This window comes from Dioscorea cayenensis, chromosome 20 (genome assembly GCF_009730915.1).
Source record: "Dioscorea cayenensis subsp. rotundata cultivar TDr96_F1 chromosome 20, TDr96_F1_v2_PseudoChromosome.rev07_lg8_w22 25.fasta, whole genome shotgun sequence".
Classification (NCBI taxonomy): domain Eukaryota; kingdom Viridiplantae; phylum Streptophyta; class Magnoliopsida; order Dioscoreales; family Dioscoreaceae; genus Dioscorea; species Dioscorea cayenensis.
Genome location: NC_052490.1, coordinates 31,589,437 through 31,659,860, shown reverse-complemented (window position 1 = coordinate 31,659,860; position 70,424 = coordinate 31,589,437). Strand labels below are relative to the sequence as shown.

The 70,424-nt window shown below is 34.2% G+C and overlaps 11 protein-coding genes and 1 long non-coding RNA gene across 12 annotated transcripts in view; 5 read left to right on the top strand and 7 right to left on the bottom strand.

Moving 5' to 3' along the window:
• LOC120251136 (F-box protein At5g52880) overlaps nucleotides 1-1,093 on the top strand; it is a 2,917-nt gene extending 1,824 nt beyond the window's left edge. Inside the window, exon 6 of the mRNA XM_039259677.1 lies at nucleotides 625-1,093. Coding sequence (XP_039115611.1) covers nucleotides 625-789 — 165 coding nt within the window. The 3' untranslated portion in view covers nucleotides 790-1,093. The remainder of the gene's footprint in view (nucleotides 1-624) is intronic.
• A 323-nt stretch (nucleotides 1,094-1,416) lies between these two features.
• LOC120251146 (reticulon-like protein B2) lies at nucleotides 1,417-3,330 on the bottom strand. Its single transcript, XM_039259684.1, has 5 exons — nucleotides 3,057-3,330; nucleotides 2,190-2,370; nucleotides 1,959-2,100; nucleotides 1,812-1,881; nucleotides 1,417-1,713 (listed from the first exon to the last, which is right to left on the bottom strand). The coding sequence occupies exons 1-5, from the start codon at nucleotides 3,238-3,240 to the stop codon at nucleotides 1,547-1,549; spliced, it is 744 nt and encodes a 247-aa protein (XP_039115618.1). The 5' UTR covers nucleotides 3,241-3,330; the 3' UTR covers nucleotides 1,417-1,546.
• A 3,329-nt stretch (nucleotides 3,331-6,659) lies between these two features.
• Nucleotides 6,660-7,860, bottom strand: LOC120251131 (allene oxide cyclase, chloroplastic-like). Its single transcript, XM_039259672.1, has 3 exons — nucleotides 7,539-7,860; nucleotides 7,344-7,471; nucleotides 6,660-7,249 (listed from the first exon to the last, which is right to left on the bottom strand). The coding sequence occupies exons 1-3, from the start codon at nucleotides 7,768-7,770 to the stop codon at nucleotides 6,848-6,850; spliced, it is 762 nt and encodes a 253-aa protein (XP_039115606.1). The 5' UTR covers nucleotides 7,771-7,860; the 3' UTR covers nucleotides 6,660-6,847.
• Nucleotides 7,861-10,782: 2,922 nt separating this feature from the next.
• Nucleotides 10,783-13,199, top strand: LOC120251072 (pentatricopeptide repeat-containing protein At3g16610-like). Its single transcript, XM_039259614.1, has 2 exons — nucleotides 10,783-11,011; nucleotides 11,086-13,199. Exons 1-2 carry the CDS (start codon nucleotides 10,983-10,985, stop codon nucleotides 13,112-13,114), a joined length of 2,058 nt encoding a protein of 685 aa, XP_039115548.1. The 5' UTR covers nucleotides 10,783-10,982; the 3' UTR covers nucleotides 13,115-13,199.
• Nucleotides 13,200-16,034: 2,835 nt separating this feature from the next.
• On the top strand, nucleotides 16,035-16,678 carry LOC120251074 (RING-H2 finger protein ATL67-like). Its single transcript, XM_039259615.1, has one exon. The coding sequence runs from the start codon at nucleotides 16,079-16,081 to the stop codon at nucleotides 16,601-16,603; it is 525 nt and encodes a 174-aa protein (XP_039115549.1). The 5' UTR covers nucleotides 16,035-16,078; the 3' UTR covers nucleotides 16,604-16,678.
• Nucleotides 16,679-19,433: 2,755 nt separating this feature from the next.
• On the top strand, nucleotides 19,434-21,017 carry LOC120251115 (probable membrane-associated kinase regulator 2). Its single transcript, XM_039259654.1, has 2 exons — nucleotides 19,434-20,577; nucleotides 20,663-21,017. Exons 1-2 carry the CDS (start codon nucleotides 19,770-19,772, stop codon nucleotides 20,752-20,754), a joined length of 900 nt encoding a protein of 299 aa, XP_039115588.1. The 5' UTR covers nucleotides 19,434-19,769; the 3' UTR covers nucleotides 20,755-21,017.
• A 1,977-nt stretch (nucleotides 21,018-22,994) lies between these two features.
• LOC120251700 (late embryogenesis abundant protein At1g64065-like) lies at nucleotides 22,995-24,104 on the bottom strand. The gene has a single exon (XM_039260323.1). The coding sequence runs from the start codon at nucleotides 23,956-23,958 to the stop codon at nucleotides 23,176-23,178; it is 783 nt and encodes a 260-aa protein (XP_039116257.1). The 5' UTR covers nucleotides 23,959-24,104; the 3' UTR covers nucleotides 22,995-23,175.
• An 8,786-nt stretch (nucleotides 24,105-32,890) lies between these two features.
• On the bottom strand, nucleotides 32,891-34,569 carry LOC120251690 (anthocyanidin 5,3-O-glucosyltransferase-like). Its single transcript, XM_039260306.1, has one exon. It carries the CDS (start codon nucleotides 34,515-34,517, stop codon nucleotides 33,093-33,095), a length of 1,425 nt encoding a protein of 474 aa, XP_039116240.1. The 5' UTR covers nucleotides 34,518-34,569; the 3' UTR covers nucleotides 32,891-33,092.
• A 626-nt stretch (nucleotides 34,570-35,195) lies between these two features.
• On the top strand, nucleotides 35,196-36,560 carry LOC120251691. The gene is made up of 2 exons (XR_005533474.1): nucleotides 35,196-35,588; nucleotides 36,157-36,560. It is a non-coding gene; the product is annotated as an uncharacterized LOC120251691 (long non-coding RNA).
• Nucleotides 36,561-47,325: 10,765 nt separating this feature from the next.
• On the bottom strand, nucleotides 47,326-49,105 carry LOC120251518 (UDP-glycosyltransferase 88A1-like). The gene has a single exon (XM_039260061.1). It carries the CDS (start codon nucleotides 48,868-48,870, stop codon nucleotides 47,422-47,424), a length of 1,449 nt encoding a protein of 482 aa, XP_039115995.1. The 5' UTR covers nucleotides 48,871-49,105; the 3' UTR covers nucleotides 47,326-47,421.
• A 3,761-nt stretch (nucleotides 49,106-52,866) lies between these two features.
• LOC120251519 (anthocyanidin 5,3-O-glucosyltransferase-like) lies at nucleotides 52,867-54,910 on the bottom strand. Its single transcript, XM_039260062.1, has one exon. The coding sequence runs from the start codon at nucleotides 54,746-54,748 to the stop codon at nucleotides 53,348-53,350; it is 1,401 nt and encodes a 466-aa protein (XP_039115996.1). The 5' UTR covers nucleotides 54,749-54,910; the 3' UTR covers nucleotides 52,867-53,347.
• Nucleotides 54,911-68,323: 13,413 nt separating this feature from the next.
• On the bottom strand, nucleotides 68,324-70,135 carry LOC120251839 (anthocyanidin 5,3-O-glucosyltransferase-like). The gene has a single exon (XM_039260497.1). It carries the CDS (start codon nucleotides 69,951-69,953, stop codon nucleotides 68,547-68,549), a length of 1,407 nt encoding a protein of 468 aa, XP_039116431.1. The 5' UTR covers nucleotides 69,954-70,135; the 3' UTR covers nucleotides 68,324-68,546.
• Between the last annotated feature and the right edge of the window lie 289 nt (nucleotides 70,136-70,424).

The window sequence follows — 70,424 nt, the reverse complement described above, 5'->3', positions numbered from 1 at the left end:
GTGGTTTTTCAATTTTGCATAGCTGGTGTGTGTTCCAAGCATATTTTCAAATTATTCCATCTTCTGCTTTCATTGTGTTATAATGGCACTGCTACTTGGCTATTAATATCAGCATGTTTTGTGATCATGAGGTAGTTTTGAATATGTGGAAACATTATGTTCCTTTGAAGAACGAAAACAGCTTTATATTCTTTTATAAAAACAAAAAAAAAACCTTTGCATTTGCGTTTTACTTTAAATTCTATTTTAAACTTTGTGAGTTAAGACTGGTTTGAAATCATCATATCTCTGTCCAGAACTTTCCAGGCAATGGAAGTCCAGTGACACTTCACTTTGACATGCTTTGAATGTTATCCCTGGGACCAGTTGCAAAACATGGTTCAGGATCATAGAGATGTTGGATATTATCAACTTTCCCTCTCATTTTTTTTTTTGTTTTGTACTCAAATTTGATTAACTCATGTGCCTTTTACTAGCCTTCTGGTTGATTTTTTCTTATCTTTAAAATTGTTGATGATAATTGTTTTATACAGACCGAACATTGTTTAGTATTTGTTTCCTTCATTTATTTCAGATTATGCACATATTTACTGTTGCTTAAATAGACTGTGTTTGTCATTTCAGACCGACAAGTTCTCTGTTCTTCAGATTGTGGAGTATCTGTTAGGTGAAACCATATTGGCATCTTCATCCTCTGACAGTGACAGTGATTCCGAAGCATCCACACTAGTGACACTACCCAGGTTATGGGCCTACACTAAACTTACAAGCAGTGATGACCTCCCTTAAACTTTTTAATGACATCGCTGGCGGGATGTACCAAAATGAATGCAAACAAGATTTCTGTTGTTCCATGCAAAAAGCAGCAGTGACCTCCCTTCAACTTTCTGATGACATTGCTGGTGATATGTACCAAAATGAATGCAAACAAAGATTTTTGTTGTTCTTGTGTGGCCTTTCCCCCAGAAAATCCCATTATAGGACTGCATCCTTTCATCTTTAACAGTTGGATACAGATATATGCAGCTGTGTTTGTGATAATAGCTTCAGTGGCTATTTTTTTATTATTTATTTTAAAAAAAAATTTCTGATAGTGTTTGATTGGATAATAAGAGTATAATGTTAAGTGAGCTAGAGGATTTTTTTTTCTGAACTGGTTAAATTTTGATTTCATTAAAATTAGTAAAAATTAAATATTTTTGAACTAAAAAATTATTTTTAAAAATATGATAAACATTTATTGATAATTATTAAAAATATTCATTTAAATAAATAATCACTTTTTACAAAAATAAATTTATAAGTTATTATAATTTGTTCAGTTGGAAACAATGAAACATGGTCTAGGTTCATAGCTTCCCGCCAAGCTCCAAAGATCAAATATTGGTTCAAACACGACGATAATTCACTGATTCGAATCTCTGAACTCTGAACTCAGAATCACTCCGTATAAAAAAAAATCATCCATACTGAGAGTGAGAGACCAACAAACACACTTCATGTAAGGATGGGAAGAAGACTCAATACAAAAATGCAGGCGAATTGCTTAATGCTTCTTATCTTTCAGCTGTGCCTTTGGAATCTTAGTTACAACCTTAGCGTGAAACACAGCATAATGCTTCTTAAACTCTGCAGAAGCCTTCTCTGCGAAGGAGTCGACCTTGTCCTCATACTTCTCATAAAGAACGGGCACCGTGTGCAATGTAACAAATGCTGCATTTCGCAAAAGAAGATGAAATCATGAGATCGATGAACATCATGGCCGAAATAAAAAGGCAGCGTAAAGCAAAAGAATAGTGCGAATGTGTTACCGATATACAACAATGTCAAGAAATTACAGCAGCTGCCTATGACCGATAGAACCCACAATCCAGCAATCACCTGAGAGAAATCAAGATATTAGCATGATACAACAAGCATGAATTCCTTGACAGAAGTTTACAAGCATTTCAACATACAGCAAGGAACTTCTTGAGATCTCGGCCGGATGCAACGTCTCTCAGTGCAGCAAAGGCCCGGATGAGCTCATACCTCAATGAGAGAGCGATGTTCACAACTAAATCTTCAGGAATTTTCACCTCGGGGATGTGAGGTGGATCCCTGAAGGCACAGAACAACAAGCATCGAATTAATGGCATGGAAATCTGATTCTATAGAAAGTGAGCAATGAAGAGGGTAAATGAGCTCACTTGTTAATGAATGTGGTTGCATTGGACCAGAGGAAAAGGATGGCCAAAGAAAGTATGAGACAGTTACAAAGCAGAGTGAGAAAATGGTATTTCATCAGTTCAAAGAACACCCAGATAGCTGTGGCCCCCGCGAGAACTCCGCCGGAGATCTTCTTGTTCCTCCATAGGAAGATGTCAGCAGCTGCAAGCATGCCATTGGTAATATCATAAAATCAATTCATCAATAAATAGCAAATTTAATATCTCTGACTTCTTAAAATCCAAAATGACATCTTGAACAAGTCCAAAAGATCCAATGTCATATAATCAAAACAATTACTTCCCAATCAATGACCAGTGAAAATTGCATCTTGGAAGCAAACAGATGAGAGTGTTCCTGTCGCAAAATGCCAACTTTTGTTTTAATTAAGGAAAGTGATTTTCATCAAGACTGACCTCACTATCAAAAAACAAACAAATTTATGTCTTTCTCATAACACAAGAGGAATCAAAAAAACGTATTGCAATAATAACTAGCGGAGAAAAACAACTCCTCCTAATCAAACTCATATATACATTATTAATAAAAAAGACACTCTTGACTAAAGACTCTACCTTTTATTTCAATTTCCAGGAGAGACTTCCATGCTCCCCAATCGCATCAGATGAAATCAATCAGTCACCTAACTAGTTACTATCAAACCAACAAACAAAGTTCACATCTTTTTCAACAATTAGGCCTACATGAGAACAAAAGTCTAAGAATCAAAAGATCAAATGAGTCAAGAGATCCACAAATAGTCCACAAATATTAATAATTTGAAAAAGAAACAAACGGGACAAATGAACTGTAAGCAAGAAGAACAAAGTCTAAGAGACGATCCATACGTTTGCCGCCACCGAGAACCTTGTGAACAGGCTTCTCACGGCCAAAGAGGCGGTAGATCTTATTCTTAATGGACGAAGCCGCCGACAAGCCAGACCTCTCATCGTCGGAATCGGAGGACGAAGAGTCACCATGGAGCTTTTCCTTGATCTTCTCCATTAGAGACTCCTCCTTGTGCTCCGCCATCGCTGGCTTATACTACTCCGCAGGCACAATGGAACGCGCGTAGAAGCTTTTTTTCCTTTTTTTTCCTCTATCGGCGAGATGGGATGAGCATTATGCACACGCAAGACAGGTTCTTTTTCTTATTCCCCCCTTAAAATATTTATATTTTGTTTTCAAGGATGGCGAAAAGAAAATTGGAGTTTTGGGAGGGGGTAAAACGTAATAAGAACTTTCAAAAGATCTGAACCGTTGGTTTGGTGATGGGAGAAATTGACGGCCGTCAAGTTGGACTAGACGGAGACTTGGGTGTGAATCGTGTGATCGCTGAGCTTCGGGGACGTCGTCAAGTCGTCGTTGGTTTTTGGACGGCGTGAGAAGCATTGGCCGGAGTGGACTGCCACGTGGAGGAATATGAGAGTCTCAGAGTTGTGCTAGGTGTTAAGTTTGTCACAGCGAACAGGGGAGCAAACTAATGCAATGACGCCACGTGTTCACCTAGTGAATTTTATTTTATGTCAACCGTTTTCTTACCAAATATGAACAAACTATCTAAATATGTGGACAAATATGAAATTAATCTCTTAGGCTGTGTTTGGTTGGCAACATGAAAAATAGTTGAAAATTTTTTTTTTCCATAAAATATTTTTCCAGGAAAAATTTTACATGGAAAATGAAAAAATAGTTGGCAGTATTTTCTAGCTAGAAAATCAAAAATTTTCTATAGAAAATTCAGATTTTGTTGTTTGATTGCTCTTATTTTTCACGGAAAATGGAAATATTTTTCATTGAAAAAACCTCATTTGTTGTTTGATTGCATCAATTTCCCCCTGGAAAAGTCATATTTTTTATGAAAATTTTAAAAAAATTATTAAAATTATAAACAGCGCTGTGTGGAATTGAATCTTACCATCAATCAAATCATTGCAGGATCTGTTAACTGATCTGGATAAATTTATTTAAAATATTATCAAGTTATATAATTTATCTTTTTTAAAAAAAATTAAAAACTAAAGGAGAAACTTTTCTTTTAAAATTTTTAAAAAAAAGTTATTTTAAAATTATAAACCGTGCTATGTGGAATTGAATCTTACCATCAAAACGCCATGGGATCTGTTCACTGATCTGGATAAATTTATTTAAAATATTATCACGTTATATAATTTATTTTTTTAAAAAAAAATAAAAGAAAAGGAAAAACTTTTCTTTTCAATTTTTAAAAGAAAAATTATTTTAAATATTTTAATCCCACGTTATTTTTTCACATAATCCCTTATTTTTTCTCTGGAAAACTTTTCCCAGGGTGGAGGCAGGAAAAATTTTTCACTGAGAGAAAATAGGGTCACGTGATAGAGTTTGTGGAAAAAAATCTCACCAAAAATTTTGGCAAACAAACAACCTATGTAGCTGAAAAATGACCCGTAGAAAATTTTTTCATGAAAAAAAAAAAAACAATCAAACACAGCCTTAATACATATTTATAATCACCCTGTGCAACCTGAGGGTTGAATCTGTTTTTTAAATAAAATATGAATATCACGGGTATTGGACAACAATAGATCAAGAGAACATTAGTAATTTATGGAAAATTATAAATTTATAATATAAAAATTATAAAAAAATATTTTTATTTAGTTGAAAGACTAAAATAACATTTTTTTTTATTGAAAGATTAAATAAATGTTTATCTTTGAGAATCCAAGATATCTCCTTTCAATATTAAAAAAAACATTTAAAAAAATTATTTATTTTGTGCACGCCATCTATTTAATTACAAATTAAATAAATATATACCATCACATGAATTATATTGTCCAAATGCCACCAACCAACCAACCAACCAGTTAAAATAAATTTATCTGTACACCCAATAGAGGGTAGATTGAATGGAAATTTTTTTCACATATAATAATATAATAAAAACATGTGTTTCATTAGACTGTTGTTTTTTAAAATATTTAACTCAAATCCAATCCATCCAAACAAAACATCAAGAATCACAATCATAAATTAGAACCCCATACCATGTTTTCAACAGTTCAGCTACAATCTATATATTTCTCGAAATTGTCCACCCATGTGACCATTGTTTTTTTTATTATTTATCAAAACAAAAATGAGTTCATTATTTTAATTAAAATCCTAGTTTTTTCCATATGTTGTTGTCCCTCATTGTCCCCGGTCCGCATCGTTAAATTTCTTATTACATTTGTGTTCATCTGTTAAGACTTTAATTAACATTTTCTGGGATAATATACATTTTTTTTAAAGAAAGATAAACTACATGTACTAAAAAGAGAAGAAAAAGATTACAAAACATCCGTTAAATGTTGAAAAAAATAATAATAAGAGACAACAGGAAAACAAAAGATGAAGCAAGACAAATCCCACTATCTGAATAAAAAAAGATGAATAAAGCTAGCATTCCATTCGATTTGGGTCTACTTTATTAGTCGTACTATCACCATTGTCGAGGATTCAAGTAAATCCAAGCTACACCGAACGCTAAAAATTAGATCCTCTTGCTTTTTTCTTCTTCCTATGAAAAATATGAAAATTGATTCAAATAACTCCAAGTTGTGCCAAACTCTGGGTCTGGGACAATTAATGAAAGATATAAAAATTGTCGTTGTTATTATGAATTAAAAAAAAAATCCCATGTCAATACACTTCGACTATTGATGATTTCAATTCTTATATGTAAATAGATACATATATATGATTTTCACATTCTAGGTGGTAAAAATACATCCTTTTATAAAGATAAAACAATGTTCAATGTGTTTAAAATTATAATGCAATCAATATTTAATATATATATATAATGTTATTTAAAAATACTTACATACAGTACTCAAATTATAATGACCACGAACACATTAAGGGTCAATTGGTATTAAATCTCTTGCGTAGGATATTCATTTCAGAGAAAAATCGTAATTGAATCTCATGTTCTATACGAGGTAAAGACACATGGGTCGGTATTGAATTTTGCTTCTCACATGTACGTCTATGAGATTCTGATACTTGTTGTTTTTTTCAAAAAAATAAATAAATAAATAAATAAACACAAACACAAGGACGAATAATAATCAATAGTGTTCAAAAGATGAATGTGGCCAAATGAAATGTGACAAAATCATGTGTCCGTATATACATAAATTTGAAATTAATAACTCAATACTTGCTCCGTGAAAATATCTCAACATGTTCAGACTATGTTTTCATCTTCCATAAATTAAAATTATTATTATTATTTTTTACAAAATACAAACACTTCACACACAAAAACTACCTAATGGCTGGGTAAAACACAAACATCTTCCATATTTACACAAGAGACGCAATATTTTATCACTTTCTATTCTACTACAAAAATAAATAAATATATATATATATATATATGTAAATAACCAAAAAGCAAAACAAAAGAAAACCATAACTGCAGCAAAAAAAACTTGTCCTTTGATTTGCATAAAATCAGAACAACAACAACAACATCAAACACCACCACCACCACCACCAAATACCCAAACAAAATGCAAAGCAAAACAACATGATTTTCTAAACCAAAACAAGTATACAAAAACAACTACCACAATCACAACCCCACCCACATAACAAATAATAATCAGTTAGTATAATTCTTCACAGTGGCATGAGGCTCCGCCGCCTTGGCCGCCGGCGAGGGCTCAACTCCGGGAGCAGGTGGCACCGGCCGGCCAAGCAACTCCGAGGGAAGATCAGGAATCCCTTTAAGATAAAAGGTATAAAACAACTTAAAAGGGAATATAATTTGCTGCAACTTCACTTGGCCATAAACTCCTTCAAAAATGCCAGACCCACCAGTGACAGCCAAGTATGTGTCCTCATAAGTAAGATAAGGCCCTTGCACTGAAATATGACCATAATCCCCAAAATAAAAGCTATATATAGCTTCATACCGGTCTCCATTGCGCTCTTTCACATGCTGAATCAAAATACAAAGTCCTGCAGTGATTCCCAGTCTTTTTTCCAGGTTTCCCGAGTAGAGCTGTGTTTGTGTTAATGTCAAATTAAGTTATCAAGTTTATATATATATATATATATATATGTAAATAAAAAGAGAGTAAAGATAAATAGTAAACCTTGTTGGTAAAGGGAACAAGATCACCAAGACAGTTAACTTGTTGTTGACTTAGACGGAGATAAGCTGGGCTGGCACGGTCTCTCTCGTTGATTTCGTACACACATAGTTCTTGAACTTTTCCAGAATCTAAATAAAGAAGTTGTTTAGATTTTCATTCTATCAATTGCATAAAAAGAAAGAAAGAAAGACATACCTTGTCTGTTGGAGGAGTCATGTTTGGGTTTGAAGGAGAAGATGGAGGAAGAGATGGTCCTGTGAGAAGGGATGGAGGTGGTGGTGATGTGTTTGAGTGGTTTGGAGAGGATAGGGGAGGTGGATTGGGGACGGAGAGATCCAAGGGATTTGGGTGATTTGGAGAGCTTGGAGAAGAGGATTGAGGAGGGTCGTCTCAGAGATGGGGTTGCAGTTGCTGCTGCTGCTGCCATTGATTAATGGAAAGAATAATGAGGTTGATGGTGATGATGAGCAAGAGGAGGTTGGTTGGTGACTTAGTGGTGGTGAGATGATGGGTGGAATGGGCATCAATTTATTGGCAAGAGTTCCATCATGTGTGACATGTGCTGTTTGGATTGGAAAAAGTATGTGTTTTGTGGTGGGGACCCGCACAAGTGTGGTGTGCGTGTATGCGGAGTTTCATTACCTAATTTTCAATTGTGTTCTATATATTAAACATCATAAATAATAATTATATATATATGTTAGTAAATTTATTTTGATAACTCGGCTCAGCCTGCATGCATGTTTTTTTTAATGTATATAAAAAAAAAAATCATTTGAATGTGATGAAAGTGATATTCCCATAGAATGATTGAGGGTTAATATTAATCTCAATATTTTTAATGTTTATTTTATAAAAAAAATGAAGAAAATTCTAAAAACTGAGGAAGAAAGAGGAGATATAATTATATAAAATTTTACTTTTTTTTTTTCTCCAATAAAAAAAAATATCAAAAATCCCTTGAAGTTTGCTTATCTCTCGGAGATCTCTCATTTTCAATAAAACCCCCCATCAAGTCCATATGTCAGTAACGGAGATGACTGTACAGTTAAGTGGCCGTGGAAATGACCTCTTTGCCTTTGTTCAACTTCCATCTTCTCCTTCTTCTTTTGCCGACGACTTTCTTCAAGAGATGTTGCCAACCGGAGTTTTCTTCGCACTCTTGGTTTTCGACTGAAATTCCCACAAACTCGTGAGCCTTCCGACAAGCCAAAAAGCATCTTCTTCAACTTCCATTCTTTTTTCGCCAACGACTTTCTTCGAGAAACTTGCCAACTGAAGTTTTCTTCGCACTCTCGACTTTCGACCAAAGTTCCAACAAACTCGTGAGCCTTTCTGCAAGTCAAAAACAAAAGCGAAAAGCTAAGGAGAAGTCGCTCGAGTTTCTACATATTATTATTGTGTGCTTTTCATGTATATTTTTTTTGGACTCCTATGTAGACTCCGGCTTTCGACGGTGTGTAGAGGGTTTCAAGCTTTCCTGTGTATTATTCCTGGGTTTTGGGTTTTTTTTTTTTGTGTAATGTACGTTTCTTCATGTGTAAAATATCCTCTTTTCTGTGTAAAATCTGACTTTCGCCTGTGTTTAGAGCGATAATGGGTTTCAGGTTTTCTCTTTCTCCAACGGTTCAAGATTGGAGATAGCATGCTGGCGTTCAGGCCTGAGGAGGTCTGAGGACGTCGCGGTTGTTATGGGTGTCCCCTGCGTGGGAGACATTGTCTCTTTCATGACCACCATCGTCGTGTTCTTCGTGACCACCATCTTCTTGTCAAACATTTTCTTCGCCAACACCTCCCAGAACAATAGAAAGAATGAAGCAAATAAGAAAAACAACGACAAGGAGGAGAAGAAAGGAGGAAAAGATGGGCATTTCTACTATTATAGAGAAAATCGAGTAACAGATGTCACGGCAAGTATTCAAAAAGAAGTTGTGTAAAAAAGAGGGACTATATGGGAATTCCAAATGTCAGAGGGACTACAAAAAAAAAAAAAAATTTGTAAGGATTTATAAATAATTTCCCCTAAATTTAATTCAAAATCAAGAAAATTCTAAAATTAAAAAAGTACCATTTCATTCTCCACTTCATTTATTTCTTGATAAATAAACACGTAAAGTGAGTCAATTTAGTTTTTTTCATATGAATATTTAATAAAGTATGTACTATGACTTGACATGGCTTGTTTGTAAATTTGATTACTTTAGTTAATCTAATTTAAAGTAGATCTCCCAACAAACAACCTAGTATTACTTAACTCATATTTTGTTTATAGTATAAAATTTTAATAAATTTGATAATTGAATTTAAATATATATTAATATTAATAATATCGTTAAGTTGAAATTTGATAAAATATACTTCAACTAATATTAAAAAAATAAAAATAAATAAATATTTAACTTTATATATATATATATATAAGCAAATTTTCATTAGTTGGAATGGAAGTCCTTTCTAGGGCACCTTGTCAAAGAATGAACTCATGGGAGGGTTCAGATTTGGACTTGACTAAACTTGTTTTATTTTTATTTTTATTTTTTTTGTGGAGAATGGGATTATTTTCAAGCATAGCAAATGATATCACAGCACTTTTGTTAATGGTACTCTGTCATTGATTTCATGGTTTCCCATTTGTAATAAAATCTATATGAATTATAATATGATAAGAAAAAGAAAGACAATTTACAAGGAAAGGATGGAGGGCCTTATTTAGTTATTTTTATTTTTATTTTTCAATCTATATACATATAGCAAAAATTTTACAACCACCGGCTAGCCTAGCATTAGTCACCTATAATGGATGGGGTAAAGATATTGTTTCAGTAGTGTACTATCACAGACCTATTGTAGAAGTATTGTTTTTATAGCATTGCTTATAATTATTTTAAGTCTAGATATTAATTATGGTACTGTTTTAAAATGGGTTCAGTGGGTCTCTAGTAAGAGATGTTGACATGTTGTATTTTTTTTCTTTAGAGTTACATGATAAAAAATTTATTAGCTCAATTTGATCATGGATCAAAACTTCTAGATTTGCACGTAATATGACTTTTATCGTTCTATGTCATATTATTTAACTAAATTAATAAATTTTATTTAGTTTATTTTCTAGTGTATTTTTTTGTCCTTTAGTATAATTGTGTCTTTTTAATGATAAAAATATTTGTTTATTTTGAAGATATGAATCAATATAACGGTATTTTGAGATAACTGATATTTTATTCATCTCCGAAAACAGAGGTCGATGATTTGAATCCATATTGTATCCATATTTCTTAAAAAATGTCTGTCAACTGTCAAGTATACTTTAATAATTTCTTTAATAAATCACCTATTTTAAAAAATAATTAAATTTAATTTAAATAGATCGAAATCAAAGCTAATCGTTAATTGACTTGGGTTAGACACACTTGAAACGTGGGTCGGTGCGTGTGTCAAGGTCTGCTCTTTCGAAGAATGCCCACATTCGGGAAAAGAAAAACAAAAGAAAAAAGAAAAAAGAAAGAAAAAAAGAAGGAAAAAAGCGAGCTTTTCATGGGCGGCTTCGTCCTCTTCTTCTTTGGTCCCCAACGCTCGCCGTGCGTTTCTCGGCGGCCACCTTTACTGGTTCTAGAATTCCATCGCTATCGTTGAGAACCAATGCACGCGAGCATTGCGTTGCTTTCACAGTGAGTGCAAAGATTTCAATTTGAAAATTAATTTTCTTATCTCAACGTGCGTGTAATTGGCTGCTGCGTGGTAGGGTCATTCGGTCGAACACTTGGCAGGCGCTCAAGGAATCTCTCGCTGACGCCATTGTTAACCACTGCTGCTCATTCAGGCAACTTCAGCAGCTTCGTTGCCGAGTGATCCTTCTTGGCTTGGGGTGTAATTTGTATGTATCTAGCCTTATCATCAGTAAAAGCTGTGGTTTTGGAGATGCGGAGAGTGCACGGTTGGTGTTTGATGGTTTGCGCCAGAGACCCACGAAGGCTCTTGTTTGGAATTCTATGATCAGAGGGTATTTGAAAAATGGATTGCCTGGATTGGCTTTGGATGTGTACGAGGAGATGGAGTTGGTTTCTGAATGTGAGCCGGATAAGCAGACGTTTCATCTCGCTATCAATGCTTGCAATGAGCTTTCAGAGTTTGAGCTCGGATGCCGAGTTGGTGACCGTGCGAGGAGAAGAGGGTTTGACTCGGATCTTCTCATTGCTACAGAGCTGGTTGGATTGTACTGCAAAATGGGTGATTTTGAAACTGCACGTAGAGTGTTCGACAGAATGTCTGTTAGAGATGTGGTGTTGTGGAATGCTATGATTTCAGGGTATTCACAAGGTGGGCATCTCTGTGAAGTTATGGATTTGTTCAGGAGCATGAGATTCATGCACAGGATTCCGCCAACTGAGGCAACTTTAGTGAATGTGATGTCCGGATGCGCAAATTCAGGTTCTGTAAAAACTGGAGAGGTTATGATTGCTCATTCAATCAAAAGTGGTTTCGAAGACAATTTGTTCGTCTTCAATTCGCTGATAGCAATGTACATTGACTGTGATTGTTTGATTATCGCAGAACAACAGTTTGAAAGACTAGTGTTTAAGGATGCCGTTTTATGGAGTATAATGATTGGTGGATTAGTTCGAGATGATCGCTCAAACGATGCTCTCCAACTCTTTCATCAGATGATCTTGAGCACAAAAATTGCACCCACTAAACCGATTTTGCTTAATGTGCTTCTTGCTTGTGCAAACTTGGGTAATTGGCAAGAAGGCCAGTGGATTGAAGAGACATACTTAACATGCGAGAACAGGAGTGGATTTGAACTAGATGCATCACTTATTACCATGCTTATCTATATGCATGCAAAATGCGGGAAACTAGAGATATCACTGAAGCTCCTTCATGAAAATGTGCTGGTCAGAAGGGATGTTATTGCATGGAATTCAATGCTAAAAGCTTGCACAGAACTCGGACAGATTGAAAAGGTTTTGGATCTCACTCTCCAAATGCAGAGGAAAGGGATCAATCTTGACAAAGTTACATTCATAACATTGCTTTCTGCCATCTCAGTGGTTCCACTTCCAAGAAAAGGAGTAGAAACTCATGCACAAATAATTAAGAGAGCTTTCGAGTCCGAAATACGAATTTCCAATTCCCTCATTGACATGTATGCGAAATGTGGCAGCCTTGGTGATTCTCAAAAGGTGTTTTACTGCATTCATGAGAAAGATGTGGTTTCATGGAGTTCACTGATAAAGGCATATGCATGGAATGGTAATGCAAAAGAAGCACTAAATGTTTTCCATTTTATGATAGAGTCTGGAACAAGAGCAAATAACCTCACATTTCTTGCCATTTTATCTGCATGTGGTCATGCTGGTTTTGTCAAAGAGGGGAAAGAGTTGTTCAAGTCCATGAAAGAAGAGTTTAACTTGGAGCCAGGAATTGAACATTTCACATGCATTGTGGACAACTTCTGCAGAGCTGGACAGTTGAATGATGCCTTTAATTTGTTACACAATGAAATGAATGGTATGGGAATGAATGGTGCTTTGTGGGGGACTTTGCTGAATGCTTGCAGAGTGCATGGTGATGTGGTGATCGGGGAAGCAGCAGCAAAGCATTTGTTCTGCTTGGAACCTGGAAATGCAGCAAATTATGTGATGCTTGCTGATGTTTATGCTGCAGCAGGGAGAAGAGAGGATGCCAACAATGTTATGAGGATGTTGAGAGAGAGAGGTTTGGAAAGGAGACCAGGTTGCAGTTGGTTTGAAGTTGTTCAGAGAACATAAGAGAAATTTTGTGATACTATTTATCTTACAGTTTAACAATTGTTGATATAACCTTGCTGGATCAAATACAAGAGTCTTAATATTTGCAAAGAAATTTATTCATGAGTTAACTACACTCAATATGATTGATGGATTTTGTTTCAATAAATTATGGTTGATCGACTTTAATTAAATATATGTATATAATTGATGGAGGATTGACACATTAAAAAACTCTTATTAGGTGTGGAATAGGTTTTGAATTTCTATTCAAACTGGTTTAAAATTATTTCATGTTTATTTTTTATTTTTTTTAAATATATGAAAGTTGGATATTAAAATTTTTTAGATATATTTAAAACTTTGGTGTGAAAAAATTATTGTACAAGTCAAAACTAAAAACAGTCAGTAATTTTTTTGAAAAATCTTTTTCTTTGTATTTTTATTACTTGTTGCTCTACAAATTATTATTTATTTATTTAAAAAAATAAATAAATCATAATTGCATTGAAAACACAGTGAAAAGCACATGCTACAGAGAAAAACAAACAGAGGGGGGAGAATTCAACATGACAGAAACAAAAAAATAACAACAGGGAGTGGTTCGTTGCTCTACAATTTGCATGTGAATGTTACACATAATTTAGATCATTTTTTGAAACTAATATTTGCATATGTATAATTTTTTTAAAAAAATAAAAGTTATGTATATATATATTGACGGTCAATTTAAATAAAAAAAGATGAAATAACTAAAAGGAAAAAAAAGAGTAAAAAAATATAAGGAAGAAGGAAAAAAATAAGAAAAAGCAATAACAAAGAGACAAAAAAAAGAGTAACAGAATTTCCTCATCTGTTTATAAATTCCTGAACAACAAGACATCAGTTCTTTTTCCTGGCATGGCTGGCATAAGCTCTAGAAACTCAACGTGGCCCTTCGAGTGAAATTCTTTAATTGGCTTATTCTTCATGGGAAGGTGCTGACCTATGATTACTTACATAATTTGAATTTGATTCCGGCTTCTAATTGTGTTTTTTTGGTCTGAAAAATGAAAATATTGAGCACCTCTTTCAGGGTTGTCCCAAAATTATGTCTGTTTGGAGTCAATTGAATATAACCTTGGATTCAGACATCATTTATCATGGAAGCATTGCTAAGTGTAATTGGCTATGGACCACTAGCTCCATGGTGACCAACTTTAATGCATCTATTATTGCTGTGACCTTTTGGTTGATTTGGAAGGCCATATGCCAAATTATTTTCAGGAACAAGACCTTAGATTTAAACCAGATTCCCAATAGATAAATCAATGACAAAATAGAGAAGTTTTTAACTAATATTGACTTCTTTATTTGATATAAATTGATTTTACTCACTGATGCCTCTTGGACCTCTCCTGAGGAACCTAGAGGTATTGGTTTCGTGATTATCAATGCTGAAAAAAAACTTTGTTTTTCAGGGTGCTGTCAAGTCAGGACCGAATCAAGCTTGGAAGAAGAATTTAATGCTATTGAATGGGCTATTGAGACCATTTCATGAAGATCAATGGACATTGGATGTATCTTGAATGACTGCTACCAGGAACTGGACTATTGGAGACTCAAGGAGTAGGCGAGGGTGATCCATCAATCTCGGCAATTTATTGATGATCCGATCTTGGAAACAATTCCTCGTGAGTGGAATACTGTTACTGATAGACTGGTCAACATGGGTAGAAGATCAATTGAGCTATCACTGTTCCATCAGGGCAAAGATCTACCAAGGTGGCTTATGAGAGCTTGTTCCAGTGTGGGGTTTGGTTTTAGTTTTGTTGTTTTTCTTCTGTTAGTTTAGACTGTTATTGCCCAGAATGGCTTGTTCGTTTCTAAGCTGCGGAGCAGCTCATTTTAAAAAATTATAAAAAAAAGAAAAGAAAACCAACAAGCAGAGAAACATTGTCAACTATTGAATAGCCCAATGATATGACATCAAAATTTAAAAGGGAGGTCATGGGTTCAAATTTCTCATCCGGTACTGTTTATATACTGCTCACCCGGAATTTTTATATTATTATTATACTATTATATATACTGTACACCCCGTCTCCAGTATTGTTCCTGTTTATATTTATAAAAAAAGACGATTATCTTCTATTATTAAAAAAAATAGAGAAATATAAATAATTAAGCTGTTTTTTCTTCTTTTTTTTTTTCTTTTAAAGAAGTGATTCATTCAATTTTATTAAAAAATAAAAAAATAAAAAAATAAAGAAGCAGAAGGAGAAGAAAGGAATTTTTGAAAAGTTTTGAAAAGCCCACTGTCTTTCAAAATACCCGTTTCCCACCAGCATTTATCGTTGCCATTCTTAATAAACATATGCACATAATTTCAAAGTTAACTACAGTTTGTTAATAAATGTGTGTTTATCTGCTTTATAATAAAAATTATATTAAAAAAAAAACTTCAAAGTTAACAATACATATACCTCCAACCTTCAACCATCAATATTTATGAATTCTCCAAAGTTCTAAAAATACATACATGTGGAGTGTATAATACTATAAATTACACCCTCTCCAAATCCCAAGAGAAATTTATTAAAAAAAAAAAAAATCAGCATAAAAAAAACCCAAGCAAGTCCAAGAAGTTGACCTTGACCACACCAAGTTGAGTTCCCAAATTAAATACCCATCTTAAATGCCACCCAACTCCCAATTAAACCGTCCATTTAGTTTCCAACCAAGTTGACTCCGTAACAGGTCCCACCCATTCAAATTACTAAATAAATAAAAATTAATTAAATCTTCAAACAAAACCCAAACCCTTTTCCTCCTTTTCTCCCTCTCCGTCCCTTCTCTCCCATAACTATATAACCTCTCTTCCTTTAAATGCTCTCACTACCCACATCTCCTCAAATTAAGCAATTAATTTTTTAAAAAATAAATAATAATAAATTAAAAATTTAAAATGGTTGAAAACCCCCTTGTTCTAACCTTCTTCCCAAGATGTCCAGCTCTACCTTCCTCTTTCGCAATCTCGGCAATCTCGGCCTCGGCTACGCGATCGCCATCGCTCTCTGCTTCCTCGTCCTCCTCTCCACTCTCCTCCTCGCCTCCTACGTCTGCTGCCGCTCCCGCCCTCCTGTTCTCCCCCGCCACGCCCCCTCCCTCCCCAGCATCATCTTCGTCACCGACGACGACGATGACGATGGCCCCCCAGACCGATCTCCAAGCCCCTCCCGCGGTCTTGATCCGGCGATCATCAATTCATACCCTAAATTCGCTTTCTCCGATGAGAAAGGTGGAGAGGCGGCGTGCGCTATTTGTTTGGGGGAGTATAAGGTTGGGGAGGCGCTGAGGATGATGCCGGAGTGCCGGCATTACTTCCATGTTCCTTGCCTTGATGCTTGGCTTAGGTTAAACGCTTCTTGCCCTGTTTGCCGATCATCTCCGATGCCGACGCCGATCCCTACACCGCTATCGGAGCTCGTGCCGCTCTCTCAGTTCCCCGCCGGACGCCGCCAGAGCTGATTCTGAGTTATGGATCATATCTCACTGTAAATTATTAGTTTGGTTTCTTTGTTACTTATCTTTTTTTTTTATTTAGTTTTTGGGTAAATATAAGGTTATATACTGTAGATATGGCATGATTCATGATGAATTTTCTTTGCTTTTAAGATTGATCATCGTTTGTTTTTTTTTTAATTGATTTTTTTTTTTAATCGGGGTTAATCGGTTTGAGGTTTTGTGTGTTTTGAGGTATTATTATTATTATTATTATTATTATTATTATTATGTGGTTCTCTTGTTAATGAGAAGATTTTTATGTGATTGAATGTGGTTCTCTTGTTAATGCGAAGATTTTTATGTGATTGAATGCATTTCAAATGATCTTTCTGCACTTTTTTTTTTGTCTTTTAATGTTTGATTTGATTGATGGTCTCATTGGATGCGATGTTTATATGTGGAACTGTATTAGGCTTAGCAAACAGTTGATTGCCCTATTGTTACAAAATTTTGTTTATGAAATATTTATTTTTATGAAAAAATTGATTTGAATCCCCCGTTTAAGTAGATGAAAAGCATGTATTATAGAATTTAATTTTTTATACGTGCCTGGTATGTGATTTGTCTATATTTATTTAAAAAATTATTAAATTTAGGTTATCAGGTTTGGTGGTTTGCTTTGATATATATATATTGATTTTTTTTATTAGGCTATGATTGATGTCAAATTAAAGATAAACTTTTTCTAAAAAGATATTTCTAAATGATAAATGATCTCGTGACTGAGCTAGTCATTCAATATGATATCAATGTGTCAACAATTAAGTAGGTTTATGTCATGTTATAAGGGTATTGAGAAGTCCTAATCTTGGATATGTTTAGTCTATTATATAAAAGATTAAATAGTAATAAATATAGACGAGTTATGAGTTTGGCTCTCTACCCTTTATTTATAGGTATGAATGTGCTACGCCTCCCAGAGTGTGTCATTTCTACACAGCCCAATCACACAAGCTGGGTGACATAGCATCAGAGGTTTTGGATGCATTAAAAATATTTGGCACAAATGCTTGTCTAGTTACTCTAGTGGAATTATGAAAGTGTACTGCTTGGACTAACAAATGTATTTGGCTGGGCGAAATGGGTACTGTGTGTGTGGGATCCATATGAGTATGGTGCCACTGAGGCTGATGTAGGCTTACTAACAATTGGTGTGGGGATGATGTGTCCTAGCCCTGGACGGTATGAACTTATTGCTTTAGATGTGTGCATTATTGGTCCGCTAAAATGCAAAGCTAGGCCACACGTTTGTGTTATAGTAGTGTGGAACAAGGGGAGAGAGCAATGTGCTCAAACTTGTAACCTTTCTTGAGAGGAAAAGTTGATTAGATAATTGAAAGATGCATTGGCAATTATGACTACTTGTGTGGACTGCTATGTGTCTTGTCTTGTGTCCGTGTAATTAAATGGACTAGTTGATTAACTTGATTCTGAGGAAGTCTTGGTGTTTTACGCTAATGAATTAGAAGATAGATACAGCAAGTGGACTGGTGTTGGAACTACTAAATTAAATAATTTTTTTGTTTAATTAGAGGAGCTGTGTGTGTGTGTGTATAATATATATAGTGGCTTTAATCTTTAAAAACTTTTATGGAATAATGGCATAGATGTGTAAATTTTGGTTGTAATGCATGACCTGCTGGATGAAATGTAAGACAGCTTAAATAAAGTTGTGTGTGTGTGTGTGTGCGTGTACATCAAGCATGAATAGAGCTGCAACTCTTACAAAAAAGATGTTTACTGTTTATAGATTTGTGTCACCATCCAATCACTAGAATGGAATAAGTTCTGAGCTTTTGTTTTGTTTTGTTTTCTTTTTTTTCAGTTAAGAGTGGCTTAAATAAGTACATGTACAATACTAGAATCTGGTTCTTACGAAGCATATGCTGCTATTTGGTTTCAAGATTAAGCTTACTATGAGCAAGCATGTTTATCCACCTCCCTGTCATAGTTTAGATTTTTGGAATAATGATATGCTTGCGTTGTAATACTAAATTTTAATGATAGTACTAGCAGTCAAATCTACCAGAAAGATTCTTGAAAGCTTAGAAGTCTCATGGATGTTTTGGCATCCTAGGTCCTTCTGTGAACATTATTAATAAACATAGTACCAGCATGGTTATAAAATGAAGGACAAAGACAAATATAAAGTTCACCTCTTGCATTTCCATGTAGAAAGAACATGAAGATCTTAATGTGGGGTCAAGACAATATGTATCATTAATGTATACTTGTTAAAATGACTCAGCTGAAGTTTGTTTCCCATCAAGATTTGTGTTCCACATTCATTGTTGGATCTATTGAATGGTTGACTGAAATAACCTCTCATAATGTGTTCATCCAGATCTTTTGTTTCTCAACTCCTTTTTCATTTCGGAACAAAGACAAACATTGGCCATGCTACACTACAACATGTGTGCAAAAAAATTGAAGAAGATGTTAAAAGATCAACCAACTATTCCTTTGTCCAGTTCCAATGTGCAAACAATTTTGTCTCTATTCTGTTAATCAACTTATAATTCCTTTTAACACGTTTTGCTTTCTCTTATGCCAAATTTCAAACTCAAACTTTATGTGTTTCATGCAACTTCCAAACACTTCTCCCACCCCCACCACTACCATAAGCCACCAAACCTATTCAAAATAAACATTATTCAAGTGTGGTCAGTGGTCTCCACCATTTGTTTAAAATCCCCATTGGTGGCTACCATAGCCTTTTTCAGAAGCTACTTAACTTCTTAGATATCATAATTAAAATTTGGAGTTTATCATATCCTTCTCCCCTGACAAAGACATTATTCTCTCACACCCAAAACCAGAATCATTGCACTCCTGAACTTCCCCTGCTTCTCTTGGACTATGACTTGGTAAAAATATCACCACTTTTCCAACCTTTCCTGTTCCTATTCCTAATCCAAGCAAAACTGCTGACTTTAGTCAAATTCTACTGCCATCTTTCTTCTTTACCTACTCACCCTTAACTTTTGTGGAAATTTCCCAGCAACCCAAATGCTACAGAGTCACACACTTGAGCTGCTGACAATGTGCAGCACTAGCATCACGTGAGCTCCTTCCTTTCCAGGTCCCATCAAAAGCCTCATTTCCATCCTCAGTATGGACTCACTGAATCATGGCCATGGACTCACTGACCATGCTCAAGCAATGGCGTGCTAGCACTACCAAGGTCTCACGCACTACCATTGCCAGTACCATCCTTCAAGAAGATGACGATGGAGATGGTGATGATGAAGGCCCTTTTATAGACCTGGAGTTCTCCGTTCCAGATGAGGACTCTTGCAAGGACTCTGATGATGATGCTACTGCTGCTGCTCTTTGTGATTTAGAAACCTCTTCGCTTGTTTTCTCATCCTCTGAGTCTAACTCTAAGCCTCAGTTCGCTGTTTCTCTTCTCAAGTCTGCCACCAAGTTCCGTGTTTTCATGTTAGGCTCTAAGAAACCCAAAACCTCTGCTTCTTCTCCCAAACACCAACTCAACAACGACAACAACGACAACAAGAAGATGTTTGTCAGGTTTAAAGTTGAGGAGGTTCCTCTTGTGTCACTCTTCACTAGGGACACCAGTTCTAAGAACAACAACAGTAACAGTGAATCCACTGCTGCTGCTGCTGCTGCTGCAACAGATGATAAGAAGTTCGCTAAGGAAGTGTTGCAAAAGTATCTTAGCAAGATCAAGAAGTTGAGGTTTTCAGGACAAGTTGGTTCAGTTTCATCTGTTTCCAAGCCTGGTTCTGATGGAGACCCACCACCATTCGGATTGAAAACAGTGAACCGGCGTCTCGGAAAGTCTCGGTCAGCGTCGGCCACGGTGGCCGCCGTCCGTTCACCACCTCGCCGGCGTGATGACTCACTGTTGCAGCAGCAGGATGGGATCCAGAGTGCCATCGCTCACTGCAAACGTTCCTTCAATGCTGAAAAAGGTGCTCACTTGCTACTCTACTTGAAAAGTTTGAGTTTTTAGTGTTCATTTTCTATGTTTTTTGATTAATTGTTTTCCTTTTTCAGCTGCGGAGCTACCACTTGTGAGATCTAATAGTGATCCTGGTAATGGAAGACAAGAGACATGCAAAGCTGAAACAAAAGTTGATTTGCATTAACGAAAGGAAAAGGAAAAAAAAAAAGAAAAGAGAAAATGATTACTTTATATGTTACTCTTCTTCTAATGTGGTGATCCTTTTCTTTTTAGAACTCTGTGCCCAGTTTGTCTCTTTCTTTATTGACTTGTAATTACAGTTGAGTGAGCGAGTGAGTTTGTGAGTGAAAGACAAATACATAACAGTGATGGTTTCTCTGATGCTTGTATCTCAAAGATTCTCACTTCTTTGGAAACGCTGCTACTCAGCCAAGTATTCTTTACTCATTTGAATAATGTGCCTGTGCTCTTTTCAGGTTAAATGAAGATGGATGAAAGAGTGACATTAATCTTTTCTCTCATTTCTTTTCACTTGTGTTCTTTGTCTTCTTCTTTAATGCCGTTGAATAAACTATGCATGCTTGTTGGGTCCCCCAAGCATTGAACTCGGGTAGCAGCGAATCCAATGCTCAAATGCCTTCTTGATTCGGTGTTATCAGTATAACTTTTACCATTGTTATTGTTATCAGCTTTAATTGACTTGTAACCATGATGGCACCATGGCGTGTTCTGGTTTTTGCTTTTTCAAATCACAGTTAGAGAAACACTCAATGGAGGTTTTCAGCTTTTCCTTGAGAACTGGGAATGGGAGAAAAAGAATTTTTGGGGAGTTTCATGGAAATGGATGGAAGTGGGGTTGTCTGTTTCTTACTTCTTAGATTATGGTATCATGGCTAATCATGTTGACATCCTTGGCCTAGAGGTTCCTCTGAAAAAAAAAACACATGGGACAAAGTCACAAAAGTGTTTGATTCTAATTGTTAATTAACTAATCAAAGATTGTTTTAAAAACTAGTATTGATTTCCTTTGCTTGAATTGATTGCTCTTTAATTAGCTTGCTTTGAATCTCCAGCACTTCATGTGCGTCTCATTGAAAGGGTTAATCAAGGTTGTTGGCTGGCCGGTGTCTTGCTTGCGGCTGGAGTTTTGAAAGTTCTTATTTTCACCAAGAGAAACAATTAATGAAGTTCAATTGTTGATGAGGTTTATTTTCCTTCCCATTTAATGTAACATCACCCCACTTGGAGTACGCTGTTAATTTAAATAACCTGTAGATCGCTCTTGTTGAACAATATTAAGGTTTGAATTCTTAAAAGGGGGTCACTGTGTCCAAGTTTTATCACAAGCAGTGACTTGTTACATTGTACCAACAATTTCCTCCAATTTTTCACACAAATGTGATACACCCAAAAACAGTGGGGCTAATACTGCTGGATCAAAGGCTTTTGGTTCTTTTTTTCTTCATCTTTTCTTTTTTATTTAACTAGATATAATGATTTTTTATAACTTTTTAGGAATTTATTTGTGCCAGTACAATATAGTCTTGGCATGAGCAGTGATGCATTTGAGTAATTTTATTTTGACAAATGTGACAAATGTAATAGTGTATAACTGAGAATTAATCATTCAGCCGTGCACTCTCATCTTACAACAAAAAGATTGGATTACAAATCTACTTTTATACAAGGACCATTTATGATACCTTGTTTATGAGGGGACTTCATATCTTTATCCACTATAAGCTTGCTTCGTGAGAACAAATGATTTATCCATTGGAGTTCACCGCTAATTAATTTTTTTTATAAATTATTAATCAAGGAATTAATAAGATAAAGAATACTAATATAAAAGTATCTGAATTTGATAAATAAGATAATATTATAAAAAATTATATTAGTGAAATTGATCTTGAAAATAATAAATTTAAATATATATATATATAATTTAAATATGCATATATATTATTTTAGTGCGGAATAAATTAAAATATTTTCAAAGATTTTTTGATATTTTAAAAGGAAAATTATACAAATAGAAAAAGATATTAAAGATAAAATGAGAAAATATACATACATATATACATACACTCACTTGTGTATGTATGTACATATTACACATGCACACAGACACCCACATATATAATTTTTGCATGATAATGATGTAAGTACACGGATACATTCAACCTCCTCAGCAGAACTGTCATACATCCAACTTTAATGTGTGTATATATATACGTATGCCTCATTAATAATAATAATAATAATAATAATAATAATAATAATAATAATAATAATAATAATTCCAAAACGAACCTGCAAAGTCAACTGAAAAGAGCTTCTAGAATACTGGTCTTTTTTTAAAAAGCACGCTCAACCCCACTTATCCCCTCCCCTTCTTCTCATCTAAGAAAATTATTATTCTGACCAAACCCATCTGTGTTCAGGAAACTTCACGGAATTTCATTCGCTATTGACTTTCATTCAAGAAACAAAAAACCCAAATTAAATACATTCAAACTCCAAAAAACACTCTGAAAACATATACAAATTAACATATACAGTGACAACAGACGCTGCGTTGCTAACAGCAAGCTATCACTGAGATTCACCGAACATTTGCTTGACAAACCTTGTTCTTCGCATCCTGACCAACAATATTAAGATCCACAGTCATTGAACAATTAAGCAATATCTCAATATCACGCTTATAAATCCCCCAAACATTAACTCTCCCATATATGTCGGTAAAACTAGTCAAATTCACACTTGTTCCAACCAAGCTGAAATTGAACCTTGTTTTGGCCACCTGATCAGCCATCACGTCCACCGTCACGTTCATCCTCGCGGTCGAGTGCGACCCGATGTTACCATCAGGCGCGTACGCTACCCCGACCGTCTCGCCCTGGTAATAGAACATGGTCGTGCTTTTGTCGAACTTGAACGAAGCTATGTTCGGGTTCTTGAGCGATATGTCGGCCCTGAGCGTCGCGTTGAAAGATATCTGGTCGGCCAGGTTGGTCGGGTCGTTGACATCGCGTGACCCGAAGTTGAGCGTGTCGATGTGGATGGAGTTCATGGTGAGCCTGGGGTCTTTGACTTTGAAGAGCGTGAGTGCGAGAATGAGGATGATTACACCGAGGATAACAACGAGCGCACCGCAACACCCGCAGCACCAGATGAAGCAACGGCGTTTGCGGAGGTATTGTGATGATTTCCACCAACGTGCGGCCTCTTCATCGTGGCTGTGACCGATCGGGTGCACCGTTGGTGATACGGCTAACGCTGGGTTTAGCGCTAATGGCTTCACTTGCTCTTCCTTCTCTAAAGACATTACTATCGATCGATCTCTCTTGGGTGGCTTGCTCACAGCTTGTGTTTGTTGATTCATTTTAGTGATATAATTTTTTCTTGCTTATAAAGGTGGGTTTGGAGAGTTGGAGGGGGGATTAAAAAAAAAGTGGAGTTTGAACGTGTCTTGGTTGTGATGATGTAGTTAAAAGTATTTTGGATGATTGACCACGGAATTGATAATTGTATGGTTTGGTTTGTGGAATTGTTTGTGAAATACTAGTTATGATGTCGTTAGTGTGGAATTAAAGACGCGGTCTTGGTTTGTTTTGTGATTCGGTTCAGTGCGCTTACACGGATGGGGTTTGGAGATGATTAATGAATAACAGGGTTTGGACAAGGTTATTGGTTGTTCAAACTTCAATGAAATGGACCTTTGCTTGTTTGGAACTTTTGGTCAAAGTGGAGTGATGAAGACGTGAGAGTGGCCCAATCTGGTTGACATTTTCTACACGTTCGGAGACCTAAAGCTTGTGAGTTTATTTAGGCCCTAACCGAAGTCTCTTTGGGCTGGCTTTTTACTGGTTTAGAATGAATTTTTTGGGACTAAATAATTAACATGATATACCTATCTAATCACACTTGCCGTGCCTTGTGGTTCTAATGTACAATCTATCACCTTTTTTGTGAGAGCATTTCAATTCTAAATGCCTTGGAATTAATTATGTATGAAAAATCATATCTTAACCCTACCATAATCCTTAAAAGGATTTTTCTTATATGTATATTTATATATATGGACTTTTAATATATATGGGCAATGCCTTGGGCTCTATGGTTTGTGTATCTAGCACATTTTGTGGCGCTTCTCTAACAATAGAGTGACCCCATGAATTGTTTACATTTAATAAAAAATTTTACTTGGTATGATCAGATTTTATTCATAATTTATTTTAATTTACTTGTACGAAAGATTTATTTACCTGATACACTAGATAATAATAATTTTTAAAATCAACAATATCTATTAAAATTAGAAACTTCCATTCGTTCTTAGTTTTACACTTTTTTTTATATTTTTTTACTTAATTATTGAGGGGTGATTTATCCATATTATCAAAAACTAATTAAAAAATTTATGATGTGTAATATTTTATTTCTTGATTTATTTTTTATAAAAAAATTAACAATATTATAATCATCAATTCTTTTATAGTTTAACACCTTTCTTGATTAGTGATTTTTAATTTTTATCAATGGAGAGTTGCGTCCTATTTTTTTGATTAGTTTTTAAAAAACATTGATAATTTTTTTTTTTTTATAAATTGACAACAAGCACCTTTTTATTTTTGTTGCATTGTGTTGGAAAAGTTTTGAAGTCAAGACCACTGAAATATAAAGTAGAAAACCACTAGGTTATGCTTTGTCTCCTGACAATTTCTTTTGAAGAAGAAAATGCAACAATTTTTTATTTTTTAAGATTGAATGCATTAGTGAATTATCTCTTGATTCAATTAACAACTTTAATGTGGTTTGAAGTCTCATTCAAATAATCTCTTGCTTCATATTGAATCACTGAGGTTATAATAACAATTGAATTTAATCATACCCTAAACATTCAATATATCTTATTTCGTTAATTGTTTCCTCCAAAATAAATCACCCAAAAGAAAAAAAAATAAAAATCAAATGAAAAAGAGCTTTAAATTTATTAAGGATAAAGAAGCAATACCTCATATGAGGGAGAGATAACGACACTCAAGAGTCACCTTGATGAGCAACTGTTTTTTTACACTTGCTCTTATTATTTTTTTTAGTCTTATAAATTATACCATCTAGATTTTTTTTTGCTTTAGTATTGTATATGTTTTTTCTAACACAATTGAAAAAAATGAAAATAAATATATATATATATATATAGAAAAAGAAACACGAGAGTAAAAGCCACAATTGAATTAAAGAACAAAAAAAATACGAGAAAAGGTAAACTAAACAAAATCACAAGTCTATCACAAGTGGAGATACTTGACAGTAGACAACAACTAATAGGAAAACAAATAATAAAAAAAAAAGTAAAGAGGCAAATTAGACATTAGAAACATAAAGCTCCCACCAAACATCGGAATTAGAATGGCGACTCTAGAGTTTGTTAGGAACTTTCAAGAGCAAACAACAAACTCTCTGTAAAATTAAGGCTTTTTCTCATCGGGATTAATCTCCTCCAACTTGCCCTTTTATTCTAATAATTATATGGTTTACAAACTTCACCTTTTTTATTAAAAAAAAAAAACTCAAATACACATTTTAGTTTAAAATCTTCAATTTTACCACATGCATTGCTAGTGATGTAATACAGTTCTCCTTGAGTTTGGTGTTTTTATTTTGTTATATTTTTTAAAAATTAGGGGGGTTCAATCCTCACTTTCTAATTATTATTGCTTCGTATTTTTAGCCAATTTAATCCCTTAAGTTTTATTGTTATTATAGAAAAAAAATTTATGCACCACTTCTACAGTAGAAGTGTAGCTAGGACTAGGATAATTCATTTATATTTAAATAATATTTTTTTAGTTCTCTTTTATTTGTCATATTTACCTAATTCATATCAATTAAAAAAAATTGGTTAAAATTAGTTAATTACTTATACTTTAGAAAAAAATTCCATTACTTTTCAAAACTAATCCTATTTAAAACTCCACTAAGTGGAGTATATCATTTAATGTTTAGTTAATTATAATTTATTAAAAATTATATAAGTACATTAAATTAAAAAGTAAATTTAGAAAAAAACTATTTAATACTGCATAAATTTTTTAATATGATAAGTAAAAATGAATAAAAAAATATTTCCAAAATTTTTAATATGATAAGTAAAAACTGAACAAAGAAATATTTCCAAAGCATAACAAATAAAAAAAAGGAGGAAGTCTAAAAAAAATTACCATCACACGGTATTTTATAACCGATGCGGTTTTTCCATTCCTCTTGTTTTGGTTGGCATGGCTTAGTCTGAACGGGAAGAAGCCACAATCGAAGTCAAGTGATCTATAGTCTCAAACCAGCATTATTTTTTTTTATATTATTATTAATTTAACATTCTCTGCATATTTTATTGGCAGCATTTTGCAACTTAAAAGGAACCTAGTACCATGGAAGTCTTATTTTGCGGTGATGTTTCCATTGTTGTAAAGAAGGAAAAATAACTTAGAGGTCCCATACAGTTTCGGTTTTTTTATTTTTATTTTTTTATTAGAAAAAATTATTTTTTAATCCCTGAAAGTTTCAAAATATCCCAAACAGACTCTCTGACATTTGAATTTGCCAGACAGTCCTTCATTTTTTTAACAGCTTACTTTTCAATCCTTACAGTGTACTTTTCAATTAATGCAGCTTACTCCGTTAGTTTATTTTATTTTACAACATGTATTTTCCGCTTAAAAATATATAGTTTCCATTTAACATTGCGTGTTTTTGTTTAACCACATAAGTTTTCACTTAACATATAGCACAGTTGCATTTAAAATTTGATTTTTCCGCTTAAAATTATGAGTTTCCGCTTAAAATTTAGTGTTTTCGCTTAACTACATAAGTTTTCACTTAACATATAGCACATTTGCGTTTAAAATTTGACTTTTCCGCTTATAATTATGGGTTTCAACTTGAAATTTGGTATTTTCGCTTAAAAACTGAGAGCCAGCCCAATTAACATCTGTTACCTTTATGTCAGAAAGGTCTGAAAAATAACCTGTCAGAAAAAGAAAGGATCTTTTGGGAATACTCAAAGTCATGGGGTTTTTTTGTGAATGCCTGAATTTTGAAGGAACTTTTTGTTCATTTTCAGTTTTTATTATTACTTTTGCAATTACGAACAAATTTTTATTTTCCTGTAAGTTGCGTGTAGTTTTTCCAAACATAAAATTTTCTTTTTAATTTTTTAATATAAATTTTTTTTTTATTTTTACTTACAAGGTCTGTGTAGTTTTTCCAGATATGATTTTTTTTTAATTTCTGTAATATCAAAAGTTTTTTTATTTTATTTCATGTGTTTGTCTTTATTTTGTCACTCTTATTTGGCTCTCTTCGTTTTTGGTTAAAATATTCTTCTTTACATAAGTTAAGATGGCTAAAAGAAAATAGAATAAAGAAAGATGCGAGTGAGTCTAAAATAATTTTATGGTTAAGTGGATATAAAAGAAAAAAAAAAATACTTCGCATAAAATAGTTTTGTGGTCAATATGACTAACTAGTGGTTCTATATGAGCTAACAAGTTTAATAAAATAAATATGAATTAATAGATTACTGATCTATTAAAGAGCATATGTTAATGGCTCTATATGAGTTAATGGGTCTTAAAAAAATAAATTACAATGCTCTGATAAAATTAACAATGAAGATTATACAAACAGCTAAGGGATAAATACATTTTTTAAATTATTAAAAATTTTATCTAGTGTCAATCTATTATTTTTTTATTTAAATATATTTTAAAAAATACATAAATAGGGTCATTTGTTTTAGCATTAATTATCCTATTTATTTTTTATTAAACTGTTTAAAAGAAAGGGATTTTGACATCACCTGCACGCTTACAGAGACTATTAAATCAATTGCAATTATATCAAGTTATTTTAAAACATTATTTGTTTAATGAATTGATGTTTGTAGATTCTAAGTTCAAGCAAACTACTAGTTCATGTAATACAGCTAGCGTTGATATTTATATTTTAAGAATATGTATAATAATTTAATTGGTCTTATACAGACAAAGTTTATTTTTATTTGTAATAATTATATAGGACCCATATTATGATAGATCCATATGTTTTATTTAAAAAAAATTACTTAATGTTGAAATGAATATATTTAATTGACATAATAAGTTGTTATACATGGCACATCGTACTACCTCATCAGTCTCAAAAATGCCTTTCGTTTTTTACATAATTTGCCACATTCGTTGATACGTAGTTTTTTTTTTTGTGTGTGTTGTGTGGGGTGGGGGGAATAATTTTAGAAAATATATTTTTTATTTTATAAAAATAAAAATTTATAAAATATTTAAATATATAACATCTAAATTGCAAATGGTTTCTTGATTTATTAGAATAAATTATTTATCTAAGATGTTGATTTTAGAGAGGTTCTAAAATTAAAACCTAAAATCTATATAAAGTGATGAAATATGTGTTTGTTGAGCTTGCTTTACATATATATTTATATATATACATATTTTTTTTTACTTCTTTTAAACAGTGGTCATTTGTCGTTTATTTATAAAAAAATATTAAAATTGTCAAATTTTAAAAATTATAGGGAAAAAATAATGAAAAAAAAAGTCCAGGAATAATATGGCATAATGAGGCAACTGAAATGTATAGATTGCTCCATCAGCCAAATATATCTATCGGGTAAGTATCACTAGTGGCCACAAATGTTTCGTAAGTATAACATTGTGGCCACATACGTTTTTTTTTTAACGATTTGGCCACGAAATTTGTCTCCGGTCACACTCATGGCCACAATTTCATGTTTGGTGGTTGTTTTCGGTGAAGGTGCTGAGGTGGCCAATTATAGAGCCATCCACGTCAGACGCCACCTCAGCACCTTCGCCGAAAACAGCCCCCAAACATGAAATTGCGCCCATGAGTGTGACCGGAGACAAGTTTCGTGGCCACATCATTACAAAAAAACGTAAGTGGTCATAGCGTTATACTTACGAAACATTTGTAGCCACCAGTGATACTTACCCTATATCTATCTCAACATTAAATATTTTGTAAAAATCATATGCATTAATTAACGGCTTGGCATGTGGCGCAAATAATATGCAGCCAGATAAACTTTTTACTCCTATTAACAAGACTATAGTGGATATGGTTAAAATAAAAATCAAATACACTATAACCACATTCACATTATAAAAATAGTAATTTTCCCCCTCATGGCATGAGAAATTATGGAGAACAAAAAAAAATCAACTCTCTTATAATAGTTGAGATTAGTAGCTTATCACATTAAAATAATAAATTTATAAATTATACTTCCACTCAACATTAACACTAATTAGTTGCTAACGACCATTTGGTCTATTGCTATCGGGTCTCTTGCGTAGGGTGTTCGCCTCGAGTGTTTAGCGTGACTTTCCGAGTTCGATTCCCATCTCGCGCAAGGTGAGAGTACGGTTCAGTGGTGAGCGCGGCTCCCCCACATATTTGTCCCTGGGTTCAGGCGTTTGTCAACTTTCTCAAAAAAAAAATAAAAAAAATAACACTAATTAGATTAATTTTACAATTTTAAATTTTTTCTGAACCAATTTGTTGTTTGTCTTCTACCTTTTGTTTTATGACTATGGCACATTGACTAGAGTGCGAGATAAACGTTTCAAATGATGTGAAATAAATCGGTTAACGAAGTGGAGACCAAGAGTCATTTTGTACTCTCGAACAAGAGTACAACATAATTTGGAGAAAAATTTTAACCATTTCTTTTCTGCCGAAGCTAAAAAGAAAGAGATTTTATTGAAACTTAAGCCTAATTTTAATGAATAATTCAGCTTTTGGTTATAAAACTCAGCAAAAATATAAGGGGAGAGCTTAAGCCTTAAGGCTTTATATTCAATCATCAATAGAGAAAGAAATATTTACAATTAGAGACCAACAAAGTTTGTGGGACCACGTATTCCAAAGAATACGATGAATGCAAAACATCATATTTAACAGCATAGGTGGTTTGATTAAACAAAAGTTTGAGTTTAAAAGTATAATGTTTTTCCATTGTCTGAATATTTTGTTTTTTGGAATCTTAAGTTCTTGATCTTGTATTATTTGTTTTTATAGTTCTATTGTTAGTGGTGTTCTTTCTCGCGCTTTGTGTTTCCTCCCTATACTCTTTTGTTTTACCATCTATTTTTTCAAAAACCAAAAACCAAAACTTTAACTTAAATATTTTTGTGTTGGTTATAATTTGGAGCCGACCAGCTCGGAGGTGCTGAAGTTTCTATGGAAGAAGACCAAAGAAGGCCATCAGTCTTATGTACCACCTTCAGATGAAGATTATGTATCTATGTTAAATCACATGAAAAATGAAAATATTGAAAGGTAACCTAACTTTAAAGTGTTTAGCAGGCGTCTTTTTCCCACACGAATTACTTCACCAGTTAAAAAATTGTTTTTGGGAGAGGAGCGGGACGAACCCATTAGAGACCCTAAAGACGTGCACAAGTCTCGGTGGAACAAGTGGGGACGAGGCTGCGCTCACGTGGGCGCTGGAACCATTCGTACACAATCATTATTCACAACTCCCGTAAATGCGCCTCGTAGAATCGAACTCTCACCACTCGGTGAGAACTCTATCGGTGACCCGTGTACTAATAGACCTGCAGGTCGTTGATTTTGCTTACATTGTTTTGTTTTGGTTTGGTTTTGTAGCATATCACCACTGGTGATTGCACTGTTCCTTGTTTGTTGATTAATTATGTTTTTTTTTTGTTCTGTTTTAGTTTTTTTTAATTATTATTTTTATTTTTTTTAACTCTGAGCTGGTTTATTTCGTTATTTAGTTTTCTGTTTTAATAAAATATGATTTATTTACGTTTATCAAAAACTTTGAAGTATTAGCATCAAACTCCATACTAACATAGAGGTTTCTCTTCTATACAATGAAAAGATCACAATTTCTTGAATATATCATATTTGCGTATATAAAGGAGAGATTTCCTTGGCAAACAAAGAAACAATGTACGTAGAAATAAAAATTTCTCTACGAGCACTTGAGCTCATGATACTTTTCCTGCCCAAGTCATCAGATCATTAATTAGCCCGAAGAGAGGAGTTGTATTTTTTTTATAAATTATTTAGCTTTGGTGGAAAGGGTTTCTTTTAATATTTTACAAATCTAATAAATCATAGGCCATCATCTTCAAGATTTATTTTTACCATGTGTACAATCAATCATTGCATATTTGGATCTAATTGCTCAAAATCATATAATATGTCTCACCTATATGTAAGGATTTTTCTTCATGTCTATAACGCACCCAAAGAGCAATGTGGTTTTTTGTTATCATTTCCTAATATATTGTTTTAAATTTTTTTTTCTGTGTTCTTTCATTATTATTTTTATTAATATGTTTTCATGCTTAATAAACTTTGTAATCAGTGTTTTCTATTTGTTTTCTCTTTAATATTTTTTTTATAAATAGATGACAAAGTGCCCTGTTTAAAATAAATCAATGACATAAATATAGAATAAGCTCAACAAATAGATGTGCTTATGTGAGGTTTGAGGTTCAATTTCATATTTTATCCGTAACAAATAGTTTATGTAAGGGGGTATGATACTAGTTAATCAAGAAGTCATTGATTCGCAATAATTTTTAATTTTTTTAATAAAATTATTTTTTATTTATTTTATAAAAAACAAAAATCACTTCATGAAACACGTGGGGAAAAAATATTCACAAGTGACAACAAAAATATATAAATACTGAGAGAAAAGCTTCACTTTGATGAGATGGATTGCTGTGGGAAAAGCAAACACAGCATCAGTCTTGATTGTGCTAATGTTGTCCAAACTTACAAAAGTTTGTACGAGAAATCAAATGTGCAGACAAAGAACTGCGGTTCGCTTTATTCACCAGCTTGTTTTGGACTTTGCGCAGTTTCAAATTAATTATTATATCTCTCAATTTTTTAATTAGGGAAGCCATATTGAACTGTAATTCTTTGGGTAATTGTTTCACAACTCTATTAACTGGAAAAAAAACAAATATATATCTCTGACCAAAACTCGTACCATTTGGTATCCTGAGGCTCTGGGGCCAAGCATAGTGTGCAAACTAGAATCATAATTTTTTTTTAATAAAAAAAAGAAGATGGAGAAGTCGCTAATAAACATGTTGTGGCCGGCCGGGTGACAAAAGGTCATGACTCATTTAAACGTAGAAGAAACTGCCAAACATTACTGAACCAATGATTCCACCAAACAGTACTAAGCACCAAGAACTTTGACAAAGCGTGGGAAGCCACTGAAATTTCATAAATAAAAATTCAACCTTCTTTATTCATTGAAATCACTGAACAACTTTTTCGAATCTACGACGTGGCCATTCAATTCATAACCAATAATAAAGAGTTTCAGCAAAGAAATTAAACGACACGAGTGAATAAAAACAAACCAGATACAATAGAATGAGATAAACATAGTGCATGTATGTGGCTTACGTTTCCTAACACTTAACTCGGCCGAGTCCACTCGCTGACTAACCGAGCCAGCGCGGAGCGAGACGAGCCACCCTCCTGAAGCGCCGCCATGGCCGCATCCTTCGCCGCCAGCGTGCTCTTCCGGAGCTCCATCCCTCCGTCCGACTCCATCAGCCACCTGACACGTGTCTCCACTTCCTCAGCAGGCACAAAACCTTCATCATACCCTCTCATGGCGACAACCAGCTTCAGCTCCTTCTCCAAAAATACTATATTCAGCTTCTGCTCCGCATACTGCGGCCACCCCACCATCGGCACTCCGGCGAGCACACCCTCCAAGATCGAGTTCCATCCACAGTGAGTCACAAACCCACCGACCGAGTCATGTCTTAGCACCTCCACTTGAGGTGCCCAAGACTTCACTACAAGCCCCCGCTCACTAGTCCTCTCCAAGAACCCCTCCGGCATTAGCACGTCCAGGTCCGGTTCCGGTGGCGAGACCATGTACTTCGCCGGGTTATCACTCGGAGGGCTTCTCACAACCCATAGAAACCTCTGCCCACTTTTCTCCAGCCCAATGGCTATCTCCTTAATCTGCTCTGCAGTGAACAAACCAAGACTACCAAAACAGAGGAAAACAACACTACCTTTAGGTTGTGTGTCCAGCCACGCCATGCAGTCCACCGTGCTGATGTTCTCCCTCCCCTCAGTGATCAGCGGCCCTATACAATAGATCGGTGGCGTTGGCAGGCCTTCTAGAGTGCAGTGTCCAGCAGTGATAGCTTCTAAAGCTCTTGGTTCAAGAGCTTCAAAGGTGTTTACTATGATGCCATCACAGTCAGGGAGATGAAGTCCAGTATCAAGAAAGCCCTGGTAGGCTTCGTCCTCGCGTTCGAGCATGGGGAGAATCATGTGGTCAGCTGGGAACGGAGGAATCCCCGGGATATGCACTGGGGTTTTGCCGAGTTCTGAAAAGCTTTTTGAGATGGACTCGTGGAGGACGGGGATGTTGAGGAAGACGGCGAGGATGCTAGCTGAGGAGGTGAAGAAGCAGTGGCAGGGGATGGCGAGCTCCTTGACCATGTCAACGGAGTAGATGCAAAAGAAGTCGATGATTAGAGCACAAGGAGAAGAGGAAAGGAGGAAGGCGCGGAGGCTGGGGTTGGTGTGGCGGAGGAGGTTATAGGCATGGGCTTCGTGGTGGTGTGAAGGGTTGGGAGGGAGGGAGGATGGGGGTTGAAGAGTGTGGAAGGAGATGGAAGGGTTGGTAGAGGAGACGTGAGCGATGAAAGGGTCGGTGGAGCCGGTGTTGTAGTGAGCCTTGACGATGAGGATGGTGACCGAGAAGCCATGGCTGACTATGAGCTTGCCGAGCTCCACCATAGAGACTAGATGGCCCATGCCCGGAGATGGGTATAGGACCACCATGCCTTTTCTCTCTTGCTCTCCACCTGCCATACTTGCTAGAGAACTCTTGTGTCTAGTGCTTATGTATGGTGGTCATGGTCAAGGCTCTATTTATATATTTATAGTGGTGATAGAAGAACTTGGCATGCTTGTGAATGGGTGTTCAATATGGTATAACTTTTATTTGATGTTATGCCATTCAATTCAACTACTTCATCTATAATCAACACCATTGACACTCAGCTCGTAGTTGATAGATAATAATAGTAAAGTAATTGCATCATGTAGTAGTATGCTTGTGCCATGGGTAATTGCTGATTTACTCAGCAATAAAACCGCTGTTATGCCATTCAACCACTTCATCTATAATCAACACCATTGACACTCAGCTCGTAGTTGATAGATAATAATAGTAAAGTAATTGCATCATGTAGTAGTATGCTTGTGCCATGGGTAATTGCTGATTTACTCAGCAATAAAACTGCTGTTATGCCATTCAACTACTTCATCTATAATCAACACCATTGACACTTAGCTGGTAGTTAATAGATAATAATAAAGTAATTGCATCATATAGTAGTATGGTTGTGCCATGAGAAATTGCTGATTTACTCAGCAATAAAACGCTGTTATACCTTAGATTTTGTCTAATTTTATGGCTATGATTTTTTTTTTAAAAATAGATAAATTATTGATTTATTTAAAAAAAGTAATGCTATATAGCACGACTCAATTACACGAATTTCTCACATTATCGACGTGGAATTCTATATTCTTTCTCCTAGTGAGGGTATTTAAAAAAAAAAATTAAATCCTTGAAATCAAAGCTAGCAGCCCTAATCAAGTTGTTTTTTTTTTCAACCCACCGCCACCCCTCTTCGCATCATCATCAGCCGTTCGTCAACCGACGCCGCCGTTGCCAATACCGACTCTGACTCCACCGTCGTAGAAGTGCTGAAGGAGACAAGTTGGTTTTTAGAAACAGATGTCACCCGCCCATCAACCGACACCGCCGCCGACGCATGCTCCACCGCCGTAGAAGTGCTGAGTGGGCATCATAACCCAGCTTCGGCGTTGATTTCTCCGGCGGCTGAATTGCGTAGTTGAGAGGTGTTTTGAAAGGTAAACCCAGAGATATAATCACTGATTGGGAGGAGTTGCTTAGAAAATTGCATGAAAGTTAATTATTTGTGAGAAATATGCTGCATGTTATTCTTTTGGTTGTTATATCCTCCAAAGACTTGGAAAATTTACAACCTCTATTCTAACCCACCATTCCTTTAAATATTTGAATTACTGAAATGATTTAAGATTCATCATATACTTAGAGAAGCAACGATAGAACAATTCTATATAAAAATCCTTGATTAAGTGATTTCAATTTGTTCTACTTTCAAACCGAAGTTGTGTACTCTCACATTGAAATCAAGAAAAGAAGAAATAATAGATAAAATTGAAACTGATGGCATTGAACAACAGAAGACTGCAGCAGAATTATATAGTTATAGTTACATTTTCATGTTATTATATATTATTTTCAACTGAAATAAGAACCTAGATTAACACAAGCACCTCTATTTTCAAGTAAACTCCTCACATGTGCTGTTTGCACACAGTAGTCTCATTGTCCATTTTTCATTCAAAAGAATCTCCCAAGAAGCCAAATTTCAAATATCATTCACAAAATTAGATCTCAAATCTCGAAAAAACAGAATACAAATCCAACACAATCAGTTGCGAAGACGAAGGTGGCGGGTGACTGGTGACAGGCTGGCGACTAGCGACGGGTTCGATGATGGTGCGAAGATGATCGGCTGCAAAGTTCAACGGGTTCGATGATGGTGCGAAGATGATCGGCTGCGAAGTTCGATGATGGTGCCAAGATGATCGGCTGCGAAGATAAAGGCGGCGGGCGGCGGGTAGGCAACTGGCGACGAGTGCAAAGATTTCAAGGATTTAATTTTTTTTTTTAAAATATACTTACTAGGAGAGAGAAGCAAGAATATCACGTCGGTAGTGTGAGGAGTTCGTGTAATTGAGTAGTGCTATATAGTATTACTCTTAAAAATAAAATTAAAGTTATGATTTTCTCAAGGTATATGGAAAAAATATGTTTTATGCGTATTTTACCAGCATCCAAAGAACAATTGAAAGCCTAAACTAATATGTTACAATCAACCTTTTGTTTGGCAAGTCAAGCTAATAATTGAGGCATATGGAAAGATGGCAATTGGGTCACGGACAAGCAAGTGATCACGATTGGTTGCTGGGTGCCTTAGAATGCTGCACAACTCAGTGATTCAAGCGTCAAGAAAGGAACTACACTAAACATTTTGGCATGTTTTTTTTTTTTTTATAGGACAAAGGTGACCAGCAGAAAGAGATGTGAAAGGACAGGCATATGTGTTTTATATTTGTGCGAAATCAAACACGTATTTACTTGGGCTGCACAAATGGTTTAATTACCCTTATCAATTATATTTAATTAAGAGAAAATTACTATTTACCCCCTACACTGTTTAAAATTTCCCAAACAACCCCTGCAAGTTATGAATACCGCAGACAACCCTTCCTTTATCATTATACTTCCTTTTTACCCCTTGTAGGTCACTTGGACTAGGTCCATGTTGTGAAATTCCATTATTGCCCTTAAAAATGGTGGGAAAAAAAACCGTCCAATCACATCATGTTTAACATTTTTTACATTTCTTTTTTATTTTCTGAAACAAACTTTGGAAGACTTTTATCCTTGTTCTGTCCCTGTTTCCGTTTAAAATTATACAGTTTTTTGTTTAAACATAAATGTTTCCGTTTAAAATTATCAAGTTTCTGTTTAAATATATCCAGTTTAAGTTTAAACAGAAATGATTTTAGTAGGTATTCGGATTCTACGAGCGTATCCGTCCATCCTCAGGGCCACCCTGATAGTTTAGTAGGCCTTCCTTACTCGTTAGATCATTTTGAAGTTTTGTCATTGCATGTCGGACAACGTTATGTAGGCGCTAACCATTTATAAAACTCACTTCACTACCACGAGTGCGGACCCAATCATAGATCTTGCAAAGAAACTATCGCCAACTAAGCATAAATGATAACTCATATTCGTTACATATGTTTGTCACAAACTATCGCATATTATTGTACATTTTGCTCGTTATTTATGAAAATCGTTTTCATAAACAAACTCAAATTTAAAATGAAACAATGATATTTAAACATAAACATAGTTGTACAAGTTAATTATTGATTAATTATCCCATTTTCCGCTTAAAACTTATGTTTTTTCTCAACTATTATTGTCATGTCCTTGTTTTCGTTTAAAATTATACAGTTTTTTGTTTAAGCATAAATGTTTCCGTTTAAATTTATCAAGTCTCTGTTTAAAATGTTATGTCTCTGTTTAAATATATCCAGTTTCAGTTTAAACAGAAATGATTTTAGTAGGTATTTGGATTCTACGAGCGTATCCGTCCCACCTTAAGGCCACCCTGGCGATTTAATAGGCCTTCCTTACTCGTTAGATCATTTTGAAGTTTTTTCATTGCATGTCGGACAACGTTTTGCAGGCGCTAACCATTTAAAAAACTCACTTCACTACCACGAGTGCGGACACAATCGTAGATCTTGCAAAGAACTATCGCCAACTAAGCATAAATAATTACTTATATTCGTTACATATGTTTGCCACAAACTATCGCATATTATTATACAATTTGCTTCTTATTTATGAAAATCGTTTTCGTAAATAAATGCAAATTTAAAAAGAAATGATGAAATTTAAATAGAAAATGTCGTAGTTAAACAGAAACATTGATATTTAAACATAAACTTTGAAACTTAAATAGAACAATCGATAGTTAAAAAGAAATAACAATATTTACATTCAAAATTAAACCTGGCCGTCCTAGACAAATGTGGATCGAGTCGGACATCACAATGAAATTGCAAAACAATCGAAAAATCTCTTTCAACACAATATTATCGCTTTTGATTATGTACACAAACGAAAATGAAAAACAAACAAAACTCTTGCCGAAAAATCTTCCTACAAACTACAAGATCATCCAATAATCACACCATGAAACCGAAAAATTTCTCTTTCTAATAGAATACTTTAGAAATCAAACTAAAAAGAAACCCACAGAATATCAAAACAAAAAGAAACTGCACAACATCTTCAACGGCATCCACCTCGCCTTAATATCTTGGAGCGCAAACTAATGAAATGCCAAAGAGTTGAGTGGGAGTTCTCCTTCGAGGCAGTGGTCCAATATATCCTACAGAAGATGTTCAGGCAACGACAACTTTGAAAAAGGAAAAGCTGAAGAGATGAAGAGAGAAAAAAGAAACCAGCACCAATAATGGTGTTCTCTGGGGATTAACCAAGAAAAAAAACTGATTCCTCTTAGGGCTTGTTTGGATAGCCAGAAATTATGGCATAATCCGTACAATATGGCATAATTTAACATTTTCTGAGAATTATGCCATATTGGTTGTTTGGGTACTTATTTTAGAATATAAAATTATTGCATAATATAGGTATTATGGCATTAAAAAGTATTCCACTAAGAGTGGAATATTTTCTCATTGCAAAAAGTCACTCTCTTCATTTTGATCCAGCCACTAGCCATCGGTCCACCGACGATCCGGCCAACCTCCGTCGATCACCCACCGGTCCGGCCTGCCTCCGGCGACCAGCGACTGGTAGTCCTGCTCTCCTCCAGCGACCAGCGATCGGCAGTCCGGCCATCCTCCAGCGACCGTCCACTGGTCCGGCTGGCCTCCGGTGACACACCGGCTGTCCACCGATGGTCTGGCCGACCTTCGACGACCGGCCAGTGGTCCACCAATGCTCCAATTGACTACCGGTGGCCTCTGACGACCGACCACCAGTAGTCCGGCCATCGGCCGGTGGTCCATCGGTGGTCTGGCCAACCTCCGGCGACCGGCCACCGGTCCACCGGCGGTCCGGTCACTACAACAAAATAGGATTTTTGTGACATTTGACATATGTCGTACAATAACAAAAAATCATCGGAATAGCTCTATACTGATTTTTGTAACAAATGTAGATTATATGTCACAATTGCCACAGTCGGTATACTTTGTTGTGACATTTCTAAGAAACTTTGGTACCTATATATTCCAACATTTGTAAATAGTCTCAATATGGATTTTATTTCAACATTTGTATATGGCTTAAGCAACACTTTTTACAACATTTGTAGATATCGCCATAAGTTTTTATCACATTAATTTTGAAATATTGCAATATTTATAATTGTTGTTATAGAGATTATATAATAACATTTGTTAAAGATCTCTTAAAGTACTTATATCGACCTTTTGTAAACATTGGTTTAATAAAATATCAATTATATATGAATACCAATTGAAGTCGATATTTGTAAATGTTAGTAAAAGTTATTAATCTTATCTAATTTTAAAATTAAGTGTCATTTATAAATGTTGGTATAAGGATATTGTATAATTTTTTTCACAATATTAATTTAAACAATATTTATATATGATTTAATTAAATAAAAATATGAGATATAATTTAAATTCTATAAAAATTAATTTGCATAATTTAACAAAAATATTAATAAAAAAACTATTCATCAAAAAAATTTAAAAAAATCAAACGTAGCATTAAAAACACTAATTAAAAATAATGTCAACATTATCTACAAATATTTAAAAAATAACTTTCAAAAATTATAATAAAGCTAAGGCTTCAATCCGTATAATTGCATGCCTTTAAATTTGTTATGATGATTGCAAAATAAAATATATAAATACGTTAGTATCTATCTAAATCAATTAATAAAGAAAAAAGATAAATAAATAATATAATTTATAATTTTAAAAATTTTAAAATAATTAAAACAATGTCAAAATGATCTACAAATCTTTAAAAAAAATAACTTTTATAATAAAGCTAAGGTTTCAATCCGTAGAATTGGGTTTAAATTTATTATAGTGATCTCTTATCTGCAAAATAAAATAAACAAATACATCAAGGTCTATTTAAATCAATTAAAAAAGAAAAAAAGATAAATAAATAATACAATTTATGATTTTAATAATTTAAAAATATAATAAGATGATATTATAAAAATTGTACCAGATCATTATTACTAAAATGAAATTGAGTAGCTAATTGAGAATAAGGACTACTTGTAGCATCTCCCGCCTATAAAACTTTTTACATTTAATAAGATAAAGGTAATATAACAATAAAAGTTAAATTAAAAGTAGACATATATAATATATTAGAATCAATGATACAAATTTGAAATACAAATAAAAAATAAAACCATGTGGAGCATATATAATTTGCATAAAAAAGAATACAAATAAGCTATTTTTATATTGAATGAGAATATATAATTTATCTCAGTTTATGTATGTGTGTCATAACCATAATAAGAACCTTTAAATAATTTAACTTGGAATAAAATGATGAAATATAAAACTTCAACAAAGCTATGTGTGAGCCATAATTGTAACAAGAACACTATAAGAAATAAAAATTATATAAGGGACAAATTGTAAAACTTTACCAAAACTATATGTGTGCCCTCGTAAGTATAGTAAGAGTCCTATAAAAAATAAAAAAAAGGGGACAAATTGTAAAACTTCAACAAAATTAGGATTAAATAAAATAAACTAAATGGCAATTTCAAGGATTGAAGCCTCGCATCCATGTCATGACCACCCCATTATCACTGTCGGCAAGGAGAAAAACCAAAACATATTTTAATTTTCAACAAAAAAGGGATGTTTTGGAGATCTCATCCTAATTAAATTCAATCTTCTTCTTCTTTTTCTTTTAAAAAATATTCTCAAACCCTAGAATTAGATTAATTAATTTATCATGCTTGTTTTCATAACAAAAACTAATTAAAAACTTAATCATCTATCAATCATTTACCATAATGAATAACAAGTTAAATATTTAAATAATATTGCAAGAAAAAACAATGCTAAAAAATATTCTGAAATAAAGTAAAATCGAGATACTTACTTTATCTCCTGATAAAAACTTTATTTTTGGCCTTTTACACTATGAGGGGGTTTTTCTTGTCTTATATATAGATCATGAATCTATAAGCCGCGTAGGTTTTGGCGTTCATAAAAAAAAAAAACTGTTTTTGGCACTCTTGAAAATTAAAATATTGATGCTTTTATTTTCCCTTAAATACCACTTTTTTAAATTTTAAATTATCGTTCATATTTTTTGAATATAGATAGATACATATCCTAATTTAAAATGGTGTTTTCAAATATATCATAATAAATTGATGCAATTAAAGTCATATTGGATTATGACATTTGTTACATAGGTCATAACAAGCGTCTTAACAAATAATATTGTACTGACATTTCTTTTAATGTTGCTAAAATATTGAAAAATATCGCAAAATAAAAACCTTTTGTGACTATAAGTAGAAATGTCATTATAAATGTAGGAATAAATAAAAGAATACCAACACTTATCACAATTATCGCTTAAAAGTCATTTTATTGGTTTGCCGTGACATTTGCCAAAAATGTTGTTTTAAAAATGTCACAATAAGTGTTTTTTGTTGTAGTGGGTAGTCGATCACCTATTCTCCTTAATTTTTTTTTATTTTGTTAACCAAACACTCATTCTATAATAATAAAATATGCCACAATTTCTGTAATAATCAATTTGAGGTCCTACATAATAAAATTATGCCATATTTTTTTTATTTTGCAGCCAAACAGACCCTTAAAGAGAAAAAATTATTGCAGCAAAGGGCGTTATGGTCAAACCACGTCTCACTTGCCACAACTTCCCATGCTAGGGATAATTTCGTCCAAAAAATTTAAAACTAACTCCATTAAATGCCTGGGGGGTTTCAAATTCATTGTATTTAAAAGGAAGGGGTTTTTAGGGATTCCCAAATTAATAGGGTGTTTTTGGAAATATTATAAACTTAGGGGGTTATTTTGGCAATTTCCACTTTAATTAATCTAAAAAACAATTTAGTTTTATATTATTCCCATCATTAATTATTAAAATTTAATTACTGAAAAATGGCTTTAATGTAACATATCATATATGTAAATAAATACATTCATAAAAATGACATCAATTTAAAAAAAAAATTTCTTTTAATTTCAGTGTCAAGAGCATCAATATTTTTTTTAAAAAATAAATAAATTATAAATATTACATTGGTAAAAAAAAATAATGGGAAACTAGCAAAAATATAAAAAAATACAGAGAGAGAACTGACAACAACTTAGAAGTTCACTAACAATAGAGATAGCAACACTAACAACATCGAGTAAACACGAATCTAAAAATATGAAAACCCAAACACACAAAGACATAAAATATCAAAATGTACTAAACACAACCACTAATCTCCTTTTAGATATCGAAATCACTCGCTAAACGTTGCATTTTCTGTAAATCCATTAAATTTTCTAAGAAGTGGAGGCTTATTGTTTTTTTTTCATCAACTTATTTTGATTAATTAAATTTCAACTTTTTGATAGGTTTTGTATATATTTATATTTTTGTTTGGATTAGTTGGTAATGCAACACAGAAAATCTCAATCTAGACGAACACAAAGGTTTCCCTTGCTGAGTGTGCCAACCACTTTTTGGGTGAAATTTTATTATCATTTCTAGTTTGATGAGGCTTGCATTCCTCTTCATCTACAAATTGTATGAGCAATTTTAGTAACTAAAAATAAAACTTTTTTCTGTGGTTAGTTATTGATACCAATGTTTTTATTTTATTTTTAATAAATATTAACAAGTTATATTAGAGTGTGCACATGTTTTTTCAGCGTACCAAGGACTCATGCGCCTCTCATCCTATGCGAGTGGTGAGAATTCAATCCATGATCTTTGCGCATGTGAGTAGAAATTTAGTATACACAATTGACTATTTTAAATAGTTCACTTAAAATTTACTTACAAATATTTGTAGTATTTTATTCCTGTTTATTTGACAATGAACAAGAGGGCCAAAACCAGACACTAACATAAGTTTCTCATGTAGGATAGTAAACAATTAATTCAAGTGTAATGTTGTATCTTGTTCACGTGCGTCCACGTGATGAGAGCGGGTTCGAGGATTTAACTCATGTGAAATAGAGATAATGTGCACATGACACAAATCATCCATTGATTTTGAAACTATTTAAACGTAGACCTTAGATTTTGGAGGAGAATTAATTAAATACCATTTTTGTTTGTTGTAACAATGGTAGTTGTACATGTTGCTTAGTAGAATCGAACTTTTTATGTTTGTTTATAGTACAGGATGTCAAGGAGTAGGCAAAGAGGTAAATTAGAATCTATACTCTATAACATGCAATTTATATTTCTTCAAATTCAACAACTAAATTATTGTTGAAGAGAATTAACAACAGAAGTTCTTACCTCAATTCATTGGGAACAGTACAGGGAAGAACAAGTGGATGATCTCAACCTTGATTATAGTAACACACAAATGTCTTATATGTTGAGGTTTACAACTTTCATTGTAATAATTAGATGATTAATGACGATTTGCTATATGATGGTTTACAACTTTCATTGTAATAATTAGATAATTAATGACGATTTGCTATATGATGCATTTCTCATAGGTTGGTTACAAAAAGTATATATAATATGATGAAGATTGAAAATCACTACTGAATTTTACAAATAGAATATTGTATGTAATGAAACTTCATATCATCACATAGAAGCATCTCACAAATATGTGGCATCAAATTTTTCTGTACTAATAATATTTGCTAAAGTTCTCATTTCGTCATCAATATATTGTAATGATTATATAACATTATTTTTTAAAAATAGTTTTAACATTGTGCCATTAATACTACTGCACATTATTAGTGACTATTTCATTTGGATATGTATGTCTTAATTATTTCATGATATATATATATATATATATCATTAAAATATAAATATTCATGATAGTCTCATTCTGTATAAATATATAGCATTAGTAATTACAAAGAATTACATAATGTCACAATTTTTTTTATTGATGCATGACATAAAGGTTTTTGTCAAAAATGGGATATAATTTTTAACCTAATGTGCAAATGTGATATAATTTTTAATCTAATGTGAGTATTTATTGTTGAGATATTTTGAATCCTTTAAAACCTGTTCAAAATTATGGCATGACCTAACATTTTGGGAGCTAGAGGGAAAAAAATTTGAGATTTTCCTTAATTGAAGTGGTTTATCCTCCTTTTCAAAAATTTGAGGTCTATGGTAGTTACAAACCGATCCCATTTATTTTATGTATTATTTGGAGCAATTTGAACCGGATTTCTTGGGTGTTGTATTATGTATTTTTGATTTTAAGGTCTCTTATAATTGTTGCATTAGCTTTTCTCAAGAAATATTAAGTAAAATTTATCTCTCTAAATATAGACGTAGGTCACATTGACAAAACCTAGTAAATTCTTATATGTTATGAATAGAGGCAGAAGGAGAGGGTCAAGAGTATCGTCGATTTAAACCTAAACCTTAGATTTTGGAGGAGAATTACTTAAATACCATTTTGTTGTTGTAATAGTGGTATACATATTGCTTACTTAGTAGAATCAAATTTTTTATATTTGTTTAAAATACAAGATGCCAAGGAGTCGGCAGAGAGGTAATTTACAATTTATATTTTATAGCTAACAATTTATATTTCAAAATATTTTAAATTGAGTTTATATGCTTTATGCAACTGCAATACCAATAAATGTTGTTTGTATGGTTGAGGTTTAAGGCAAACCCACTCATCTACCCCAAAGAAATTTGTCTTTTGAAGTTTATTGATTATCTCATTTGAGTTTAAGCTCGAGATAAATTTTGCTTCAGTTCTACATCAATTCAAGCAGAACTTGGTAGGGAAAAAAAAAATATCATTATTAGTGGTGATCACGAGTGCCACGGTTTTTATGTTTTTACATGTGAATTACAATTATTAATATGTTAATAATTATATGTATATATATATATATATATATATTTCATGGGCCAAAAAAGACAAGGCGCAAGCACCCCTAGCCCAAATCACACCCCACCCACCTCTCACTTGGGATAAGGGAAAAAGTTACCAAATGTGAACATGATATGGTATATTTTTTATGAAAAGAATTATATTTATTTAAATAAATATTTTTTTTAATATATAACAATAGATATTAAATACAAACTAAAAAATACTTATTTTTTTTATAAAACAATTTGATGTGGTTATATTTTTAATAAAATTTATTTAACAAATTCAATTATATTTAATATTTAAAAATCAATTTGTATATATAATAGTATGTTTTTTCTTGTTTATGAAATATATTACAATAGGTGATATGTATTACAATAATATTATCACATAAACCACTAATTTGTAAAAGTTTAAAGTGTCAGTTTTGAATTATTAAATTACAATTTATTTTTTTTAAAATAGAGATATTATTTGTATCTTGTAGAAAATAAATACAATAATTTTTTTTATACATAACAAAGAATAAGAATCACCATATTACAATGACAATAAAATATATATATTTTTTTGTATGCAAGAAAGAATAAGAATCACTTCGTTATAGCGGAATAGATATTATGATTTTTTTTTGTTATTATAAAAATGAATGAAATCATAATTTAATTAAAAAAACAACACAAAAACAACAAAAGCAAAATAACTGACAAAAAGACATGACAATATGGCAAATTTGTGGAACAGATCTCATGGATAAAATAATCTCTCATGCCCTTGTGAGTGAAGGCACAATTACGCATTCAAAAACTGCAAACCTCTTTAATGGTGAAGATGGTATGTGGGACAAGGAAAAAATTGTAATAATTCACCCAATTTGCAGAGACGGCAAGACAGCTAAAAAGCAAGTGGTCCAAGTTTCTATTGCTATATAACAGTGGACACAAGTAATTGTTGAAATATCTGGACATAGATATTAAGATTTTAGAGCAGCCCTAGAAAATCTGGACAAAAAAAGTAAGTACATTTTGTTTCACATGGGGCAGATTACCGGAACACCTAATTGTTTGACACTATGAATTGGGACAAGAGGAAGCCTTGCATTTGCGCCACAACTATTATGCAAGCGAACACACCATAGGTTGCAAGAGTTTCATAGGAAAAGGAAAAAAAATAATTGATACAGTAATTGGCAAAGGGAAAGGTAGTTGAAGAGGTGGTACAAGGGTCAGTGACGACATCGCTGACAACAGGAGTCCTCCCAAGTCCTAAGAACTGGTGTTACATTGATGATTATTATTTATTACTAAGGGAATCAAATAATTTAATGCTGAATTTGACCTTTTCTTTCATTTATTGAAAAGCTTTTAAATCTTTAGATCTTTAGCTATATAGTATATTAATAAAAATTTATTTTCTTTTTTATTTATAATTAATTAATTAAAATAGAATTTTATGTAATATAATATTTTTTTACACAAACATTCTTATTTTAAATCAAATACGGGTACAAATATAAAGCACACTCACAAACTCAACAATACTTTAACCTCACTTTATGTTAATTTTTTTCTTAGAACTCTTTAGAGTTTTACATAAAAAAAACTAATATAGCTTTTTTTTAATATTATATTTTTAAAATTATATACTAAAAATGAGTATTTTTTAAATTAATTACTAAAATACCGTAAAAAAGTATCATGCATGGTAGTATTTTTTAAATTAATTACTAAAATACCATAAAAAAGTACCATGCATGGTACTAAAAAATACTCATTGTGATATATAATTAAAAAAAATGCAAAAATTTTAAAAATAATTTTTGGTTTTATGTAATGTATAATATAGAATAAATCAATAAAAACTGAATTGATTTAAGCCTTTCAATTATTTCTACTTTCTATAAGACTATAACTGAAGAACACAACCATCACTTTATTGTTAAATTAACCACATTGAATTTGAACTATGTCAGCAAGAACTTTTTTCCACTCGCCGGTGAGCTTGACCACAGTGGCGTGAGATGACCCTCCATCACTGACAGCCGCCGCAGCGCGATCCTTCATCTCCTTAGCTCGCTCCCTCAGCTCCGTCCCACCATCGGACTCCATAAACCACCTCACGCGCGTCTCCACCTCCTTCGCCGTCACCATTCCCTTATCATAACCCTTCATCTCCACCGCCAGCTTCATCTCCTCCACCAACACCACCTTGTTCATCTTCTGCTCAGCATACAATGGCCACGCTATCATCCCCACTCCAGCGCACACCGCCTCCAGCACCGAGTTCCATCCGCAGTGCGTCACAAAGCCACCCGTGGCCTCGTGGTTCAGCACCTCCACTTGCGGTGCCCAATCCTTCACCACCATTCCTCTCCCTTCCGTTCGATCCCCAAACCCGGCAGGAAGAAGACTGTCAAGATCTGCATCACCAGCACTCCTAAACATATTTTCGGTGTCCAGTGGGCTTCGCACCACCCATAGAAACCTCTGCTCGCTTCTCTCCAGCCCTATAGCGATCTCCTTGATTTGCTCCGCCGGGAACCGTCCCATGCTCCCGAAGCAGAGGAACACGACGCTCCCTTTAGGCTGCTTGTCAAGCCAAGCCAAACAATCGTGTCTCTCTGCTGCTGCTCTTCCAGTAATCAATGGCCCAACGCAGTGCACTGGCGGTGTCACTCTGCCTTGCAAGCAGAGACCTTGTGATATCGTCTTCAGTGTTCTGGATTCAAGATACTCGAATGAGTTGATGACGATGCCTTTGGATTCAGGTAAGCGGGCTAAATAATTAACGTATGTTCGGTATATATCGTCATGCATTTGCACGGCGGAGGGCAAGTGTGAGGCCGGAATTGGTGGCATACCGGGGAAGTGGATGGGAGTTTCTCCGAGGTCTTGGAAATGCTCTGTTATCTCGTTGTATAGTGTGGGGAGATAAAGAAAGTAAGCGATGATGAAAGAGCTGGAGGCGGAGAAGATGTAAGCAGGGATTTGGATTTCAGCGGCGACGTGTAAGGCCTCGGTGCAGAAGAAGTCGAGAAGAATGGCGCGAATCTTGGATGTTTGGGAGATGGAGCGGAGGAGGTCACGGAGGTAGGGGTTTACGGCGCGGAGGAAAAGGAAGAGGGGTAAGAGGGGGGAACGGCTGGGTTTTGAAGTTGGAAGAGGGGAGTGGGAGACTGGGATTGGAGGGAGATGGTGGAAGGTGATGGAGGGGTGGGAGGTGACGGCGGAGATGAAGTTATTAACGGAGGATGCTGTGGAGAAGGGGGAGAAAGGTGGGAGGACGACGATGGAGACCGAGAGACCGTGGGAAACTAGGAGCTTGGCGAACTCGGTCATGGGCGCGAGGTGGCCGACGCCACTGGACGGGAAGAGCACCACTGTGTTATCCATGGACGGTGGTTGTAGGGATGCTGAGGCTTTGATCTGTTTTTCGTTCTCGGAGATAACAGGTGTGGTACCCTTTGCAGCACAAACCTATAGTTATTAATTATATGGTCCCATATGTTTGCAATTGCCTGCCTTGCCGTCCTCTCATTATTTTCTTTACATATAAAATCTACTATTACTGTTTTATTTTTTTGTCTCTTGAAAGACGCATTGTAGTGACTAGTGACACATTGCCGGTATTTTTGGTCATATTTTTAATTTGAGCACGACATTCAAAAATGTATCAAAGTGAGCGTTAACATTTAATTTGATTTCATTGGTGAGATTATTGGGGTTTTCAAATTTAGAATTCGATGGCGTAGACGCTCGGACTCTACATCATCTTCACGCCCTGAGGCTACCACATCGAGAATTTCTCCAGATGTGCACTTCTCTTCCATGTTAACTGCCACATCAGCCTCTTCATTCTCTGTTCTGATCATCTTTTTCCTCTTTTTGCCCTCACTTGTTGATGTGGCAATGTTCACGAGTGAAGATGAGGTAGAGTCAAGTGTCCACGTGACTGAATTCTCACCAGAAAACCCCAACAACCTCACCGGTATAACCAAATTAAATGTTAGTGCTAATTTTGATACATTTTGAATGTTAGTGCTCAAATTGAAATATGTTCAAAGGTTAGTGCTCAACCAAGAAAATTACTCGACACATTGTAGTGACTAATGAGTGAGATGTGGTGGCCAACCACATGGAGGGTAAGAGCACCACAGATCCACAATATCCATGGACAGTGAAGCCTTTTTTAGCTGTTTTTCTATAATGGTTTGGGCAGGGAATTAATACTAGAGCTTGATTTTTGTACCTATTTAATTTAAAGATTGTCCTTAATTTGTTTTTGCTTGTTTCAAACGACTGAAGGAAAATAATAATAATAATAATAATAATAATAATAAATGTTAAGGACATCTTAATTTATTGGTATCCGATTTAATGTATAGGGTGTTTATGTTTTATTGAGGAGAACAATTTCAATTTTAGTTTTCATAGAGCAAAACCGTAGATTTGTTGAGAGACTAACTTTATATTTATGCATGTTCTTAATATGCGCATCCCATATTTTATAAAAGTAAAAAATAAAAAGGTAAACAATATAAATCATCTTTTATCTTTTCATGTATTTTTATTTAGGTCACCAAATTTTTAATAGTTATGATTTCATTCTCTATTTTAAGTTTTTGTTATAATTTAGTCATCTAAACATATATCATTAATGACCATCATATGTGATGCACTACTTGACATATTTTTTCTCAAATATGCCATATCAGATCATTATAACTGCATATTTTTAAGTAGTCAAATTATAATAAAAATTAAAAGTAATACACCAAATCATAATCTTTGAAAGTTAGTAACTTGAAATGAAAATATTAAAGGTAATAGACCATTAAGATTATAAAAAAAAAGATATTCGAGAGATATTAGAAAAAAAAATTATATTAAAATTATTTATGTTTTATTTTGTTTGAGTAAAAGCAGCAACTATGTCCACATTTGGAAAAAGCGAAATAAGTACTATTAATTATTTTATTAAGGGAGAATTCGTTATAAACCCCTCAAAAGTTTTATAATTGTATATTTACCCTCAGAAAAAACATAATTGTATATATACTCTTAAAAAATATAGGTAATTGCGGATATGCCCCTACTGTTAGATTCCGGTAATCAAACTTGATTAACTATGGTTATAACTTGGATTAAGATATACAAAAGGTCCAAAATAACCCTTATACAACTTAAAAAATACTTTTCAAGGATATATATGCAATGGTATAATGATAATTTTATATACTTGTTGTTTGTTAATGGATGGTTTTTTAACTAATTTGAACCCCAAGTTATATACGCAATTATGTATATTATTCAAGGGTATGTATGCAATTAACTTTTATTCAGGGAAAAATATGTATTTTCAAAATTTTGTAGGGGTACACCTGCAAAAGCCCCTTTTATTAAAAGGTATATATATATATACATATTTATAGCATGTACCATGATCAGAACAAAGTCCACCATCTGCCGATTAAGACAGTTGGAGCATAATCTTCTTGATTTTGAATGCATATCAAAATTATTCACCTAATGTGAGCCTCGCTCCTTAATTAAATCATAATCATTGATATTATCTTTTAATCCTAACTGTTAATTTTGTTTTCAGTTTCAAAACTCTAAACATCTCTTCGGCCATTAGGAAAAGAAAAAGACCTAGTCTCATCTTTTTCCTCCTATTTACGGGTGATGTCGCCAATGAGAAAAAGAGAAGGATCTCGCCGTCACGGGTTTGATTGATTCACTGTTATTGATGAGGTGAGAACCCTCTTCTTCGGATTTTTGAAAAATATTGTAGAATTATCATTGTTAATTTTCTAGATCTTTATATGTTAATGTCGGATATTAGTGATGGATCGGTAAGGTTAGCTTCTTATTTGAGGAGTTTGAGATTAATTTGAGAAGAGTAAAATAAGAAACTTGTAGATTTTGACATTGGCTAAGTACCTTCCAAATTTCAGAATTTTTGGAGTAGTATCCTGTAAATTATAGGCTTTAAACTCGGGTGACACAGATAGTTTTTTTGTGCAGCCCTTGAGAATTTATTAATTTATTTCAAGATTGTAGAGTCTGATTTAGATTTAGACTTATATAAAAAAGTTGTAGAAGATGATGTTATCTTTTCCTTTGCCAAATTTTAGAATTTTTACCACTGTAAATTGAGAGATATGATCAGATTTGTATATATGTGTTCAATGACATTTTTGCAGAAATCATGAAGATTGATTTGAGAATTTGTTGATCTTAGAAGTTGAATCAGGACTTATGTTTAATAAGAAAGTTGTTCCATTTTGAGTTAATTATATGCTCTTAAAGTTTGATCTTATTTGAAGTTATATGTTGTGAGATATTTTTATTGGAAGAGGTATGCTTGAAATTGTTGTTTTGCATATTTATGATTTTTAAAAGCGATGGCTTAAATTCTGTAGATCTCAAATCATTGTGAGATTTGGATATGTTATAGATGTGGATGTCTAGTTTTTCAGAAGTTTGAAGTTTCTGATTTGGGGTTAGAGTTCGCAAAACTATGCTGATGTCAATCTTAAGGTTCGTAGAGGAATTGGTTGTTAGTATCGACCTTGATAGTTTTGTTAGTGTCTTGATTATGTTTTTGCATTCGTGTGAATTTGAGAATTTGATTTACTTGTAATTTTAATGGCTTATTCCCAAATCCAAGGCTTCCTCAGAAAACTCAATAGGTGAAAGAATTTGAAATCTTACCGTTAATTAGGCAAGTATCCCATATTTTGAATTTCTGAAATTTTTTGAGAAAAATGCTTATTATTTCGAATTATATTTTGAATTACTTATTTATTTACTATTAGAAATTCATGTGTAAGTATTTAGTTTTGGAAATGACTTTGAATTATTTTTATCTGAAAACGGGATCATCAAATTTATGTATTCAGTTATGATAAATATTTGGACATTACGTATTTTGACATAACAACTTGTAGTCCCAACTAACTTTGCAATAACTTTGGGGGTTAAAAATTGACCGTGTCGACATGTATCTGTGAAATAGAAATTATAGTTTCGCACCGTTCCGTCGGTAAAGAATAACCGCTTTTGATAATTCTGGCTCGGGTCACCGAAGGTAAACTTATGAGCTCTGATATTCTGCCTCAGGTCACCGAAGGTAAACATATGACCTTTGACATTTTGTTTTAGCAATAGTTATTTGTGGAACATATATGTTTGATTTTTTGATCAGTTATATTTTATTGAAAAACTTAACTTCTAAATTTTATTATGATAAACTTGTATTTTATTATACTTATTTGAGTTTTGAAATTTTGAAACTTTTATGATCTCGATAGTTTTTAGTTAATACTTTCTGAGCTGTCAAGATCATAATCTATTGTTTAATTTTTTTTTTTTTCAGATCAAAAGTTTAATAGCTCATTGTTTTTGAGAATCGGATTTTGAGGCCTTATACGCCAACTGGGTCTCGACCTTATAGGTGTGTGGCCGTTTATTGACACATCGGGTCTGACGAGCCGGGGTCAAGTGTGACACCTACAATCCCATTGAAATCGCCATAAAAAACAACATATTGAGTATTTTTTTTTAAAAAAAAAAATCACCGGAAATTTTCATAAAAAATCAAGCCAGAGTACAGACAACGGTATATGAAGTAACATAAGAAAAGTCTACATATCCCAGCGGGAATGAATGCCCACAAAGAGGCAAAATTTGGGAAAGTTTGGAAAAGAACTTGATCATAACTAAGTCCATTTTAATTGAATCCAATAATCCATGCATTAACATGTGAAAATTATTTTACCTGCTATAAGTTCTACTAAGTTCTAGGAAAAACCAAAACATGCATAGGATGCCAACATGCCCCGTGATTGTAAAGCATCAATCATAATCAACACCGTCTTTTCCACTGCGAAACGAGCTCCAACACGGCAACACGTGATGACCCGCCATTACTGAAAGCAGCCATCGCAGGATCCTTCATCTCCTTAGCTTTGTTCCTCAGCTCCTTTCCACCATCGGACTCCATGAGCCACCTCACGCGCTTCTCAACCTCCTCCGCCACCACCATTGCTTTATCATAACCCTTCATCTCCACCGCCAGCTTCATCTCCTCCACCAACACCACCTTGTTCATCTTCTGCTCAGCATACAGCGGCCACGCTATCATCCCTACTCCGGCGCACACCGCCTCTAGCACAGAGTTCCACCCGCAGTGAGTCACGAACCCATCTGTGGCCTCGTGGTTCAGCACTTCCACTTGCGGCGCCCACGCCTTCACCACCATTCCCCTTCCTTCCGTTCGTTCCACAAACCCAACAGGGAGAAGCGTGTCAAGATTTACCTCGTCAGAACTCGGGAACCTATTTTCCGGATCAGGTGGGCTTCGCACAACCCAGAGAAACCTCTGCTTGCTTCTCTCCAGCCCCATGGCGATCTCTTTGACTTGCTCCGCCTGGAGGCGTCCCCCGCTCCCGAAGCACAGGAAAACAACACTCCCTTTGGGCTGCTTGTCGAGCCATGCTAAACACTCGTGCCTCTCTCCTCCTTCATTTTCACTGATCAACGGCCCCACGCAGTACACTGGTGGTGTCTCTCTGTTGGGGAGGCAGTGTCCTTCGCGTATAGTCTTCAGTGTTCTGGACTCCAGAAACTCGAATGAGTTGAGGATGATACCTTTGGGTTCTGGGAGGCGTGAGAATGCATTGACTAAGGCTTGTAATCCCTCGTCCCGATCAAGCATGAAATTTGGCAAATGAGAAGCTGGGATAGGTGGTAAACCAGGGAGGTGGATGGGGGTTTCTCCGAGTTCACGTGTGCCGGATGTCATCTCGCTGTGTAAGGTGGGGAGGTAGAGGAAATAGGCAAGAATGAAGGCGCTACAGGTGAAGAAGACGTAGGCTGGTAGCTGGAGATCGGCGGCAACCTCGAAGGCTTCGGTGCAGAAGAAATCCGTGAGGATGGCGCGGATGTTGGATGTCTGTGAGATGGACTGTAGGAGGTCACGGAGAAGAGGGTTGGCGGCTCGGAGTTTCGAGAAAAAGCGGACGCCGACGTTCGTGGAAGAGCATTCGTCGGTGAAGGGTGGCAGGCGGTGGAAGGCAATGGAAGGATGAGAGGAAGAGATGCAGTTGATGTAGTAATCTGTATCGGAAGTGGAAACCGAGGGATGCATAGGTGGAAGGATGGGGATGGCGACGGAGAAGCCTTGGGCGACGAGGAGCTTGGCGAACTCGGTCATAGGTGCAAGGTGGCCGATGCCGGTGACCGGGTAGAGAACCACAGTGTCCATGGAGGAGGAGGAGGAGGAGGAGGAGGAGGTGGTATGTGATGGGGAATTGTGCGTCCTTATTATTAAGAAATATTGCGATTGGCCGGTTTAGTTTGTCATTACGTGAGAGTAATTATGTCGATGCCAGGATGAGCTAGCTTGTCGACGTTCACACTTTCTGTATTTTTTGTCAATTATTTTTGTCTGGGTATATGTAAGTGTGTGTTGTGTGCCATACTGTGTCTGTGCGTGCACATGCGCGCATATATATAATTTAGATTAATGCTTTTTCGGATTCTATTATTTTTATATGAAGGCGGCGGGGAATGAGATGGAGACTGATGCGTGCGCTTTTTCGGCTCACATTTTTGTTGATAAAAATGGCAGCATGGGAGATTGGGAATTCCCAATCTTCAGCTATTTAACAAAACTTTATTTGGGAAATGGTGATAGAAATTATCTTGTAATCCAAATAGTAGTTGGGCTAAAATCATTCAAATTAACTATTCATTTAGAAGCTCAAACGAATCTTATTTTACAACCCACCTAGAAATAATTTTTGAGCGGGAGTGAATTCCACATTACTACCCTTTCGATTTTGCATAAACAAAATTATCAGAAGTGGTTCTAACACATCTTTTTGGTTTAACCGATGGCATGATGGGCAATTGCTCAAAAATCTTTGTCCAACACTTTTTTCTGATTGTACTTCTCTTTGGATAAATATCAGACAATTCATCCAACATATTAATAATCCAGAGATTTTTTCTCACTCAGCTTCCCTGATATGTTATCCTTTCTCTTAGATATCATTACTGACTGTTCTAATAATCAGGAATATATCCACATCTGGGCACTGGAAAAAAAAGTATAAATTTCACAGTCAAATCCTTTTATAAATTCTTTATTGATGGTCGAATGCATAGCTCGCATAATTCTCAATTCTGGAAAATCCGTTGCCCTAGCAAAATAACACTTTTTTGCTGGCTAGCTGGGGAAGATAAAACTCTCACTCTTAGAAATCTTTTCAAGAAAAGGTGCAGCATTCAAAACTCCACAGATACCTGTGTTCTTTGTTACAAGCCTCTGAGAAGCTTAACCATCTTTTTATTGAATGTGATTTTTCGAAACAAATATGGGCATTTTCTCTCAAGTCTTAGACTTTAATTCTTTTCCACATTCAATTCCTTCACTTTGGATTACTTGGTTACCATCTTTCATCCCTCAACACCGAATTCTTTGGGACCTCATCTCCCGAGCAATCTTGTGGAATATCTGGATTGAACGAAATACTCGTATTTTCCATTTGACTGCTAACACTGCTAATGTTAACACTGCTAACATGCTTCTTTCTTGGTTTTCAACAGCTACTGATAGTCGACAGCTATCTCTTAATGATGCATCTCAGAAAATTAAACGCTCACTCAATTTGTTAAGCGTTAAAGTCTCAAATCAAACTGGTGATTCCGACCCTGATCTTGCGCAGGAGTAGGCTTTCCTTTTGATAGTTTGGGCATGCCTGAGGGACCAGGCAGTGTCTTCAGCCTTTCCAGGTATTTCTTTTTGTATTTTTATTTCCTGTTGTACTTTGTTCTATTCCTCACTTTTAGTGAGAGGATTTATCTTCCGTTTCATGTTATTTCTTTTATTCAATAAAATTGTGGTTTATCCACATTTATTTTTAAAAAAAATGACCGTAATTATGTGATGAGAACTACAATATTTGTCAATGATATATATGAAGCCGTCCCATTCTCCGATGCTTGGAACTGACTTAACTTAATTTGATTGGAATTTATGATGAATTATAAGATTTTTGACATCTTATTGGGTTGGCAGGGTTGCTATACGTCATTAGTTGAAGCCGTCACATTGTTTTCAAAGCTTGGCCAGACTGAGTTTTAGACTGCATTGGCATCACCTGAGCATTCTCAGCGATGCATCTTCAAGGTATAAAACAAAACTTGATGAAGAAAATCTACGAGGCCCTGAGTGGAACATAAAGGTGTGGACCTCATCCTTTTACTAAATGCTGGCCTTTAGTTATATAATTATCTATATATATATAGATAGATAGGTTTTAATTTAAAAAGAGATTTGATTTTTTCTTTAACAAATCACTGCACTCTCGATTTTTTTTTAATTTGACCTAATTCTATCTAAAAGTATGTGATCATCCTCTACCTCATCCATTGTCACTCAAATTTGATCTGCCAAAAAGCCAAGGATCCGACTTCCCTTTCCCTATATCATTATATATTGTGGTGGCGATGGCAAGGTTGATAGTATTTAATTCTTTTTGTGATGCGATCTTGGAAAGATTGTAGGTGAGTATCTTGATTTGTTATGAGTTTCAAGATATGCATGGTATTCTTTCATCAATTCTAGGGGTTCATAAAATCCTAGATATGATAAGTAACAGGGTGCTAATGTCTGGATTATTATATAATTACTCAAAGGCATTTAATTTGGGTAATATTAGATTATTTCTGGAATCTGAAACAGGTATCCCATTTGGTTTCTTAGTGTGAGAACATTATCAACTCAATAGATGGTAACGTAGAATTCACAGTAATGTGAGGGTTGTTTTTATACTGTTTACATTTAATAAAATTACAAAGACATCGATTTTTTTTAAATTCAAAATTTTTAAAAATTTCATGTTTTGTTTTTCTTTCCACACATGTTTTATATAAAAATGTATATGCTGAAATATTTGGTTGGAGATCAGAAAAGTAGTTCAGATTAATTTTTATTTTCAAATATTATTTTTGGGGAAAAAATAAATTTTATTTGAAATAATTTAGTTTGTACTAATTAATATTGATAAAAAATTAAATATTTAATTTTTTATATAATTACATATATTTATTATTAAACAGTTCTGATATTTAAATCAAAATCTTATGAATTTTGATATATTTGACAGCTATTAGGTAAGGATATTTAACTAAAAAAACAATTGGTAATATAAAATTTTCACCTAACCAAACATAATAATATTATATTCTAACTATTACTGTGTTGTAAAATATTTCAGTCAATATGAATTGGGGAATCACATTTCCAGTAATTCTATTCCGCAAGGTAATGTAAAATTATGTTAACTAAATAGCCCGAAAGAGTTGTAAAGACGATAAGTTTCAGAATCTTGTTATTGAAATACCATAAATTTATCTTCAATTTCAGCGTTGTTAGAGGTAGCATTTGGAGAAGAGTAAAATAAGAAAATTGTAAAGTTTGACATTAGCTAAGTACTTGCAAACTTTTAGATTTAATGCATTTGAGGTTTATGAGATATAGCCCTTATTAATGTAATTGTGCAGAACATGAAGATTGATTGGCTTTTCTCATGGTCTTAGAGGTTGAACCGAGTGGAATACAAAATAGAAAAGTTGTTCCTTTTTCAATTAAATAATTGTCTCTACAATATCATTTCATTTGAATATATATGTTGGGATATAAGCATGTTAAAATTGATATCTGAATTTACCAATTTGCAGAAACAGGTGGGCATTCAAATGGATGTTGTTAGTTCCGGAGGAGTACTAGTGTGGTGATTTTAACTCAATCTCTCATGTAATATAAACACACATACATACTTAATGTAAAATCAAACACGTAAGAGAAAAGAGGCACATGAAATGGTTACCCAGTTCGGCATAACATGTCTATGTTAGGGGGACCAAACCCGGAGATCAACAATCCACTAAAAGAGATGAAAAATAATGAGTATAACTCTCACACTCATTTTCACAAAAATAAAGAATAACCCTCTTTAGATTGCTCGATACCTACTCTCACTCACCCTTACCTAAGGGACTTTCTCTGGTGGCTCATCCTAAATCTCAGACCAAGGTCTCTTATATAGACATCTTAATGTCCCAAATATAGACCCTTCCTCTTTTAGAATCTTCTCGGTTTCCTAACTTAGACACCTTCCAAAGTTAGATGTTGCAACTCTTGTTTTAACACAGCTTTCAACGTGGCCCACCTACTGATCTTGACTGAGTTCTAGCTTCCATTGCAACGCGACCTAGTGGCGCCCCCAATGATCCTGAGTGTGTCAGTCCAAGTCGATGCAATCAACTCCTCCCGAGCATGCACTACCAGCGACAACCTTGCCTCCTCACATCTTATCCGTAGGTCCTCTCCCGAGGGTCGCATCCACCAAGGCGTCTCCATCTCACTAGAGATGGTCTAAAAAAAATGTTCAAAATCTTCTTTCCAAACTTGATCTCTATTCATCCAAGTTTATTGTTTACAATTTTCAAATTTGATCTTCATTCATCCAAGTTCGGTTTTCAATATCTTCTTATTAAACTTCATCACTTTTTATCTAAGTTTAGTTCTTCAATATCTTCCAAGCATGATCTTCATTCATCCATGCTTGGGCTTCAATCATCTTGAACTATATTAGTGCCTTCAAATAGATTTGTCCTTGGTCTTCAAATAGTTATGGTCATAAATAGCTTTGTCTCCACAATTATTTAATTATGACCATAAATATACTTGTGTCTTCAGATAGATCTCCCTTGTAAAGATAATTATGTAGATATTCTCCACATGCCTTTTAGTCTCTTAACCTTTATAGCATCAAAGGTGTCTCAAAATTATTTTCTTACATACCCTACACATTGTAAAATTCATATTGTTGGTAAAACTAATATTATTCCTTCCCAAATGTAGAACATCCCAAAAGACTTGATTGGTATAAGAATTGGAGTTTCTAGGCGTTAGTCAAGTAACTAAAGGTACATATAAAATCTAATAACAAAATTAAAAAAAAAAAAGACCTTGAGGTTTCCCAGTTTTGTAAAAAAAAAGAATAGAGATTTTTTTTTCGTTTTAAAACTATATGATTTATTAAGCAAAGAAAAAAGAGAAAAACTGTTAACAAGCCCTTGATGGTGTTAACCCATAGGGGTAAAATAGTCAATTTATTCAAAAAAAAATATTGGAAGTTTGGGAAAGATTAATAGATTTAAATAAATATATATATGATGGTTCAGGTAGACAGTGTGGTAAGGTTAGTCACTCAAAAACTCATTCAAAGATTGGACACAAACACACAATCAAACAAGAGAAAGAAGACATGCAAGTTGGTAATCCAGTTCGGCACAACTTTGCCTACATCTGGGGGGCCAAGTCCGCAGAAACAATCTACTAAAAGAGGTTATAGAATAAAGATTACATCACTCCCTTACTCTCTTAAGACAAAGAATATACTCTTAAAATTGCCCGATGCCCACTCTCTTCAACATTCACCGAAGGGTCTCTCACTCCGTGGCTCATCCTAAATATTCAACTAGTATATCTTATATAGACGCACTGACGTCCAAATAAACCTTCCTCTTTTAGAATTCTTCGCGGCTTTTTAACTTGGACACCTTTTAAAGTTAGATGTTGCAACACCCAGTTGCAACATTGCCCACTTTGCTGAAAATGACTGAGTTCTAGCCAGTTGCACCCAAATCTATGTCCTTCAACCTTCCCGGTTCCTTCAGTCCGTCTCGTAGCAGTTGACTCGACCCGAGCTTCTCCTGCCTACAGCTTCTTCCTTTCTCACATCATTTAAGCAAGTCCCCTTTCCCGGGGAATGTGCTTACCAAGGCATACACAACCATCTCACCAAAGATGGTCATCGAAGATCTCTCGATCTTCTTTCCAAACTTGGCCCAAGTTTGGTCTTCCCAAATAATATTCGTTTGACTCGTGGAATATTGTTACTAAACTTGGTCTCATCTCATCCAAGTTTACCCTTCAACATCTTCAAGCATGATCTTCAATCATCCATGCTTGGATCTTCAAATATTCAATCATATCTCAAGTAATCTTTAATCAATCTCCATACATGATTAGGCTACTTGAATAGCTCCGCCCATAATTAGCTCTTGGATCTTTCTTCAAATTGTGTTGCTAAATATGATCTTGATAATCTCATTAGCTTGTTCCTAGTTTGTGTCTTCAAATATCTTCACACCAACTAAGTTTGTTCTTGCCTAGCTTAGTTTGTGTTTTCAAATAGCTTCATACCAAACTAAGCTCCATGCAATCTTCATGATCTTTAATTCTTGCCAATAATAAAATATCCCTCTCTCTTATTTTAGATAGATCTTTCCAAAAATGAGTTTTAGCAAGGATATGATCTATCATCCCGGATCTTACCGAGGATAAATAAACATACCTTAAATAAAACTTAGCCTTCTTGAAGAGATAGATTTAACTTGAAGCACTTTTTAAAATTAGTTGATCATCACATGAACCATTGAGAGAAAAATCACTAAACATAGGCTCCATCATGATCTTTTGGCTTTTGTATCTTATGCAATGACAGTAAGCATTAGTCACATCATCATTCTAGTCACTCATTCTTTTTGGCAAGTTACCATCGCCACATCATCTTCTTTTATCATGTCACCTATTGAAGTGTCATATAATGCCAATTCATGTTGTCAGACATAACAATATATAAATTTTTTTATGCCAAATGAAATTACTTTTAAATAAAATGAAGATTTTACCTTGTGAGTCAACACTGTTAAAGTTTTTTTTTTCTTCTTTTTTTACTAATTGTAGAAACCACATAGTTTAAATATGAAAAAAAACAAACCTCTGTATTTTGCAAAACTTTGATACTATAAATTTTTTTTTTTTGAAAATTTCCCATTCTAATACACACACATAAATGTTAGATTTTCAACACTTTTGAATATACTTATTTAATTATTTCTACTTATTTATTTATTTTCAAAAATTATGTATTGGTTATTTATTCATTTAATTCTCTATTTAATTATTTATCAACTTTAGCCACTATTGTTACTAAATTATTTATTTATTCAAGTAGTTGATTATACTGGTTAATTATTGAATTGTTGAGGTTACTAATTATTTTGAGAAAATAATTGGATTATTTTATTGAAAAATGGATAAAAATTACTCTATACTCTTAACTTAGTTTAAGATTTGAAAATTTGTGGATTTTATTTTGATAAATATTTTTTACTTCCGTAACCTTGATATCTCTGATTTTTTACTTTATTGATATTTTTGAAGCTCGGTTATTTTGTTATAACTATTTGTAGTCTCCAAATAAACTATGCAATAACCCTATTATTAAGAGTTAAACACTGATCATGTCAACTTGCACCTCTGTGCAAAAGAAACTATAGTTTCACACTATTTTGTAGGTAAAATAATAACTAATAATCTGGATCTAATCACCAAGAATAAATGAATGACTATGAAATTATGACTCAGATCATCGAGTATTAATAAATAACTTTGAAATTCTTTAATTCAATCATAATTTGGTAGACATATTTTTTTGTAATTATATAAGTATATATATATATATATATATTTCAATCTGAATTTTTGAAAGCTTGTATGATATCAATTATTTTTAGTGGCCTACATACTACGCTATCAAGCTCATAAATTTATGCTTATCCTTGTTTTCAGATCAAGAGTAAAACATGCTCGCAAATATGAGGATCAAGTACGTGGAGTATTTTTGAAGTAGATATTTTCGATATAATGAACACAAAGCTTAGAAGTCCTCCTCCATTATGTCTTAGTTAATTCAAAGGAAGATGGAAGATTAAGTTTTATGAAGATGAAAAATTGAGGAGATGATAATCAAAGGAAGAGCCTTCGTGTTCTTAATGGTATTATTTAACAAGTCTACATATATACGTATTCCCTAGATCCAAAGGTTATATTTAGGATGTTCTTTTTGTTTTTTTTTTTATGTTGATCAATTTTTTTATATAAAAGTGGATAAACCATGAATTTATTGAAAAAAAAATAATGAACGAAGCAAAAACAAAAGGAACAAACAACAGAAACAACAAAAGGTCCATCACCAGGGGTGACAAACACGTAACAAGGTCCAACATGACCCGAAGTAGAAACAAAGAAAAGAAAAGGAAAACATATAATGTAGTTGAAAGAAAAAATCCGCGAGAAGGCAACAGAGATCTACTCAAACTGCCAAAAACGACTGTAGAACCTTGAAGTAACTAGTCCATGCTGGTATTGTCATCTGGCCTCACGTTCAGGAAGACAAGTGAGCGCTTCAATCTTTGAGTAGAATCCGCAGAAACTTGATGTGGGTCCCTAGCTTTAGAAACCTAATCCAACACCATGTGAATAATTTTAAGTATAACTGAACATGAAATTATAGCATGCAAATAAAAGATATGCTTGTTTCTTTCAAGCCAAATGTTCAAGAAGATAGCTCCACATAGTTCACTACTGAACCTCTATGGAGTGAATCCAAGAAGTCCATACCTCGGAAACAACTTTATTAAGAAGTTGTGGATGTAAATTTTGTCTAAAGAAAGCCCAAATTTTTTTTGCAAAGTCACACTTAAGAAGAATATGCTCTGTTGATTCTAATGTTTTGTGACATAAAACACAAGTACCAATAGCAATTTGCGTGTTACAACTCTTTTTGGCTAGGTTATCAAGTGTTAGAATTTTGTTTTCACCAGTTAGCCAACAAAATAGAGTAATTTTGCTTGGACAATTCACTTTCCAAAAGGAAGATTATAAGGTTCAACGGGTTTCTCCATCTATAAAGAACTTTTAGAAAGAGCGAACTGAGAAATCTCCATCATAGGAACAGTCTGGAATGGAATTGAAGAAAGAAGCAATCTTGAGGGAATTTGCTGTTCGAAAGAGCAAATCTTTCAAAAGAGTATCTTGTGCAAATTGCCTAATAGTAATTCAGAGAAAATTACAGTCATTAAAGAGGTTGGCCCAAATGTCTTGTGATGCTCTCTACCTCCGACCCAATTGTCAAGTGGATATGGATATATATATTTCACTTTGAAATCTGATGAAAAAATAGTTTTCATTTGATCTTGATTTGGTCAAGTTATTTACACGTACGGAAGGGTTTTCCCTTCTTGCTGTCCTTATTTATAATAATAATAAAAAAAATTTCTCAATCTCAATTAATCCTGTTATCTTAACCAAGTTATAGCTCATACAATCTGCTGACAGGGGAAATAATGAATTGTAACTAATTCCCTAATCTTGATGAATGTACAGATAGCCCTTACAATTTCCTAATAAAGAAAATATTCAAAACAAATTTTCTACAATCTCAATAATTTCTGACAATACTTTAGACAAAAAAAACCTTTATATACTGACAAAATATCTTGAATATGGCTTTTAATTATATGATCAACAATAGAATTTGGATTACGAATAGATATCATTAAAATTAATTACATTTTTAATTTCAACAAGTATTCATTTAACCAATCCTACTTTTGTGTTGAAGTTGGATTTTAAATTATTTTTCATTAGCTTTTATTTAAGATTAAAAAAAACTTTAATCTTCTAAAAAAATGTGGACTATGGTTGATCTTGAAAATAAATCGAAGAACTATGATGGATCTTGTTTATTTGGTGTTTCTCCATTTTGAACATTAACCAGTTAATAGCATATTGGTGTTGGGATTCTCTCTAACTAGTCCAAATCGGCAAGCAACTGAAATTCATGCATTCAATTAGAAATAAAGATATAAATAAATCCAAAACAACAAAAATTTAACACAACAATAGCAAAAGTAGAAAAAAATTATCATCCCTAACCTGGTGAGCACAACAAGAGGGTGAAAAGATAGGATGTCGATGAAGAACCGGATGTTGAGGTTGATGAAGCACAAGAATAAAACTTTGAGATCCAAAGAGTAAGGAGAGGAGAAGGGGCTGAAAATGGGAAAGTGGTGATGAGAATGCAGTCACCCTCGAAGAAAGCCTCACGTGAAGAAAACTCCAAATCCAGTCAAACCTCATGTAAAGAAGTCTCAAGTTCAGTATTTGGAACTACGCCCAATTTTGGAGTAGTTCCAAATTCACCCACACATAGTAGATGAGTTGTTTGAAATCCAGTTAATTTTTTAAATCTATCAAACCAAACAAGTTATTTTAAGGAACTTTGTAATTTCAACTACAAAGAATTTTCAAATTCATCAAAACAAACACACCCAAAAAGTCATTGGGAAGGTTATAATACTTAACAATAGGAAATATTTAGTGTGGTTTGCGTAAAAATTTGTTTCACCAAATTTAATAAAAATATATATTTGTGAATAAAACAAGAGTCAATCTTGATAAAATTGAGGGCATGAATATTAAGTATTTTCTTGTTTCAATCCGAGGCCATTAAACATTGAATTAAAAATGAAAGCGTATTTAAATAACAACAGCAGCAATAACTTCATTAAAAAAAACAACAATAATAATAATATCATACTAGTTATATTAGTGTAAAATAAATTTAACCATATATGATATGTAATAAACAATTAGTAAAATGTTTGCAGAATGTAGACAGACGTTTATGTCCTGATTATCCGTAATATTGAACACAAATGACAATCATTTTACTGAAGACACTGGGAAGAAAATAAAAGTACTATAAAAATTAAATAATAATATAAAAGCATAGAAAGAGAGGAAAGTACATGATTTAAAGGGTAAAAGGAGTTGGGTGGACGGCTGTCTAAACCTCTTGTTAAATTTGTGAGAGAAACAGAGGCCTGATTAAAGTGGTGAAAATATTGGTTAATTAATCTTATCGTGATCATGTTGAGATTTTGTGGAAGGTGTCACGTCAATAGTAGACCAATAGAAAATCGGTTTAAGAGAAACTTTTGGGTAAAATTTTTTTGGGTTAATTATTGATATTTTTGGAGAGAGTACTGTAAATTTGTAGAAAACATATGGGTTCTTTCCAAATTTAGAACCATTGTATTTTTGTTTTGCATTTTTTATCCGTGGTATTGTTCTTGTTTGCCCCATAAATATAGATATATTGTGAGCCCCACCCCTTAATTAAATCATAGCTATTGTTTTTACTTTTAATCCTTAATTAAATCATAGCTATTGTTTTTACTTTTAATCCTAGTGGTTGATTTTTGTTTTTAGTTTTAAAACTCTAACCGTTTCTTCACCTCTTTTTGTTTTAAATCGCCGTTTAGGAAAAAAAAGATAGAGACATTGCCTCATCTCTTTCTCTCCCTATTTGCGGGTGGTTTCAACAGCAAGGACGGGAGAAAGGTCGCGTCGTCAGGGTTTTCATTTCACAATTATTATTGAGGTAAAGTTCTGATTTATTTTTTTGATGTTCTTTCTTATGATTGTTGTGGCATGTTATTAGTTAGGGTTAGAGTTTGGTGAGGATGTTGATTTGATTTAATTTGAGGATAAGATTCAAAAAATTCCTGATAGCATAGCATAAACTCCTATTCGATTTTAGGGGTCTTGGAGGCCGAATTTGGAGGAGAGTCGAATGAGAAACTTGTAGAGTTCGACGTTGGATAAATACCTGCAAAATTTCAGAATTTTTACATAAGTATCATGTAAATTATAAGTTTTAAACAGAGGTGACGCGGACATGATTTTTGTGCCGCATTTGAACAGGTTTTGATTAATTTCATGGTTGTAAGTTATGATTTAGATTTATATTTATATAAGAAAGTTATAGAGGATGATTTTATCTTTGACTTTGCAAAATTTCAGAATTTTTAGCCATGTAATTTGTGAGATATAATCAGATTTCTATAGTGGTGCTCAATGGCATTTATGCAGGAAGCATGAATTTTGATCAGAGAATTTGAGGATCTTAGTGGTTGAATCAAGACTCATGTTTAATAATAAAGTTGTTTAATTTTGAGTTAATTATATGATCTTAAATTTTGATCTTATTTGAAGTTATATGTTGTGAGATATCTCTATTGTAAGAGGCATGTCTAAAATTGTTGGTTTGCATAATTATTATTTTTAAAAGTGATCGCTTAAATTGTGCAGTTCTCAAATCTTTGTGATATTTGGTTATGTTATAGATGTAGATGGCTAGTTTTTTTAGAAGTTTGAAATTTCTGATTTGGGCTAAAATTCTCAAACCTATGCTGATTTCAATGTTAAGGGGAATTAATTATTAGTCACGACTTTTGTAGCTTCGAATGTTTTTGCATTCATGTGGATTTTAAAATTTGTTTTGTTTGTAATTCTGATGGGTTATTCCCAGATATAGGATTTCTGAGAAAACTCGATTGGTGAATGAATTCGAAATCTAGCCGTTAATCAGGTAAGTAAGTATCTTACATATAAATCCTATTATATGTATATACTTGAAAATTCTAGATTTTTTGAATTTTTGAAATTTTTGAGAAAAATGCTTATTATTTCGATTTATATTTTGAATTACTTATTTATTTATTATTTGCAATTCGTATGTAAGTATTTAGTTTTGGAAATGAAATGGAATTGAATTATTTTTATCTGAAAACTGGATCATCAAAATTTATGTATTTTGTTCTGATAAATGTTTGGACATTATATATTTTGTCATAGTAACTTATAGTCCCTAACTAAATTTGCAATAACCCTGTCATTGGGGGTTAAACATTGAACATGTCAACATGTATCTGTGAAATAGAAACTATAGTTTCCCACCGTTCCGTCGGTGAAGAATAACGGCTTTTGATAATTCTGGCTCGGGTCACCGAGGGTAAACTTATGACCTTCGATATTCTGACTCGAGCCACCGAGGGTAAACATATGACCTCTGACATTTTGTTTTGGCAATAGTTATTGGTGGGACATATATGTTTGACTTTTTGATTAGTTATATTTTATTGAAAAAAAACTTGACTTCTGAATTTTCTGACAAACTTGTATTTTATTATATTTTGTTATTTTTTGAAGTTTTAAAACTCTTATGATTCCGATATTTTTAGTGGGTACTTATTGGGTTGTCAAACTCATAATCTATTGTCTAATTTTTTTTTTTCAAATCAAGAGTTTAATAGCTCACCGCTTTGAAAATCGGATTTTGAGGCCTTATACGTCAAATGGGTCTCGGCCTTGTAGGTGTGCGGCTGTTTGTCAGCGCACCGGGTCTGGTGAGCCGAGTTCGAGGCTTGACATATATGATATCAAATTGCTCCATGAATTATTTCTCTCTCTTTTGTTGTGTTGCCCTTCGCTAAACCCCCACCACTTTCTTCTTGATTTTAATTTTTCCTAAATCACTGTTGACTCTATTGACAGGGTAAAATACATAAATAATAAACATACCCTTAATAATTATTTTCTTCGGTTTGTTTTTATTTTTTCATTTTAAAAAGTATTATTTGATCCTTTTTATTTATTTATTTAAAAATTTTATAAAATACAAAATATTATTTTAATTTTTTTATAGGTAATATATTTTTACAATTTTTAATAAATCATATTTAACTCCATATTGTATTAAATTATGTTTTAAATAAAAATAATTTTTAAAAATTAATATAAATTTTTATAAATTTTAAATTATCAACTAATTATATATATATATATATATAACGTGCATCCGATCATAAGACCAATATAAGGGAAAGAAAACAAAATACAAGGGCCAATCTGACGTATATATTGGTTACAATCGAATGCGGCCATTCACTTAAGTCCACCGTCTCTGGATTAAAACAATTGGAGCATAAATTGCTCAATTGTCAATGCTTATCACAATTCTTTCCCAATTATTCAATTGAAGTGGCCATAAAGCCAAAAACATCTTGAACATTCCAAGAAAAGAAACATCACTTCAGTACTTAATTTTGAGGTTGATCACATCTAAGTCCATTGTATTTGACGCTAATAATCCCTGCATTAACATGAAGATTTATTTTTTCTTGTACTATAAGTCTATAAGTTCCATGCATATAACTTGCACAAAAAACCGAAGCATACATCACATAGAGTCAAGCGGACTTCTATGACCTCAAGATTCGAAAAATCAACGTCATCAACGCTGTTTTTTCCACAGAGAAACCAACTCCAGCACGGCAGCATGTGATGACCCGCCATCACTGAGGGCAGCCATGGCATGGTCCTTCATCTCCTTAGCACGGTTCCTCAACTCAGCCCCACCGTCGGACTGCATGAGCCACCTCAGGCGATTCTCTACCTCCTCCGCAGCCACTTTTCCCTTATCATAACCCTTCAACTCTACCGCCAGCTTCATCTCATCCACCAGCACCACCTTGTTCATCTTCTGCTCCGCATACAACGGCCACGCTATCAGCCCCACGCCGGCGAGCAACCCCTCCAGCACCGAGTTCCAGCCGCAGTGCGTAACGAAGACACCTGTTGCCTCGTGGTTAAGCACCTCCACTTGCGGTGCCCAATCTTTCACCACCACTCCCCTACCCTCTGTTCGCTCCAAGAACCCAACAGGGAGAAGCGTGTCCAGATCCACCTCGTTAGAAGTCGCCAGCCGATTCTCCGGATCAGGTGGGCTTCGGACAACCCAGACAAACCTCTGGTCGCTTCTCTCCAGCCCCGTTGCGATCTCATTGACTTGCTCCGCCGTGAAGCGTCCCCTGCTCCCGAAGCACAGGAACACGACACTTCCTTTGGGCTGCTTGTCGAGCCATGTTAAACACTCGTGCCTCTCTCCTCCTCCTCCTCCACTTTCTTTGATCAACGGCCCCGCGCAGTACACTGGTGGCGTCTCTCTGTTCGGGAGGCAGTGTCCTCCTCGTACGGTCTTCAGTGTTCTGGACTCCAGAAACTCGAATGAGTTGAGGATGATACCTTTGGCATCTGGGAGACGTGAGAATAAATTGACAAAGGTCTGCAATCCCTCGTCCCGATCTCGCATGAGATCTGGCATATGAGAGGCTGGGATAGGTGGTACACCAGGGATATGGATGGGAGTTTCTCCGAGTTCACTGGGGCCGCATGTCATCTCGCTGTATAAGGTGGGGAGGTAGAGGAAATAAGCAAGAATGAAGGCGCTGCAGGTGAAGAAGACGTATGCTGGTAGCTGGAGATCGGCGGCAACGTCGAGAACGTCCATGCAGAAAAAGTCTGTGAGGATGGCGCGGATGTTGGATGTCTGTGAGATGGACTGGAGTAGGTCACGGAGAAGAGGGTTAGCGGCGCGGAGTTCGGATAAGAAACGGACGGCGATGTGAGTGGAAGACTGGTGGACTGTGAATGGTGGCAGGCGGTGGAAAGTGATGGAAGGATGGGAGGAGGAGATGCGGGTCATGTAGTCATCTGTATCGGAAGTGGAAACGGAGGGGTACATAGGTGGAAGGATGGCGATGTCGACGGAGAAGCCTTGAGCGACGAGAAGCTTGGCGAACTCGGTCATGGGTGCAAGGTGGCCGATGCCGGGGGCCGGGTAGAAGACCACGGTATCCATTGATAGAGGAGATGGTGAGTGTGTGAGTGCACTGGGGAACTCTATATATCTTTATTTACTATTTAGGAGATAGTGCGTGGCCGTCTCAGGTTGTGATAACGTCATTGGTGGAGTTTATGTGGATCACTGTGTATGGTTGTGGATGTTCACACGGTATTTATCTTTTTTTTTTTTTTGCTTTTTTCTTTTTTTTCTCTCAAATATTTAGATATTTATTTTTCTATAAAATTATTTTGGTGGGTAGGTGGTCGGAAAGTACATAAAAATTGATACCTTGGAAGGTCTGTCTCGCATTCTTATCTCGAATATGTTTCGTTTTCGTACTAAAAAGCTCATAATTGTGAAATGACAAGATGCACCAATAGGAAATAAAACCATCATGTTGTAGCTACTATCTTAATAGCTGTCTTCATTGGCTTTATTGGCTTTATTGGCAGATTACTTTATAATGATAGGATTTCTGGCATCCGA

Bases quoted from the DNA above. Each gene is read 5' to 3' on its own strand.
- LOC120251146 (XM_039259684.1), bottom strand. From the start codon at position 3,240: ATGGCGGAGCACAAGGAGGAGTCTCTAATGGAGAAGATCAAGGAAAAG. The intron at 2,371-3,056 runs GTATGGATCGTC...GCATGCTTGCAG, and splicing joins GGTTCTCGGTGGCGGCAAAC to CTGCTGACATCTTCCTATGG. The intron at 1,714-1,811 runs GTAACACATTCG...TGCGAAATGCAG, and splicing joins CTTGACATTGTTGTATATCG to CATTTGTTACATTGCACACG.
- LOC120251131 (XM_039259672.1), bottom strand. From the start codon at position 7,770: ATGGCAGCAGCAGCAGCAACTGCAACCCCATCTCTGAGACGACCCTCC. The intron at 7,472-7,538 runs GTATGTCTTTCT...TTCTTTATTTAG, and splicing joins TGACTCCTCCAACAGACAAG to ATTCTGGAAAAGTTCAAGAA. The intron at 7,250-7,343 runs GTTTACTATTTA...ACACAAACACAG, and splicing joins TTGTTCCCTTTACCAACAAG to CTCTACTCGGGAAACCTGGA.
- LOC120251072 (XM_039259614.1), top strand. From the start codon at position 10,983: ATGCACGCGAGCATTGCGTTGCTTTCACA. The intron at 11,012-11,085 runs GTGAGTGCAAAG...GCTGCGTGGTAG, and splicing joins AGCATTGCGTTGCTTTCACA to GGTCATTCGGTCGAACACTT.
- LOC120251074 (XM_039259615.1), top strand. From the start codon at position 16,079: ATGTCCAGCTCTACCTTCCTCTTTCGCAATCTCGGCAATCTCGGCCTC.
- LOC120251115 (XM_039259654.1), top strand. From the start codon at position 19,770: ATGGCCATGGACTCACTGACCATGCTCAAGCAATGGCGTGCTAGCACT. The intron at 20,578-20,662 runs GTGCTCACTTGC...TTCCTTTTTCAG, and splicing joins TTCCTTCAATGCTGAAAAAG to CTGCGGAGCTACCACTTGTG.
- LOC120251700 (XM_039260323.1), bottom strand. From the start codon at position 23,958: ATGAATCAACAAACACAAGCTGTGAGCAAGCCACCCAAGAGAGATCGA.
- LOC120251690 (XM_039260306.1), bottom strand. From the start codon at position 34,517: ATGGCAGGTGGAGAGCAAGAGAGAAAAGGCATGGTGGTCCTATACCCA.
- LOC120251518 (XM_039260061.1), bottom strand. From the start codon at position 48,870: ATGGATAACACAGTGGTGCTCTTCCCGTCCAGTGGCGTCGGCCACCTC.
- LOC120251519 (XM_039260062.1), bottom strand. From the start codon at position 54,748: ATGGACACTGTGGTTCTCTACCCGGTCACCGGCATCGGCCACCTTGCA.
- LOC120251839 (XM_039260497.1), bottom strand. From the start codon at position 69,953: ATGGATACCGTGGTCTTCTACCCGGCCCCCGGCATCGGCCACCTTGCA.